Raw genomic sequence first — 50,625 nt, 5'->3', positions numbered from 1 at the left:
ATGAACCTATCCGTATAGGCATTGATGAAAAAATGAAAAGGATAATTTTATAATCAAATAAGTATTGCCTCAATGAATACACCGCAATACCACAAGCAAAGATACTTCAATAATTTAATTTATAGTTACCCCTTACTTCTATAATGATACAACTACTTTTCCTTGGCTAATAGCATAATCTTTGTAATGAATGTAAAACTGTTGTCAGTTTTTATAATTTTTTACCCGGTTAATCTTTAAATAAAAATCGTTTTCCTCCGACTCACGATTTTCATTCATGTCTGTAAGCGAACTCAACCTAAAGATCAATCCTTTCCGTTTACTAAACTTTAATTCGGTAGTTCCAAGTGTAAAATAAGAACACTCCTGTAACAGCTAAACACAGGCATGAAACTCCATTTCCATTTTGAAATGTGTGAAACAACGTAGTTTCATTGAGTAAGGTAATGTTTCAAGTTACATTTGAATTCAAAATGAAAAGTTTTCAATTTTATTTATTGATATCCGTTCAAACCTATGATATAAGATACTATTCTGTAATATTTTGAGAACATACGATTGAACATAACAAAACTAAGCCATAATAAACCAAACATACGAATACTTACCCAAATGCACTGGATTCAGAGCAATATATTTGAATATCGGTAACAAATTTACTTGTTGAAGTTTTACGAAAAGCAGGGTTGCACAAATAATGGTCACAATTCTTTACATGATCTTGTTGCCTATCGTCGAACTTGCCTCTCTTCAGGCACGCAGCTACTCCATATTGAACAATGTCGATCTATTTTTCCTCGAGGCGGTTGAATTGATTTACGATATCCAACCGTTACTTTATCCTCATATGGCAGGTGGAGTATAATTAAGTAGTGGAATTTCTTGGGTACCTAAATGTCTTGAGAATATGAAGAGAATCTGTTCAAATACATGTTACATAGATCCATTGCGCTCCTCCTTTGGTATTAATCTGATGGAAATCCAATCGGAAGACTTGCTGGTAAAACACCCGAGGTGGCGTTTTAGTCATTTCGGGCATTAACTGCCTTTCTGTTTTACTTGTTTGAGATTAGTTTGAGCGTGGGATACCTTGTTTCCCAGCCCAAGATGGAACGCTTCTGAAAATGTTGGTATCTTTATTATTTTGGTACGATTGACTGGTCTTTTTGGAGGTGTAAAATTTCTGAAGACCCAGAGTGTCACTCACAAGGATCAATCTGTAGCAAACCAACGAGAGAGATGATGCGCCTCTACACTTTTTACCTTAATTTTATATCCCAATGTGACGATCAGACCCCTGCCAAAAGAGAAAAATCCCCACAAACCCTGAATGTGTGTAACTTACAAGGATGCATTTAACACTCGACATATTTGTGGTGGGAGTGTGTATTTGTAACTTTTTATTTCATATCATTTCTCCTTTCAATAGAATTTAAAACACTTTAAAAATAATAAAATCCACATTCTTCAGCACTAAATGACCTAAAACATCCCCCCACTTGAACAAAACCTTACCAAACTTATAGTTCTAAGTTTTTATTGCTGATACTTGTATTACATTAGCTAATATTGAATGAGAATTTAAATGAATGACAGTTTCTACAGCAAATTTATGTTACAGTTCTCATTGGGCTGCCATTTCATGCACCAGGTATACTGTATTTCATCTCATAAAGGTCACCTTGAAGTTTGATATACTCTTGTGACTTCTACCCGAGTTAAACACACTTGGAAAGTACCCTTATCAGTTTTTGAAGACAAATTGAAATTTATCTTTAATTTTAAACTATTTTATTTTATATTAAAGTAACTTACAAGAATGGGTAATAAAGGTATTTTTTTCAATGCAAATTCTCTCATCACAAATAATTTTTTATCACTATTTCATGGGAAGTGCTCTGTGTTCCAAGGTTAGAGAGAGTGGAAGGGACTTCAACATCAATCAATGCACAGAAACAAAATGAAAAAGATACAAGATACTTGTACACAAAGAATTTGCCTAACTTTATTTTAATAGATTTCCTAATTAAGAAGTTACACAAGTTTATGTCAAGCTACACTTCATTGAACTTCTAACATCAAAACACCACTAAATCCTTTGCATAAGGGGTGGGAAGGTATTTGAAAATAAGAAAAAATGCACCTAATACAGGAGACTAAACATGTAAAGGGAATACGAGCGAAAAATTTGGTTTGAAGGGCAGTTTTGCATGTCCCTGGAAACTGATCGTTGATGAAGTAGAATATATTAATAATGAAGAAATGGCAACAATTTTCTACTTGGTAATGATTTATTACACGACTGGTCTCGACGTACTACATCTTTGTCATTTACACCATCAGGGATAGGTGGGGAGTTTGGTAGTGAAAGGATATACATGGAATGAAAGAAGGAAGTAGAGAAAAGTGGCATCAGAATGAGCCTACTATTAAAAGAGGTGCCAAGGGGTTTAACATCCTACATGACAGACCGTGCACTCCACTGGAAAAGTTCTCCACATAGTGACCTAAGTAGTGATACCATGGAAAAATTCTGCTACCTTCGGGATTCAAACCCAGGCTCTGATGGTGGGAAGCCAGTACATTACATCACCATGGGCTAATCACAGGTGATAGGGGTTACAGAATACAACTCCAGGTATTTTTTTTGTATAAATGCCTTCAATTATTGTCATAGTGAAAAAAAATTTAATGTATGTTTGAGTGTAATGAGTAGTTCTGCATCTTGCACTGGTTTTATCAGGGTTCCAAAAGAATACCTTCCCCTTTTTTGACCTTTGACAAGTAGAAATATACCCACCATATATAAAGGCCAATATGAGAGCATGTATTGGTATGTCTGGTACAACACACGCATGAAGGCACAGGCATACATTAGTACTTCTTCTAATTCTAGTAATTAGAAGAGGTACTAAGTCTAATTCTAGTAAATCTTCTAATTATGGTGCTCATCTTGGAAAATCTCATAGTTTGTCTCTCCCTAAAGATTAAAAAACCTTGAGCAAAAACTTTATGACAATATCAATCATTAGGTAAATGCTCATAATTGCTACAGTATGACATCTTGTCGAGAAGAAAACAATATGATAGAAGTTTACTAGGCCTTGCTGCTTATCCTCTTAATTCTTTAGAGTTATTGGCAAAAGAAAATATAAGTGTTTGGAAGTGAATGAATATTCCTGAAAAACAGTGTTAATGAATTTACACTGCCAATAAATGAAAGTACTCTTTTCACACTATAAGCAGTCACCTTGAAACAAATGAGGCACACACTACAAGGGATATGATATTCACAACAGAGCAATAATTTTTTCATAATTTATTAAAAATATATATATACAGTTTAAAAGATGTGATCACATAACCTTTTTTAAATTTAAGTTCTCGTAACATTTGATACAAAATTGAGGAGTTGAAAAATTATGCAATTCCAGAGATAGAAAATAATAATTCAAGTGTTCTGTAAAAATGTACACACTGAATCATTAAAAATTTATAAAAAAATGGATCAGGAATTTAAACTAAACTTAATTGCAACAAAGGTAAGAGATGTTGTGGTAACAAAAGTTTAAGTGATGTCGTTCAATATATCTGCTGAGAGAATTAGTGAACATATATTTGGAGTTTTATTTATATAAATTTATGAAGGGTCAAAACACGTTATTTTTCTTATTTACATATATAATTATATATTTACACTTCTCACTAGCACACTCAATAATTATGCTTGATAAAACAATCCAATACATATTCAGTCTTCTTGCACTAAGTTTTTATACGTATTGGTAGTTTTATGCATATCTACAATTGGTATGAATTTTCACACTTTTATCTTAATATAAAAACTCCTTCACTAACAAATGGGCACATCACCAGCACAAAGGAGTACTAATAAGCAATGCAGTCCATCATTATAAATTGAATTTTAAAAGTACTTTAACCATGACAGCTGAAAATTCAAGTGTAGAGAAGAACAACACTACAATCATTTTACTTTACTGTTTCTCTTAACTGCTTCCAAAGATGTCTGGAGTTTTTGTAGAGAGGACCTGAAAATGAGTAATACAATTAATGTAAAAGTTACATATATATGGTTAATTTTCAACAGAGATCCAGTTGTTCTCAAGCCCGAGGTGTACATACTCATCTATGTAGGTGTTATATTGAAATTCGATTGAAACATATGATATCAAGCAGGAAAAAGTAAAATACTTTTGACAGATAAAAATACATTTGTCTCAGATGCAAAAATTGAAAAATTTATGGGGAAAATGTCTCATATGTTTAGTAGGAGAGAAAGCCAAGCAAATAATGCAAGAGAAAGCAATTTTTTTCTATTACTTTAAAAGTAGCTGATTATTACTCCACCAAAATACCTTGATATACTTTCCAAAACATAAATATCACTTTATATATACATATATGTATTAATATTCTGTATCTACACATTCATCTATTTCATCCCACCATGATGACGGTACCACAAAATGAATTCTTTGGTATTTATACATATTTATACAGCTTTTAAGAGGTAATCAAATATGTAACAGGTTCTCCTTTATTATTACTGGAAATGCTCATCATTATGTCCTAGCAGGTAAATTTTGAGCAAGACATACACAATTAAAATATTAGTAACCTACAACATTCAAGCTTCCACACATAGAATTTACCTTAGTCCATGATTTTATGTAACTACATATATACACATTTGAGTGTATTGATGCATAAAATTAATGGGGGACTGGGACAGCATGTTTGTTTATTCACATATTATGCATCCCTATGAAAGTTTTTTTGATTAGCAAAAACAAATTTTTTAAAATCATGCTACTGTTCTCAGACAAGGCTTTATTTCAATGCAAAGGCTTGTATGAATAAAACAACTAGATATTGATTAAAGATAGCAGATGAAATTTAGGTTGATAAGGAGGCATAAATATATTGGAGAATGAGGAATGAATATAAGTATCATTCTGATAAATTAAGCACAGCTAATAAATCACAAATCACATATTAAGCATTAGCTTAGGTACTTGCAAGCACTATTGCTTGTTAACAAGCCACTTATCTTTGGAAATTTCTTAATTACTTATTTTTGCATAACACTAGCCATCTTTATCACACATTATCAACTTGATTCCTTAAGATGAATGTTCACAAGATTGAGCTGGATACCATTGAACTGAGGATTCATTTTTAGCAGGCCTCCAAGCTATTCTTTGATACTTGCTGTATTTTCATTCCCTTAAATTTCATAAACATTTTCAACATAAACTTCTAAAAGATCATTCTAAACCTTCCCTTTCCTTCTTCCACCAATTATGAGATTTCAGTAAACTCACAAGCCTCAGTCAGTCAAATTAGTTTCCCTTTTTCTCTTTCTTCATCTAAATGCCCCCCATAGAATTCTCTTTCCATTCATACTTCAAGTATATCATCATTTGTTATTCTATCGATTTTATTATCATCATTGTTTGGTAGCATTACATTTCTATCACATCTAATCCCTTTTCTTAGCTCTTCCTATCATCCACGTCTTACATCCATAGAATGTGAATTCTGTCCCTAATGGGGCAAATGACCTCAGCTGTCGGTTGCCTCCCCTCAAAACTACCACTACTACCAATATGGTTTCATGAATCACTCTCTTATGGTTATGTTATTAGCATTTACCATTTACAGTTGTTTTTCCAAACAGAAAGCTCTCTTTGTCATTCTTATCCTGCTTACTATATCCTTCTTGCTATTTCCATTGCTAGTGACCTTGCTTCCTAAATAGCAAAATTCTTCCTCTTTTTCCAGTTAGTACATTTTTCCTTAGTCCAAGTTTCTCTAGACATCCTTGTGGCATATTTAGGTCAGAAGTGGTGATACATATATTTTGTCCATCTTATGTTGGGGTGTTTTTTGTCCTGAGGTCCCCAATTAGTCAAATCGGCAGTTAAGTCATCTGATCGCCTGGCTCTTTTATTTGATATCTTTGGCTGAAAAATCCTTTTCCATGTGCCAGATAACATATACCCATCCTTCACTGTGATTTTTGACATGTTTAACTATTACCACTGCTTCCCAAATAAGTTTACAGTAGTAACACCTCTAATGGCACATTACTTTTACTTTCTTAAAGATCAAAGAAATAACAGAGAGGTGAAAATGATTCCTCTTCATGGCTTATTAGTTCCAGGTCTGCCCTGTTGTTTGTCCTTTATTGTAAAATGAAATGTAGACCTAAGGGTGTACATAGTACCCTCTCTCATCATTACTATCGACAGTATCCCCTTCTTCTAAGACCCTTGCATGCATTCCTTTTCCATCATAAAGGGTCTCCAAATACTCTTTTCATCAATATACTCAATCTTCACCTTCAATAAGATTTTCGTCACTGCCATTGCGAATGACAATGATGCTGACTCATCTTTCAATGAAGTTAAGAAGAAGGATGGAAATATCAACTCATGGTCCAGTTAGCGGCTTTAAATTTTCTATAAACAAGGCTATGCTGAACTTCTTTGCACAGGGTCTTCATCCATTCTTATATGGCTATTCTTTCTGTTCAGCTCATTCTGTTTCTCAACCTTTTTTAACAAATATGTCATTCATCAGAGCTTCCTGTACTTTCTTCTAGCATGTGCTGTTCTGCATCTGTGATCATCGATTTCCTCGTTACAGGTTTTCTTCAGCCTAATTCATTTCAAACATTCAGCCTTCATAGTTTGCCATCTATTTTTTTACATTTATTTGCCCTAGTGCCCATTGGAAATGTCACGCTGTTTACCAATCGGTCTAATTACAATTGAGGTGTGGTTTAACTATTCTTTCCTGGGGGATTAGTTTACCTCTGGAATATTTTACTTGAAAGGGTTCCATTATGTCTGTTTTCTAAATCAAGAACAGTGAGAGAAAGATGAATTGGTGTGCCCCTTAGGATGGTATTGTAGAATTTTCTGTAGCCATCCAAACCACAGCACTATAATCATTAGAGCAGGTTTTACCACAACTATAATGAACTGAAAAATGATGTACCAAACACCATGATCTCCACCTTCCCTTATATTAATGGAGGGTAGAGGCCCCTCCTCTAGGAAACTGGGAACCTACTGCTTTACAGCTGACATCATCTGATCAAAATACCTTTGTAGAATGTTTTAGTCTTTAAGCCATTTAACACAAGAATAGACTTCTACATTCTCACAATACCAACACTAACTTTAAAAAATGGTAAACTTTCAAGTACACTCACTCATTTTGCAGCTAACCTTAATCTCTAGAGGCTGATGAATCATCTGCCCTTTTCACGTGTAATGGAGAAGATGACTGTTTCTTAGGAGTTCAATGGCTATTCAAGATGCATTAATTGTGCTTTAAAGACCATTTCCAGAACACTATCAATATCCAAGCATAGGCCCAGGAATATAGGCAGAACATCAGGCACATAACAAGGAACGGTTTAATTTTCAAAATGATAATTACATACTAGGACCATTATTTACATTAATCAGTAAAACTCGCGAAAAACTTTTTTTCTGAATGAAGATTGGCTCTATAGAAATTATGCTCACCCAGCTTATGAAGGTATATCACCATTTTTTGGGCTTATAGTGGTGCTCCAGAAAACTGATTTAATGAGATATCTGCAGATTGGTTAAAATGAACCATTTAGAAAATAGTTCCGTGAATAATTCTCAAATATAAATGCTTTTTATTAAAAAGCATTGCCAAAAAACAAAGGTCAAATAATTTTGAAGAATGATACAAACAGGTCTTGTTTTTACATAAGTTTGTTTCACTATAGCCATGGTTTGAATTTTGAGAAGCTAAAGAGTTCAATGGGCATGAAAATATTGAACACATGCCATTCCTTTCTAATATTCAGATTAATTTTTGGGTGATAAATTAATAAATTATGTATTTATTTATCATTTAATATGTATGGGATTATTACATGTATTAGATGGTAGGGATTACTTTATGGTGATTTATTATTTATGTAAGAGGTGCAACAAAATATGAAATGCAATATGGATCAGATACATGCAACAAAAATTATCACCACAAAAATGATAAGAAACCTTAAAGCTACGGTTTTAAGAAAGACTGCCTCACCTGAGAAATGAATCTAGTCCAACACCTCTTCTCCTCTCCACCTCTTTTACTTCATCAACTAAATGTTTATATGCCACAAGTACAACACCGGGATTGGAACGAACAAAAGTTTGCATCAATCGAAATAAGACAGATGCTGAAAATGCCATATGGCGCTGGCACACTTTTTTCACAACACTAGAGAGCACTTCAGACCACTGATCACTAGATTCACAACTGCCACAATTTTCACCAACACTGTCCACTTTAGGAACTTTTGCAAAATTTTCTTCACAACCATTATTTGATGTGATGCAATTACTGGTCCTGAAAATGTGAGACATTTATATGCCACAATATTTAAAAATCAATATCACCCATACACCATTCTGGGGTTTTTCTTTGGTATCAAAGAACTACTCTAGCAAGTCTTGCAGAGAGAAAATATTTTTGATAAGCGTGGCCACAAGGATCAAAATTAAATGTTTTGTTACTTAAGTTTTAAAGAAACAAATTACTATTTATGAGGTACATTCATATTGAATAGGATGCAAAATATGTTATCCAGCATGTTGAATAAATTATAAGCATGCACTAATATTAAGCTCCAGGTCATTTTATAAAAGATTTATCCGCTGATGCACGTAACTGAATGGATAAATATTACATTGAATAGAGTGGGGTATTTTAATTGGATGGTACCATATGATACTCCACATGCACACTAAAACCTTGTTACATGGATCCTGCTTAATACAAAAAAATTTGGAACTAAAAGCAGTTATCAGCAAAAGACAAAGGTTTTTTTTGTGTCCATTTAAGTACAGATTATTTGAAACGCTAACAAAAAAACTGAAATTGTGATCTAGTCCTATATTAGTCCTAGTCCTTAGTTTACTTCAAAATCTTTCAGCAAGTCAAATAATATTCTGTGTGTTGAAATTTTTGTGTCCATGACTACAGCATCATTTTTTTAATTCTCTATTTTTCACAGAAGAGAGTAAAACTATCCAACAAATATCTTAATTCTATTTGATCAATTTTTTGTCAACATGAAACAATTTCTCAAGAGATGTGACAAATAGAAGCAGAACTTCCACTACTTCTACTTACAGAGAGATTATTTTGCTCACTGGACATTTATGGTAGTTGATGCACATTTTTGGATCCTGGTAAGTCTTTTGCTCTTCAACAGGTTTCCCATGGCCTAAATCTTTCATAGTTGACACAAAACCCACAGTTAAGGCGGAACTTGAATCCTTGAATTTTGGGTAAGCAGGTGAGGACATTACCCAAATGACTAACCCTATGGGCTTAATCTATGAACTGTGAAAAAAGCTTTTTTTTAAAGCTATTGATACATCATGCCCCAAGAAATGGTAAGGCCTTTTGCCTAAACTTGGCGGCTAGATACATTATAATATGCATCAGGTTTTCTTCAAATGTTTGCTAGTTGTCAGGGAGCCCATCAAAATGGAGGATAAAAAATTCCTTCATAATTCCAGATTTTTCTGGTAAATATATTTTCCCCCACACATGTATGGAATACTATGGTGCATTTTGAGGAAAATCTATGGAGCTAGAGGGAAGTCAACTTTGACACATTCAATTCTGAGTACAGAGAAGCAGTCCCCATGTTTAAGAATACCATTCTGCTTGAAGTAATTCAATCTTGACTGCTCAAGTCAATATATAATCTTAGCTCATGTATCAATGATAATTTATGAAATTAAAATAACTCATTCATGCATAGTTTGCCATGAAATAGGATATGAATATTCAGCTTTTAAGCCTTCTATGAGGCTTCTTATTAATTTTTCTAACATGCTCTAATACTTGTTTTGAATTAATTTTGAGGAGACAATTTTATAAACTATAAGATTTCAGTTGTTTTCTTCCCCACAGATTAACTAATATCATTCAAATAAAGGCAGTTATGTGCTATTATGATTACACAACAACCCAAAATATAAAAAGGCTGAATATAATTTCATATAATTTTATATTTCTAACAAATATAATGACACACAACAAATTAATGGATTTCAAACTGTTTTTGATACCATCTAAGGCCTCTAAAATGTTTCAGATTTGGAAATTGAACCCGAGCATCATGATTTTTTTCCCAATTTAATTGATTCTTCTATTTACAGTTGAAACTTCTTTTAATCGATATTTTCAGGCTTAACTTTCTGGAAATCCATTATCACTGAAGTAAAAAATACCAATGTGTCTTTCCACTAACTTTTTTATTTGGCACAACTAGTTTCGATGCATGAGCATTATCCTCGGGTACGAACTTGTACGACTGGCGGATAAAATGAGATTTAAACATACCTTTGATTCCTGAATTCACTGGAACTTCTTGTCTCTTTCAAGGCGAATATGAGAGAATTCGTGGCATCAAATGCCATTTTCCATTCTTGAGCATCATCGCTAACATTTATAAGAAATTCAAACAGTGCAGGGAGTGCTGTCACAGCAAGAGGACAAACAAGGTCCTTGCCTTCATCTTTACCTCTTCTTCGACCTAATTGGGTGATTTGCTGTATTAACCCTATTGCCTGAAATATCAATGGTAAATGATTAATGAATCACTCACAATTCGGGTTGAATTATCCCAAAGTCACAAAGAGCATAAGAAAAATAAAAATATTTCTAATGAATAAACAAACATTAGCGGCGGAACTTCAGTAAGCAGTAACAACAAAGGTTAATAAACAATGCTTAAAAAAATGAAAGAAAAAATCATGCAATAACTTTGTGCATGCAATAGTAAAGTTGACTTGGAACGAAATGATTTAATAATTTTACAGTAATCATCATTAAAATTTCATTGAAGGGTCCTTGTATATCCCACCTGCATTCAGGCAAATAAATTTGGTAATATTAAAGATATGTTGTTGGTAAGAATTATTTCATGCATCTGATCTCTCCCTCAATCTGATTTATCTCATTTGATCCGAGTAAAAATAGTGAATGAGATCCAACAAAAAATAGTTTCATTTTTGAAATGAATTCCTATAATACATGAGTTTAGTTTCTCTAAAAAAAATGCCATTATAATATAAAAGCACTACTAAGGTTGTTAGAGCCCTAAGTTAGGAATATCAAGAGAAAGAAGATTTAAATCTACTTTGAAATTTTTTGAAAAATGAGGGTGTCTTTTCTTTTGAAGAGCCCTCAATCATTCATATTTTAGTATATATATATGCATATGTATTTACAAACTGGGCCACATATGAATTAATTAAACTGATGTCAGATCTTCGAGATTTTGGATGTCTTTTATCAACAAACATGCTAGGAACAACAATAAGGTTCAATCAAAGAAAATTACTACATACTAATCCGGAAAGTACACTACCAGGAATGTCTTATGCAAGCCCATAGTACATGTAGATGATCTTAATTCATATAATTTTTACAATGTTTGTTAAATAAATCTATTCTCTTTGAAACACATTGAGCCAGTTTAAGATTAATGGATAATTTTGAAATAATTACAAGGTTTGTACAAAAAGTATCAGTAACAATTTTTTCCTGACGTGTATGTGAAGTGCTGAATTCAGACTGTCGGTTAAATGTGCACATGATTCCAGATGATATTGGCATGACAAGATGACAGTGCACACCATTAATACTGAATATTTGGCAATGCAAAAGATCTGCGCCATACTCATCCCTAAGGTCTTGACAGACGACCAATAGCGGGGTCAAGTGTTTGCATGCAAAGACCTTCTGCTAAGGCATCGGGACGATTCCCCAACCACTTTTCAGTCCAGAATTGAAACCAGCCGACTATTTCCTATTTCCAAAAGTGAATTCCTCCCTCAAAAGACACCACCATGGGACCCTAAGTGCCGCCAAAGAAGCTTGGATGCCTACCCTTAAGGACCTTCTGGGATATGCCTACCAAGGAGTCTCTAAGTCATAGAAAAATTGCTGACACTCTAGTGTCAATGCTCAAAGAGTGTACATTGAACAATTTTGAGGCATTGCAGCAATATCTGAAATAAATCTATTTCCTGATTTTAATACATTTTGAAATTTCCTGATACTTTAATACAAACAATGCATGCTTACGAAATGAATATTTTGATATTAAAATCATAAATTTCTCAATTTGCACCAACCATTTATTAATTACCTGAAGTTGACACATGAATTTCTACTATTGAGTAAAATGGTACCATTCCTTATATAAAAACCACAAATCTGGTAAAGTACCTGAACCCTGGGGTTTCTATTATCTGTAGTTTTCTGGACTTGGATATTAAATGGAAAATTTGGATGGATTTGTCGCTGAATCCTCTATTTTGTGAAAATTCCTTTTTCCTTTAGAATTTCCCCTAAATGTAAAGTACAGATGGCAATTTATGAAATTTTAGCAAGAACATGGTGAAGAACACCATGAGATGTCCACTATTCGGAAGGATAAAGGCTGTGCTATGGTGCACAGCATTTGAGAGACGAAGAAGTTCCCAGCTTTGGTTAGATAATTCAAAATAATAATTGCTTAATCATCATAATTCCCAATGACCACTTAGTTGGATGTTAAAATTCGTAGTAGGCACAACAGAAGGTATTCCCTTTGCCAGATAACCTGACAATGAATGTAAATGAAAAAGAACTCAAACAATGTTCTGTACTTTCTCTAATTGCTTGGAACTTATCATATGTGTCACTGACTTTACTACACCATGCAGCAACAAACAGAAGCATTTGCACTAATTTTTGTTATTAACACAAAGTAAATTCCCAGCCATCAAGATATACATAACCACCTTACAATGCATTATAAATACCTTTGCTGCATGCATGTGAACCTGCCTTCCTCTTGATGACTTAAGTATTGTTGTTATTATTTCAAGCAAAATGCTTTGCAAAATTTCATTCTCATTATCAGAGGGTTCAAAACATCCCTGTGGAAAGAAAAATGCATATTAGTAATACCTTGTACCTTGATTTTACAGAGGCTGTGACTTAACATATTTGTATGAATTGTTGACTAGCATTTGATCAACTTAGCTTATTCCACAGTTTGGCGAGAAAATAAAAAATAATGATGTATGATATAAAAGTGCGATTGCAAAACTTATTCCATTAATTCTTTCAACAATCCTATAAAAATGTTTTCCTGCAGCAAAATTTGCACAATGAACAAACCATCTTTTTTTTTCATGTATGTATGCGAGATCTAATTAGGTATTTTCTATGAGGACAATCCCTTATAACTCTTTAGGACATTGGTATAAGTGATATCGGTCATACATTAGTTTAAGTATTTTCTAGTTTCTGCATGTGCAATTGGCCTATAGAAAACATGAACTGATCTCACAACTAAAAGGAACTCTATTTTCACCGAGAAGTTCCTATTCCCATTATATATTTACAACTGAAAAGAAATTGGTCTATTCACTACTTCTTTCATAATTATAGAAACACGGAGTATGTAATTCCAAACATTTACCTGATATTCCAAAGCCCACTTTGTGAAAAGAGAATCCAAGTTCTTAAGTCTTTATTAATTAATGACACATTGTTAGTTACATAAATCAATGAAATAAATGCACCCGACACCACAGAAATCGATAAATTGATAATAATTTACATTTATGGAATAATTTCATTCCACTGAACATTTTTTTTATGATTGGAAATTAGTGGCCTATTTTGATTAAATACTGAATCTGGGTAAAAAGCTGTAATTTAAAAAAATTCATTACATACTATAAGCTATACTAGAGAGCACTGCAGAAATAAATGTGAATCTAATGATTGATTGAGACGATAATGGAATAACAAATTTTTTCAGGCAAAAGTTAGCTTTTAATAAACAATCTTATATCATGCATCTGGCCATTCAGTATAGTTTACAATGATGTGCATACTCATCATGATTCAATGTACACAACTTACTTTACGCATAAATAAACAATATCCTAGAGTAATTGAGAATCAATTAAGGTACTAGCCATATAATATTATTTTGTTTCACTGTTTGCATGCACACATATTATGTAGAAATTAATAACTTTCAGATTTGTGTAAGTCATTAAATGGACCATAATCCATTTATAGATGTCAAAAAGACACAACTGAGGACAATAAACATAATTTGTACAACTGTTTTTACATTTGCAAAACTTAAAACAATCACAAATGAAATGCACATTTTAAGGAGCAAAGTAATTTAATATACAGCTTACCAAAAGAGGATGATGATGAGTTTTAAGCGAATTAAAAGCAACTCCAGGATTCTTTTCATACAATCTAGGTATGTAGACTTTGATGATATCTTGCAAACACCTCTTGATGTATGGGTTACTACTTGGAGAGAGTTTGGACAGCCCATGCAGATACTGAAGATAATTACAGATTACCAACTTGGCAATAACTTCTGTTCAGTTATAAAATGCAATGACATAACATGAAAAACATAACTTCTCCCAAGTCACCGAATGCTTGATAACTTCAAATTAATTCATTCTAATAATTTACTTGAATAAAAGGTTTTCCTTTGGCTTAAATTATATAATAAATTACAAAAGTTATATCTAATATAAGCACAACAATCATTTTACAGAGGCAAGCTTAAAAATTTTTCAAACGAAAGATGAAATGATAAGTATAAATAATAAATAAAAATGAAATTCATTAGAGTTGGAATATATTTCAGATTAATATTTTCAGAGTAACATCAAACAAATATATCCATGTACATGCCTATATTTGATATTAAAATTATGAAAGGTCTTCTCCTCATTGGAAAATCACAACAGTGTAAAAATGGCCAGATAATTAGGCTACAAAATAATTTTGGTGCTAGTGTTAGATCATTGAACAAAATGTTTACCCCACGCAAAAACATGCTATTTTCCAAAATTTTATTAGATAATAAAAATAAGCATCCAGAAATCTTATACCAAATCTTCAATCATTTAGTATTTGACAGCTCCAATAAATTTAAATATGCTGTCTTCATACCATAGGTAAACTTCACATACAATAATTAATATTATGGATTGTAGTCTAAATGATAAGGAATCCCTAATCCAACACACAACAATTCCAAGAAATCAACAATGAATTAGATTTTCAAAATTAGGATTTCATCACTGATTGCAGCAGTTAACAGCCTTTAAAATCTGTCTTTGAAAGCCTCCTATTCCTTAATGCTTTTCATCTCATTGAACTACCTTTTGGAATTGTTAACAGTAAATGGATGGACCATTCACACATCTAAGGGATGGAGACCAGGTCAAGTGAAGTTCCTCCAATCACTTCCTTCAATCTTCATCACACCATTTACCCTCGCATTCATGCTTGAAAACCAATTCCACAGATGACCACCTTCTTCCCCTCCTTATCCTCCCAATTTTTGCATGCTTTACCCCACCCCTTGTGCCCACATTGCATCTTTATAAAGTGTTTTTAAATAAATTACTTAATGTTTTCTGTCACCTGAGGATGACAGAACATAATAAATCCTTGACTACAAAAATACATATCAGTTAAATCACTGAGTTGTAAAGATTATCTTTTTCCCTACACCATAAAAAATATTGTTAGGTATAAATAACAATAAGAACATATTGTTTTACACCCTTCACTATGTCAAGATGGTCCCAATCCAAATCTTATACCCAGGGTCCCATTTCCCACAAACATTAGGAGACTAGCTTCCCATTTAAAATTGAGAAAAAGTCTATTCTTCCTTAGTATTCAAGTAATCTCAGTCAACACCTTAAGTGAAGTGATACATAATCAAAATTCAATGTCTGAGCATCATTAATTGGAAGGAAAAATTGGCATTGACACATAGGCAAAATAAAATAGTAAGTCCCACGAAACACTGGAAAGTGGCGATCTTACTTTACCACTAGCATTTACCTGAACTGACTAACCAATTTATGCACATCCTTTAGAGTTTAAAAAAAATGAAAAGGGTGGGGAGGAGACCCAGGAGATAGAGAAACAGTAATAATTACCAAGTGGATGCTTTCCTTTATGGCACTGAGGAGGTACTTATGTATGTTGGCATCAGGGTTATATATTTGTGGTGGTAGTATCAGATGGGTGAGAATAGTTGGCAGGAGACAGTTGGGTTTCCCCTATGGACAAGGAAAATTTTAAATTAAACATCTGTAGATACCAATACATACAACATAGTTTTCAATGATGAAAAAATGTGAAAAATATCATAGTAAACCCAACACACACCTTTGTATAAATTATGTTGCCACAGTGTAAGACCATCAGGCCACAACAATGGTATATACTCTTTACAATGTCTTCGGATGATGGTGAACGTATGGGAGGGCCAATAGTTTTATCTAATTTATTGAAAAATAGCGAGCAATTCTCTCTGAATGTTGACCTCTCTAATACAGACTGAAAAGATGAAAAGAAAGAAGTACATATAAAAACACACATCACCTTTGCAAAGAAAAAATGAATAATAATGATTAATAAAAAAGTTTTAACCTCAATTTCAGTCATTATGATTTAAACACATATCATATTGGTGAAATAAGAATGATTTCATTTTCTTGGGTCAAGAGATACAATGAAATAGCAGTAACAAGTCACAAACTAGAACTCTGTTTGATCTTTCTTTCACAAAGAAAGCTTTAATACTCTATCAAAATCTTGCAAATCCTGTCCAGTGTACCACAAAATTACGCATCTTATATTATATCTTAATAATATGATATTTGGCTCTTTTGTTATTAAAGGTTATCTACTTATTCCGGTAGGTTTTGAGTGGCACATTGATTAGCCACTGCTACATTTCTTAGCCTCACCAAATGTATCACACAATGACACTAAACAGCAATCATCCCTTCTTCAGTTCCGTATACTTTCTGCCTCGCTTCATTCTATCCAGCATGCCTATTCCCTTTCCTCTTAGGTTTTAAGTTTGTTTTCCACACACAAAGAAACCTTAACCTCCCGGATAATTCCTGGTACCCTCGTGAGGAGACATTTAGATTTCATTTGGGTAAAATTAAGGTTACAGTTCCCATGGATATATAATGCATTAGAATTTACGAAAACAAGAGCATTTAGAAGAACTTATTTATGACCATGCATAAGATGTGCACGGCTATTTGCCTTCCAACCACTTAATTAAATATACATTCATGTCTCTTCTTTAAATCTAGATTAGAACTTCTTCATTTACTTTCCTTTGTATTTCATTTTTTCTAACCTCCACAAAGACATCTCAAATACCTCCAATCTATGCTTATTCTTTTGTCTCGATGCCCACATTTTTGATCCATACAAAACTATGCTCCAGATTGAAGTTTTAACTTATCTTTTATTCATATTCTGTCTCAAGTTCTCTGTAATCAACTCCCTTTCTCTTTGTAAAACTCTTCCTCATCTAATGCAATTCTCCTGCAAATTTATGCGCCCAATACTTTCATCACATTTGTCCAAAACACTTCCTACATAGGTGAACTGTTTAACCTGCCCCAGTTTATGTCCTCCAATTTAATGGATTAACTTAGCTTTTCCATTTCACAAGATTGTCATTACCTTAGTTTCATTTACATTGAATCTCATTCAACACCTATGACACTGATTTTTCATGTGTTGAGCAACGATTTTAGTTCTTTGGTTGACTAGCTAAATAAAACTTGATTATCCACGTATCTGATTTTATGATATTGTCAATTTATATTCCTACCAGCAGCTTCTCTGCCATACATATTTTACCATTTCCTCAATGTATATACATCAAAGTGCTTGGGCAATATAGGATGCATTTGTCCATCACAATGCTGTTTCCTCATCTTTTACCCTTACAGTTGTAGGCTAAGACACATGGCTGAGCTTTGGATAAGCTGCCAATCCTGTTTAGTCTACTCCTATCTTCTACTACGACACTTTTAAAACTTGATAATGATATTTTAGATGAAGCACAATGGGTTGTTAATTTTAAGTTGTTAAATAAGCACAAAGTTGTTGATTTTGAGTGTAAAAACGCAAATGAGTTAATTTTTAATGGAATTTAAAATAAACATGTCAAAAGATGAGCATTATTCTTTATTCTCTACCTTAAAAATATACTGCATATGCATTTCATTTGATATTTTGGATGCAAAAAATTACTTACTGACAGGGATTCATACTTTTCCCCTATAGCCTTTAAAAACTGCTTCAGAGACTGGATTTGGATAGGACTACTGCTTGACGAACTTATCTGGCTGCTAAGAAGTTGTGAAACCTTGGTCATTTTGGTCACATAACCTGCAAGTTCTTTCAATTCTCCAACAGCAGATTCCTCTATAGATAACAATGAACTCCTGAAAAGATGAAATACATGGATATTCTGTCTATCCAATAACCAAAATTTTTGACTTCACTGTATTAACATCAATAAGATTTCAGCTAAAAAAACTCTTAGCATAGGAACTTATGAAAAACCAGAAGTCAAGTTCAACGGCCAAAGGAAGATAGCATGGAAATAATGGTAAATACAGAAAACACACACTAGGTATCTCATGAATGATAACTACCATAAAATTCCAGTACATTAACAAAATATTCAGTAGTTAGCAATAATTTTATAAAGTGTGGAAATCTCATGTCTGCAACAGTAATTGACTCAAAGGTCACAAATAATACTGAAAATTTCAATTCTCGAAGGCCTTCTCAGAACTTATTCAATAAATCTTTCTAGTACCAGAGGGCAAAAAATTTACATAAATTAATTAAAATAATTAGCACCCTGTATCTTATTATTGATCAGAGGTTGCCACAACCAAAGCTGCTATTTGTGATGAAGTAGGTGTGTGCATGATTGATGGTCCTAAAACAAAGTCATTTAATCAATGCCTATTATTTTCATTTATTCTTTTGTTAACTTGTGACTCATGCAATTTAATGCAACAAATGTAGTTTATTAATTACACAGTATCAATGCTTTTGTTATCACAATGATTGCTCAAATACGTAAGAAACAACTTTAGATAATGTCAATTTTTAAAAAAACTTCTAAATATCTATTAAGCTGTAATTGTTTCAATCTTACAGGTTGGATGCACCCTGTGAATGATGAAAAAGAAAATGTTTGAAAAATGAAAGATGTCTATGTCACTGGCAGAGGCCAAAGATAAAAATTGCCAGGTTTACACTTAATTTTAAAATATTGAGGACCACATAAGGTATCGCATTACATAGCACATAAGATACACCTTTTTAAAAAAATTATGGCTCAAAAAATCACTGGCCTTATATGTGAAGGTTTGAACTCAATGGATTAATGCTCAATACTGCAAGTTATTTTTACCCTAGATGGTCAGTACTATCTATTAGGAATCCATACATTAGTCATTATATTTACTTAACATTCAATATTTAATATTCAATTTAGGAGTGTTGTACATGGGATTGTTATTATTAAGCTGATCGCTATTATGTGATGTGAGTATCACTTTGCTTGCTTCTGTGATGTGTAATTAAGCCACACAATCCAATTTAAACTAAAAACTAAGCTAAGCAGCATGGAAAGAGGGCAGCAGCAATGCATTTTGGCCGACAGTCATGATATTTCTTTGCTTTCCTAACGTTTAAGAACTGAAAGAAACTATAATTTAAGTTGGTAGGATGTCGAGCGAGGAGTGTTTAAACTTTTTTCTTGAATGTGCCATTGTTAAATGAGGGTGCATCTTACATGGCATCAAATATGGTACATTTACTTTATTTGTTCACCGACATTATTTTCAAGCAAACATTTTTGTCACTCGCTGATCCCATTTTCCCACAGGAATTTATCATTACTAGAGGCTGAATACTTCATGTTCTCTAAAATAAAGTAAGGTACTTCATTGACCTAATTTTTTAAGTATTGAAATAGTAACTACATTTCTGGTGAGGAAGGGTTCCCAAATTAAACATAAGAAAACAACAGCAACTAAAAGCTTCATTACAGTGATATTTGGTTGGTATATATACAAAAATTTTTTTAACTTAGGATATCAGCATTAGAATCAGAAGCACATATCATGCATGCATACCCTCTCAAATATTGACAAACTTGCTAGTTTAATTGATCATAATTAGTAAGCATGAAACTACCAAAAACCTATGTGTCCAAGATGCAGTACAAAGACAGCCTACATGACCAGGACAGATGTTTTCACAAAAGGATTCAATTTTAATCTTGAATCAATGGATCCAACAATGCTTTTGAATGATGACCCCATCCCCACTAGTTGGGATACTATGCATTATTTCTAGTAACTTTCAAGAACAATTAGACTAAGACAAAAAAGAAAATAAATACAGACCTAATCCATGCCTGGATAATGATATCCTGGTAGTTGGTTAGCTTGAGTGACAATGCACTCATAAAGTTTTTGTAAGGCATAATTTGACAGAGGTACCGCCGGCTTATTCTGAAATTAATTTTGTCCCAACAGAAAAATCAATGCATTGGTAAAAGATATAAATATGCTAAAGCTATGCAGTATAACATTTTAAGCAATGAATATTTAACACATCCCACCTATGGTTCACCAAATCAGATGCAACAAAAAATGAGAAAAGTTGAACATAATTATCTCCATCACCACTGAATGCAGAAAGGGTGAATGATACAGCCAAATCAGCTGCTTGAAAAGGAGGATTTGCTCCAAGGCAATGGTTTCGAACAGATGGTAAAACATGCTCTGTTAAAGCAGCTTCCATTTTATTCCACTGCTCCTTCACTGTAAAAGAAAAAAATATTATAAAATGATTACATGCATTAATAACTAAATTTTTAGAATAACTTCCTGAAACAATATACATAACGAATTCAAGACCTCCTTAGCAAAAAAGCAAAAGTTCATTCTGTGGATTATACTAAGACACTGAGTGCATGAACATATTCTTTGCTTTGCCAATTAAATCATGGTCTCCAAATTTCACTCAAGATTATCATGTTAGGATGATGTTACAGTGAATTTTTGCAAAATGGTCACACTTATCCTGGATGAAAATACAGTGGTGAACAATGGAGAGAATGACAAACAACCTCTAGTTAAATTATGAAAATTGAAGGACATCTTCCAGTGGAAACATGGAAAAAAATAGAGGCACATACCTTATTGGCTCTGATGATGCCAATGTTTAAAATTAATCCACACATATTTCAATCATCCCTAAAAATCAATAATTGTTACTAGGATGGATAATTTGAACATCTCAGTAATTTAATGCAGACTATGTTGTAGAATTATGTAACTGCTCACATTCTTACTTTGTTTCTTTACCACTCGTTCATCTTTTTAAATTAAGATTCAAAATTCCACCTCCAATTGATTGCATTGAATGAAAAAGGATTTCTCTCATCCTTCTACCCTTTCTTATACAATTATGGAATTTTGTTACACCACAATATTATATGATTTTACTATTAATATTGGTGGGATTGAAGTAATCATTTCCGCAGGGTGAAATTTGGTTACCAGGAGTTCAAATATGAAAGGTGAATTTCGGACAACAGATGGTGCACCAATGCAGTTTGTGATTTAAAGATTTGACACTTTTGCCATTGTTGTGCCATCAACAGGCATCAGACGGACATGAGTGATAAATTGAAAAAGTGTTTGAATGGTGTTGTGCTCCTATGTTCAACATGTCAAAATTTATACTAAACAAAGAGCATTCCCAACAGAATTAATTTTTTGTTTTAATTTGAAGAAAAATGCAGCTGAATCATACTAATATATTCAAGAAACTTATGGTGAACATGCTCCATTGAAAGATATGTGTGAACAATGGTTTCAGCATTTCAAAAGTGGTGACTTCTATGTAGTAGACAAGGAACACAGAAATCCAACAAAAATGTAAGATGTGGCATTGTAAGCACTAATGGACGAAGATGTTTCACAAAAACCAAATCAACTCGCCGAGCAATTGAGTGTTTGTCAACAAGCTGGTTTCAATCACCTACAAGAGATGGGACAGTTTCAGAAGAGCGGCAGACGTGTACCACATGAGTTAAACAACAGGAAAATGGAGAGGTGCAAAAACACACGTGAAATTTTGCTTGCACAATACAAAAGGAAGTCATTTTTGCATTGCATCGTTACTGGGGATGAAAAGTGGATTTATTTTGAGAATCCCAAATGCAAAAAATCATGGGTAGACCCAGGCACACCATCCACATCGACAACAAGACCAAATCGCTTTTGCAGAAAGATGATGCTCTGCATTAGGTGGAACCAGAAGGGCGGTTTATACTGACGACTACCAACAACAATTATTTGATTAAAACCATTCACTGCTTGAAAAAAGATAAAAATACCAAAAGAGGCAACACATGTTCATTTTTCTTCACGGTAATGTTCCATCACATACAGCAAAATTGGTTCGCGACACATCGGCTGCACTCAGCTGGGAAGTTCTACCACATGTGGCTTACTCATCAGACTTGGCTCTTTCTGATTACCACTTGTTTTCTCCAATGGGTCATGCACTTAATGAGCAGCACTTTAGTTCATATGAAGATATGAAAAAAATGGCTTGATGAATGGTTCACGGTAAAAAGGAAAGATTTTTACTGGTGTGGTAGGTACAATTTGCTCGAAATATGGGAAAAATGTCTAACTAGCAATGAAGAATGCTTTAAATAAAGCTCTTTTTATCATTCTCTCAACAAAAATCCACATTTCATACATGTACACCCAGTACGAGGAAGTTTTACTGTATTCTTCACAGACAGAAAAAACTGGCACCCAATGAAATGCATGGAGTGGTTTTATGGGTATCCTTCACTCAGAAAAATATGCTCACAAAGGGGCTCAACTAAAATGACTTTCACACTGGACCTACCACAAAAAAAAATGAATTTGCTCCGTTTGCATATTTTGCTAATTGGGATTAACTCAAAAGCCATTGAAAGAAAAACAATGCACTTACATATATTACTCTCTTCTCCAACATTAAACATATCTAAGTCATCACAGTCTCCCCATAAATCACTGAGGTCATTCTGTTGAACTAAACTTTGCCGCAATTTCCTTAATTTGTCAACCACAGCAAGAAGGGTATCCATCAATCTACGTGCTGCAGACAAGGAACAAGCACTTAACCACTGTGGGAGCCATGGACCTTAAAGTAAAAACCAAGAAAACCATTTTGTAATCCAGAAGCTCATGGAAAACTATAACTTTTTTCAAGTTTACAACAGCAGAATTCAGCCTGCTAGAGCTTAAGGCTCAGAAAGTTTTTCATTGTCAGAAATAAATGAACAAGGGAAGGATAGTACACTAGGGAACATTTTCCACCAACGTATTAATGATACAATGGTTTTCTCTTCAGCATAAGCTGGCAGCTGCCAATTCAACATTAAATAAAACTAGTCATATTTATTCAGAATGAAATGTCATATAATTAGAAATTAAGAGCAGAATCATACCATAAATATATGCCTTTCTGTCCTTTCAAATGTGGACCAATTAAAATTCATCTACATTGAACTTCAAAGCCATTATATGATTCCACGACTAGAATACATTGTTTATTTCAAAATTATTCTCATAATATAACACACCATTAAGTACTGCATATTGCAAAGTTATGATGGCATTGAATATCTGCCATTTATTTTCTAGACAAAACATCTATCCCCAAAACACACAATTTCTTTTTGCTAGGTACATAGTCAACAGTATAAGGACTTCCCATTTGCATGCTTAATGGCATGTTGTAATTTCATGCTTCCTCGCCATCCCAGAAAGAGATTTTAAACTGTTAAAGGTTGCCACATCCAAGATATAAATACCTATATACTGTCCCATTTCCCCTTTATTGGATACTCATGATTTCATTTTTCACTCTATTTGTAGTGTTTAAAGTTTATAAAAAAATGTCAATGTCAGAAGCGAAAAACAATGTTAAATTAAGGGGGAGTAATACCTTGAGCTTGCCATGACCTACCCTGAAAGAGTACAAAGTAAAGGATAAGGGCATTCCTATATTTTTAAACGCCATAGTTGCCAAATATATGTTATCAGTTATATGGAAACTAATATCACATCCTCAATCTCTCTTCATTTGATACTCAAATATCTAGCAATTTAATTATTTTCAAACTAATATGTTCACATACCTCAATAAAATAAATGGCTACAGTTTTATATTACCTATTAAAGAAAATTCAGAGAGACCCATCCTCGGGCTCAGTTCCATTATTTCATTCAATCCTTCAGTGAACAAGGAAAGCAGCTTGCGGAATCCCTCTGAGTTGTGTGTATCTATTTTCCAAGAGTCCAAGGATGAGGAACTAGAGTTTGAATTTGACAGTTTGGCTAATTCGTAGCATGCTGCTTGAACTTCCGCCATTAGTGGGGTGGAAACTTGAGCTATATCAGTGTCATTCTCAACATGGAGACAGATCAGGCAAATATATGCCTGCCACACCAGCTCCCTCTTCGGGAAGTCACGTCCTGATGGATCCCATGATTGTAACATACCCAACATTTCCAGCATCTTCTTTCCCTAGAAACAGGCCAAAAATAGTCATAAATATTATTGGTGATGATTAAAAGGATGTTGGTTCAATGTTATCATGAAAACACACGTAATGAATTCAAATTCAATGTAAATTTATTTAATATTCACCACCTAAGGTTTAGTAAGGGACTAGTCTAAAATCAGGCAACGATTTCAATAGGAGGGTGGGTCATAAGTGATGATTATTTTACTGTATACAGGGGGATGCATCAAGGTTTTATTTATAATAATTGATTTAATTGATGAATTTATTGAATAAATGACAAATTGTACATTAAATATATTGCATTTCTAAGCGTGAAGTATTTTAATACATTTTATACAAGTGCTGCAGGTTTTATACATGTCTTTGTCTAACTAATGAAGAAGTTTAGCCCAAAGCTATGAATAGAGATGTTTTGAATTCCTATGCTTCACATCTCAGGATTTTATGGAACTCATTACATCAATGTTATCTGTATTTTGTTGCTTTGTCTTGAAAGTAAAATGTTAGGAAGACAGGCAATTACCTACATAGTTGTTATGGATAGCCTCTAAAATCCTTTAATTCAAACTTAATAGACCAGATATGGGAAAACTTTATAAAAGGACATACATACTCGAAAAATTTCATCGTAGCATTCTGGTAATAAGTCACAAATACTTGATCATCATTTGACCAACATAACTTCTAGGAAACTTCACTTCTATATCCTCTCATTCACATAACTTTCAGATTTCACACCAAAATAAGTTTTTGCAGTTTCAAGCTAAAAAAAATTATTTTGAACCATTCAAATGTTTCTCCACCACTTTTCACACCTTTCTCCAGATTTCACACCAAAATAAGTTTTTGCAGTTTCAAGCTAAAAAAAATTATTTTGAACCATTCAAATGTTTCTCCACTCATTACCATTATTATTGAGGGACTTTTTACACACCCAGGTTAGTATACCGAAGTGATGGTAGCAGGGGAGAAGGGAGGGACAGGGAGATAAGAGTCTGTTGGGGTTGGGAGGGTTTGAGGTAAGGGATATTGGTGTGTTGGGAATGCCCACAGAATAGAGATTCCCAGGAACAAGTAGCGGATGGAAAATACAAAACAAAGAGGGCAAAACATGCAGGGCGAAACAGAGCTTTAATGATTCTCTGGGGTGAAAGGAAATGGTTTTGAGGAAATAGGTGTAGGGTAGAACATTTACTGACCTTGCACACAAGCACGGCCCTAAATATTTTGTATGCTCCCTCAGTTGACCCTCACACCATCACATGAATATGAGTATATAAACCTGGCTCCATATAAAATCACTCACAAAATTGTCACAATATTGAACAATCAAAATAAATATTTTTCAAGCGTAAAAGTGCAAAACCTGATCCTTGCATTATCAACCATATCAGCACTTATATTGAATTATTCAGAGTGAAAAAATTATAAAATGAATATTTTCCATAACAACATGCCTCAAACAACCATTCCTATTATTCTATTCAGATCACTTTTCCAACCCTTTCAATCATCATGTTCATATTTTTCCAGATTTTACTTTCATACATTTCCTGTTGCCACATTCCTTTTTACTTTTGCATTAATGTAAGTTGTCATTGTGATATAAATTAGGGACCACGGGGTTCCCACAACAGTTGGATGTTGCACAGATTAAGCTTATAAATAAAAGGGACTACCAAATACAGACGACTCAAGGAAATATAAATTTGCTTGAGTTGCCAGTGTTTTCCATCGATCACCTAAAAGACATTAGTTTTTTTCTCTAACTGCTGGCATATTAATGAGCATATACTAAATGCTTTTCCTTGGCCTGTCTACTTCTAACAATATCATCCTCCAAATTTTATTTTTTAAAACCATTTTTCCAGGGTCCAGAAGCCATCACTCCCAATTCCCATGGGATTTTGACAGGCCTATCAGATATTATATGGTTTCTCCTTTTCTCATCAAAGTTTTGGCAAGAAAAGGCAATGACAACTTGACTTTTATAAAAACAAAATAAATTACTTCCTCCTTTGACTAATTAATTAAAAACTCATTGATAACTTACCACTTCCTTTACATCTGCAGTGATGCTCAGCATTAAGAATAGGCTTATGAATCGGTAAAGCCCACATTGTGACAACCCTTTCACCTTTGCTGGCCCTAGCTTGGAATATATGCGGCCTCTTATTTGCTGCCACTGTCGGAACACACCAGACTCATTATCTTCCAAGGAACTTTCTTCTGCTCTACATCTCATTAAATAAATTCCTGAAATATTTACAACAATAATAAATAGATTTCAATAGTAAAAAAATACCTTTATGGAAAGTCGCACGGACTTAATCTCCACCAAGCTTATACAATGAGGCACAGAGTCTAACAACTGCATTCTGAGAATTATTTCACTGGAAGTCTTACGTCCATGTTCCCACTTATATCATAGGGAATGTATGGATTTATCGAGCTACAGAGATGAATATAAATAAATATAAATGTACTAGCATCTGAGGAATGAGTAATAATAATTCTTAACACAACCTTCCATAAGTTTACTATGACTGTTCTAAGTATTTGGTAGCCATTTGTAGAGGTTGGCAATAAATTACTAGATACTCATTTTATTTTAATTTATTCTATAATACTCAATTTATTCAACAATACTCAATTTATTCGAATCAGCATTAGAGGCAACTATTATACATTGTTATAAATAACATACATGCAGTGTTTTTATTATAGCACCTATAATTGTACAGAAAAAAATTAGATGAAGGAGAACAAATTATAAAATAGAAATATAACTTTGGTTCAAGAAGTGTTTTACAACAACATAGTACAAAACTCAATTATTATAGGCACACATTTATCTTGAAATAGCTAAATTATACCTAATTACGTTTTTGGCATTGCATTCCTATAAAAATACGATTAACACCTTAATTGATACTCCCTAATATTGAATACATTCAAATGCACAAATTTAATATTCATTTCCTTTTCATCACATCCCCTGAATATCATAATACACTATAAAGGCATTTTCTACCAGTTATTTTAATATCAATGGCTGATAAATCCAACTGAAAACACTTCCACAAGTGATTTCCATATGAAAATTCTTGAACACACTGCTTTTCTGACAAATGTCAGAAAATATTGAGCATAGACGATTAGCAGTCGGATTTCCCAAACTCTGACCCACATTGCTGAATTTCACTCATTACATCTCTGACTCAATAGTCACCCGTAAGCAAATTTAAATTTAGTGGAATTTTCCTGCATAAATTGAATCTCACTTCACTGAAAGAAATTTTCACTCCATAGTAAAACATAGGTAATTAAGTTGGGAAAAACTTAGTTATAGCATAGTTATGACTTAACAATACTATATTTAAATGCCTTATTATTGAATTATACGTAAGAAAACTTACCCAAAAATTTCATGAATAAAAAGAAGCTGTCAAAATTACAATCATGGCTATTTCCCTGAGATAAACTTTTCCTTATCTGCTCTAGCATTCCAATGGCTGATTTGCTGAAAAGGTAAAAAATACACACACAGCTAAATCCATCAGGTAAATATCAATGAGGTACAACATTAAGGAAGATTATATTTAGTGAACAAAATTCAGTCCAAATTTTAACATGCTCAGGTGTTATGAGATCTTAACTAATGCAATCAATCAGATATGAGATAGTTGAAAATTGCCTATTCTATGAGCAACATATCATGGTTACAATGATTACTGTGTAATAGTCATACAGGCATAAAAATAAATTATTAATGCCATCACGGAGCATGTGCTGAACTACCATCTGAGAGCTAAGCTCTGCATTTTGAAAGTTTTCAGAGGTCATGTTTTGTCCACAAGCTTCTTAATGTTACTACTCTATTACTCAATTACATAATACTGAGCAACTGTTTTTTCAATAAACTATATTTACATTTCTTAAAATCTTATTTATGTGAAAAGAATAGTTTCACAGTGACATTATTAAATTATGGGGATTGGAAAATTTCACTTCCGACAAGAGGTCAGTGTTTATAACTACTGTATTTTCCCATCAATAACGCGCGCGATATCTACACAAAAATGTTTAGATTACCGAGAAAATGATGATGCGAATTATATAATGAAAATTGAAAAAGTCCAAATACGATGTATTTTTACACAAACACATCCGATATAGACATATTTTTACACACACTATATATAATTTTTACGTGCACATATACATATTTATATACAGATGCACGGCATATATACATATTCAAGATAACTATGAAGCCCTAGGCACAAGGTATCTATACAAATTCATAATAACTACAAAGTTCTGGGTGCACATTATACATAAGGTACACATTATCAATGGGAAAATACGGTACATCGTCATAGTTTGGAAAGATGAGATAGTCGATCAACACTGAGAATATTTCCCAGCCCCAATCATTAAAAATCAATGCTCTTGAATTCAATGGTGGTAATTGATAGTAATCAAAAACCCGAGCCCAGGATAAGACATGCATACAATTTTCGGAAATTATTATATTTTTGGCTATTACTTAAAATTTCAGCATGACCATTTCATGCTTTAAGAAAACTTCTGCAACTAGAGCACAAGATAATTTTGCTGTATTATGACAGTTCAAAGCACTTTCATATATTCCCTTTCATCACAATCCTCTGCTATAAATTTTGCACTGATGAAATGATTGGTGATTGGAAAAACTTTGAACTTTGTTGAAGTAAGGTATTTGAATTAAATACTGTATGCCATGAAAGGCATCCTGGGATAGTTAAATTCAAACATGTACATATATATAAAGTAAGGGTTTCATAGCACTGACATTTGCTCGACTGTAAAATTAACAATTCACAATATATGTATCATGAAAAGTTGTCACAGAAACAAATGAGTCAACTTGAAGGATGGTTTGAAAAGTAAAAATAGAACTAAATCCAAACTAAGTCATACATTATGTGAAATCTATAGAATAGGTAAAAGGACAATTTTTTCCCAGTACCATCTGCGGTTTCCCATAAAGTTTTCAAACCTAGAGAATCACATGGTTTAGTTTTTCAGATAGTGTTGGCCATTGACAAGGAGTTGAGCCATGAATCCTTAAGAGCTAAGCACTACACCCAATCTAGTGTTAATATATCACAACTTTTTTAATTTTTAACACATTCGAACTAATGTTTTTTGTTCACAAGACTTTTTTACTTAAGCAAAAATATTCAAAAATCATTTCAGAGGAAAACATGGTTCAAATTTGTTAAATTAATTTATCTGAAGCAGTAATATAATATTGAATACGATTAAAAAATATAAGTGACAGTATAATGCAAAAATTATTAAGCATAATGCAAAACTTAAACATTATTAGTAATTCAAAGGAATGACTTTACTAATGCAAAAATATAAAACAAATAATTTGAGGGGAAAAATGGTTCAAATTTATTATATTAATTCCTCTTCAGCAGTTATGTAATATTGAACATGATAAAAAATGTGACAACATAATGCAAAAATTATAAGTGCACAATTCAAAACTCAAACGTTATTCACAACTCATTTCCTACCTCATCATCTGAAGTGCTGCAGGGCTTGATCCAGGAATCATTAACGATGCATTTAACCTCCGGTGGAAGTACTCCCAAAATATCATAACTGGCTCACCCCTTAATGGCTCCCACCATCTCCCCAGACATAGCTCAGAGGTCATGAATATATATTGCCTCATCTGGAGCTCAACTTTAGATTCACTACTACTCTGAGAGGCAAGGCTGATTGCACCTGACAGAATCTTCTCCAGGTGCCCAAAGTTACTCTTCACCTGCATTTTGAATATATTTCTAAGTTAGAACATACCAAAAATAGAGGCACAAGTGTTTTTGAATAATATTCCCACTTACATTTTTAAAATTTCTATGAATGAATCTCTGAATTTTTTTAACAATTTCAAAGGAGAGAGGATTATTTAATGCAATAACGGTAACAAAAAGGGAAAATCCAATTAATTTCCAGTTAACTTGGGCAATAATGGTTAGAAGATGCATGGTACTTAATGACGTGTTTGTTCAGTACTTTGGTTCCAAGTACCATTGGTTCTTGAGATTGGAACAGGAATTAGAATCAAACCAAAAAAACTGGTTCAATAATCAATATCTATGCCATGCTATTGTAAGTTAGGTAGTTTTAACACACTAAAACCTTCAAAGATCCCATGAAGCATTTATAGACCCAAATACATATTATAACATGTTGCCCTCTATATATACATAAGGTCACTAAAGTTAACCAGCAATGAAATGTCTACAATTGGTCATGATTATCCAGAACCTTTTGAGTCCAGATTTTATCTCAGTCCAAATGAGAGGAATAACAATGCTAAACCAGCTTCTGTTGTAGTTATATTAGTGTCTTCTAATGATCTTAATACTCAAATTATATCAATTTCCAGTGGAGTTCTTGTATCTTAATCGCTTTACTGACTTTTTTATGGTCCATTACGGTCAGAACTCAAGGGAATCCTTACTTTTACTGGAAGAAAAAGCAAGGCAGTTTGGAACTAATGCATACTAACCCTTTTGCTTTTCCTCCCAAGAAAAAGCCCTTGATCACTGTATCCATAGAGTTGAGAAAGATGTAAGAGCATCCATAAGGAGAAAGAAACTGGTTCAGAACATCGAAAAACCTCTTTTCCACTGGATTCATTGGAGGCATGCTCAATTGACCCTTGAGCCGAGGATATGGGTTGAACTCTGTCGAGGAGAGAATTGAACTGGGCCCAGAAAGACTGGAAGAAATAAAATGTATTATTAACAACAGACTCAATGCAATAAGTCAGATCTTGACAATATCACTTGTTTCCTGTCATCATAAATGCTTGACCTGGACATGGACATAAAAAAAACCATAAACACAGTAATCAACCCGAAGGTTAGTTTGGTAGGTGATGGTACAGTTAACCCAGTACTAAGCCCGACAGTGGGTGAAATTCACACATCATGGTAGGGGGGCCAGTTCCTTTCCCTGTGCCGGTTATGGTTTCCCAGGAAGATTTGGTAACCGAAAAATCATATAGCTTGGGTGGAGCTGCAGGTTCCCAGAGAGGCTTGCCCAGGAATCGAACCCGGGCACTCTGGTCTGTAGTCCAATGCTCTACCCCTGGCCTACCGCGACCCACCCATGGATATTATGCTTTGAATGTCATGTAAATGTGCAATCTTTAAATATTTTAAAATAATCTAATTCAGCTACCAATCCAATACTAAGCCAGAAGAAAATGTCACATTAGAATAATTATTTTTCTATTCAGATAGAATTTGGCAGTTTTGCAAAATCATAATCTAGAGCATTCAGTACATAATTGTAACTCACTGAAAAATATTTCCAGCGATAGATATGTATTCTCAAATTTTAAACCAATTTTCTTCAATATTGACGACAATTCCAAGCACCAGTACAACTTTTCCTGAGTCTTGAAGGGCAAACATAATTGTAACTACAATGGAATAGTCTGTAAATAAATATGGATTTAATTTTTGAATCACTTTACCAATGTTTCATGCTATAAAAATTGTATTCAAACTGCACAGCCAAGTAAGCTGACAAGTATCTCAACCACTGCATTTATTTATTTGCCTGAGGATCTGGGTACATTCATGTTCCAAGATATACGGCACGTCAAAGATCTTAACATAAAATACAATACATTGTTACATATTCAGAAACTCATCAATAGTGTAGAATAAGTGTCGCATGAAAAAGTCCCTCACTTTGAATTTAAAGGTTGACATTTTTTCTATGCTCTAGATAACCAGAGGAAGGTTATTATATAATAATAGTCCCATGTTATGGGGGGAAAAAGTAGACTTGCAAGTTCTGATGAAGTTCACATGTAGATGACTGCAGGTCCTGGTATAATGATTGTGAATGCTATTGTTAGTGGTATATAATGAGATATGGCATTTAGCATAAACAATAGCACTTAGCATATACACACAGGGAAGAGGGAGAATACAAAGTTTTTTGAAAAGGGGGCGACATGGAGCTCTGAGGGGTGCATTGCACATTAGTCTTAGTATCCTCTTTTGGATTTTAAATACAACATGAGCACAGGGTAATGGGCCCCAAAAAAGAATACTAAAAATTACGTGGGCATAAAACTCACCATAATAGATACACATAAGCACTTCATTATTTACAGTTTGCCTGATAGAACGTACCAAATAGCACGCTGAACACAGTTTTCGGCGTAATCTAGAAATATGGCTTTCCCAGTTTAGTCTACTATCCAGGGTAACACCCAGGAAGGAGGCATTATCACTCCTTGGAATAATCACATTGTCAAAAGACACTGAAATATCTGTCAGAGGCTTATTTTTATTTACAAAGTATATTAAATTTGTTTTTTCCTTATTAATATGAAGAAAATTACGATCACACCACTCTTGCAAAAGGTGGATAGTATTGTTAGCACTTGATACGAGGCCGTTGATTGAAGAGGCAGACACTAAGACATTTGTGTCATCGGCATACAGGATGGGAAGTGTATTAGGTACAGAATTAAGCATCCTTGGGAGGTCATTTATGTAAATGAGAAAAAACACTGGGCCAAGAACAGATCCCTAGGGAACCCCGCAGGATATTGTTTTTGCAGGCGATACATGAGATATTCCATCTTTCGTAACACTTACACTCTGTTGTCTGTTGTTTAGACAAGATTTAATCCAATTATATGGAGTACCTCTTATGCCAGATTCTTGAAGTTTCAGCAATAACATATGGTGATTGACACAATCAAAGGCCTTGGAGAAATCAAATAATAAAACAAGAGATTCCAGTTTATTGTCTAGGTCAGACAATATTTTGTTTATACAATGGTAGGTAGCAGTGGTAGTGGACATGGATTTTCTAAATCCATGCTGGTAGGTTGATAACAGTTTGTGCAATTCCAGGTACGATATTAATTGAGAATAAAACACTAATTCAAAAATTTTACTGAATTGATTGAGCATAGATATTGGACGATAAGAACTCATGTGCTGTTTACTTCCTTTACCTTTATAAAGGGGGATGACTTTGGTGCTTTTAAGAGATGATGGAAACTGACCAAGCCTAAGAGATTCATTGACTAAGAATAATAGAGGGGGTTTAATGACATCAAAGGATTTTTTAATGATGATAAAAGGAATGCCATCGGGACCAGAGGTGTACTTATTTCCCATTTTGGTAACATTGAGGGCTAATTTGCTACTCTATTTAGAGCAAACTGACATATGCAACAAAAAAATATAAACTATAGCTGTCAACTTACCTTCCCATCACCGCTTTCCTCAAGGCTGTCACAAAGGAGTTGAAGCAAGAGCCACATCTCCATGACACATGCACATGTAAAGGGTGTCTCTTTAGAGAGGTCATTTGAATTAGCCTGAAAATAAAAATTAATTTGATGAGATCAAGCAATCAATGCATTTGATGATAATGTCCATTATGCTGTCAAAAAAACGGCATTAAGGACAGATTTTTTAATATAATGAACATTTGCACTATTTTTCACATTTGACTCCACTTAAATTGAGACAGTTGATATAGCATTCCCCTAATTTTATAATTCATATAAATATATTCTAATGCAGCATGGAATTCTTTCACCATACTCACAATAAATTTTAACTAGTTATGCTCAACTAAATGTAACTATTGGTTCAAACTTTTAATTACTTGTCTGTACTGGAATTAAACTGTACTGATACCAAATCATTACTGCATATCATTTTCAAAGCAAAGTGATGGAAGCTATTTCATTAGGTTCATAAGATGTGGTTTTCACTTGGTTCCAAATTTGGAGTGTATGGTGAGTGATCTAAATAATCCCAATCAAACTGCTCGGAAAGATTCTGAGTGTAGTATGCAGGTGAATGTTTTCATGCAGGAAAATCACCTAAGATCAATATGCCATGAAATTGATTTTGAATCACCTATTTTGTTTCACAAAAGACCTTTGAATAATTTGTTTTCCCGTTTTCATTACTTCCACTATAAAAACTCCCCTTCTCCTCCATAACAGATTTTTCATTACTGGCTAATCGGTGGGTCTCTTGGATATTTCTGTCTATTTTTGGTCCCAGTTCATCATTCATTACAGATGATATGAGTACTCCTTATTTTGGATATTGGCCTGCCTATTTTGAAATACTTGAAACGACTTTCTTCAATCACCTTAACCCATCATATCCGGTAAACTTTATAAATTTTATGGTAACTGCAAACTGATTAGCACTTTTTGGTTTGCAACAATCTAATTATATAATTCACTTTCAGCTGGAGGGATTCTCAATTGCATCAAACATTTTGATGACAACTGTTGAGGAAAAACAATGACTGAAGTCTCATCTAACATGGCATGATGTTTACCAAGTCACGGTGTACAATTCTCTAAAGATTAAACCACTTTCACAGTAATACGTCCACTACCATGAATCGAATTATCAAGAGGTCACTAAAAACTGCTGTCCAGTCATGTGTTTAGTTCCACATGTAAGCACTAGCAAGGACTTTTTTTTTAGTCTCCCACAAAATGCCTAGTCACATTGTATTGAAAATATTTGAGTTCGTTTCAAAGCATTACAGGAGGGCATAATACTCTGCGCATGCAGTTTGAGGAGAATTTAAATATTGTCTGAGATTAATTACCAGCTTCCAAGCCTGTTGTCAGAGTGGACCATTAAGGGAGTCTCATGCTGAGAACTGAAATCAAACCCATTTTGAAGCAGTTCTTAAAAAGACCATCCTAGGTTCAATTCTACTGTGGAAATGAAATGTTTCTACCACATCAATTCCAATGCCAACCTTAGCGCTAGGGGAGACCTTGAGACTGTAAGACTTGGTATCTCCCTCCCATTTAATTTTAATACCTGTGGCACATATTAATACCAACCTCGTATCTTGCCAATGCAACTGAAGTTAGTTCAATCAATAAAGAATGGATTTGACATTCCAGTTGTTTAGTTTCTCTCACTTTCCTTGACTCAATGAAAAATCCCATTCCTGATTCATTAGATTCGCTGAACATATCAGCATAGTTTTTTACAATAAGAAGAATGCTGATGTAGTACCAACGCACATCTAAGTTCAAGTGAAACATGTGGTAAAAGCCTCTGGAACCCTATAAAATAAGAGAATATTTATCACAATGAATGCCAAGCCAATAATTTGAAACATACCTTAGTACCATACTTAGTAATAAGCCATTCATTAATTGTTATATAATTTTGAGTGTCTACTCCTCAAAACTAAAAGTAAATTTTAGGCCTCTAAAAAAATAGATAAATGCAGTATGAAAAATTCTTTACCAACTCTGGTTTAATGTAGACAACAACTGTTTGAAGGGACTTATAGCCTCAAGAAGTTTCAATATGAATCAGTTTTTATACAGCTGAATCTGAATTTCCAAGCTAAAATTGATAGTTTTCAAGGACAAGAACTTAAGTCTTCATTAAAAATTGCTTCTTAAGCATTTTCTAAGGTATTATAAATATTTATAAATACATTAAGTATTCACAGCATCAAAATATATAATTAAAATGCATGAATTACTTTGTAAAACTGACCAATTTAATTAAAATAAGATAATACTACCGAGGCATTTTCATTTGGAAAAAGTAATAATTACTTCATTTTTCAATATTTTAGAAACAGAGGCTTTGATTTTTCTCACTTGATTTTTTTGTTGAGGAACCTATACTTGTTATAACAAATCTACTACATTAATTTTACTCCCTGGCTAATTACTTATTACTACCCACTATTACAAAAGACTATAATCGTAAAACAACACAATTCTCACATGCCATTTTTAAAACAAAATTCCAAGTAATATGATGACTAAAAATTGGAAATCCATCATTGAAAAACTACGTACTACGCTGAAATGCGTTACATATTTTTGTATAGGGGTGATTACATTTTAAATACAGCACATTCTGAAAGAGTGTATAACGTTAAAAGGTCACCAGAACCCATATGAGCTTAACATGCAATAAATCAAAAAACTCAACTTATTAGGGGTATAACTGAAATATATGCATTTTGTTATTATTGATTAGATAGTTTTACAAAAAAATAGTAAATATCAAGGATAACAGTAGTTCAGTGGTTTGTGCATTGGCTTCCCACCTCTAAGGCCTGGGTTCAATGCGCAGTGTTACAAATGAATGGAATTGATGAAGCTCTATTGACAGAAGCAGATATATTTTATTTAAGGTGTCCAATTAACTTAAACCACAAGTATTCTCCGGTATTTCGATTTCTACGCGACAGTAATAACTATAGAAGATACAAGGTAATTAATAATTCGTAGTCATGCACTTTCATAGTTACACGAAAAATACCTTTTTAAAAAAGTGCTGGTGATGAATTGGCGGCAATGATGATAATTTCGGCAAACATTTATGAAACGATGACATTAGGGGCATTACGCTACCTTTTAGTTCACTCATCAATGATTTCTTCTCCAAAGGAACACTGAAATAGAATTATTTCTTTAACAATGTTCGATAAAATGATTTGTGATCACACCAAATTCGTTTCTAACCTCGACAAAAACACACGAATATAATCGAATAATCCACATATGTGCTTCCTTGTTTGCTGGCATTCCTCTTCAGTCATATCACCATTTGTAGACCCGGTTCCATCTGAAGTAGAATGAAAGGACATTTCCAGCGTTTTGAATTCCTTCCTAGAACAAACAGACGTTGATTAATAGTAATGCTGTTCGTAACTGGAGTCCCAATATTCAATAAAACCAAAGCAAAAATACGTCGCTCCCACATGTGGAGCAGGAGAAATTCGCTAAGATTGTAACACCACATTAGGATCTCCTGAGTCTTAGGGAACTTCATCCTAAGTTCAACAAAGATCATGATCAACTAACAAATATGTTGCCAATTCTTCTATAGGAGTAATGGACTTTGAAGTCAGTTACCTGGCCATTTGAAATAGCAGCTTTGCGTGTTGTATTGCAGAGCCTTGATCAAATACTCGCCCAAAGAGTAAAACATCTCGCTGGAATCCCGAATCTTTACTTTCGACATTTCCTTGGATAAAATCCTTTTCACCACTTGGTAGAAATGAACGGGGACTAAAGGATTCATTAGAGTCTATGATTCCCGTGCATTCAAACCATCTGAAACCGTCTATTGTCATTTCGATCGATGAAAGACACGACGGAATCAAGTCTGCTAATCAACTCATTATTTAAGAATAAATTGAAAACAAGGGAAAATAATAGAATTATTTTATATGATAAGGTCGACTTTCCCTCTTTCCCGCCATTAATATGGTAAATAAGTACGAATTACACGATTCTCTTTTTTCTATACGACCTGCCATCTGTGCGCCGCGCGATTTGGGTACCATTTAGTAACGTTCAAGCCCTAGGCAGTGAAAAAAAATCGTTATTAATATATATTTTTTCATGTCTACGAAGTAAAAATCTGTAGAGAAATCATTTTAAAGCCTTAAAAGACTATAATTTTACAATTTTAAGGAAGTTAGGCCATGCGAACCGTAACTCCTGTGAAATTTTTATGTTGTCTTACGTACTGGATTAGTGTTGTCAATTATTTGAATTGTACGTATTTATTTATGTGAGTAGATTACTAGAATAGATTTAGATAGAAAGAGTTCAGGATCCATCTGTTGGTGATAGACAAAGGAAAGGGATAGGAACACACAAAAAGGCAAACACAGAAGTGGTGGGAAGGCAGATCACAAGTGCAAAAAAGTTTCTTTGACCTGGACTCGAACTTAACCACTTGAACTATCGAGGAATCAAAAATGCTGCTGAAATCTGCGGAGTAGCATCTTTAATTCCGAAAGGATTTTCGATGAGATTGGACAGGTATGTATTTCCTGGAAAGTAAATTAAGTTTTAATGAACCAGGTGAATTGTTCTGGGTTGGGATTGGATGAAGTTAAGTGTTTTTGTTGGTGGTAGGTGGCATATGAATAGTAAGCAAAGTCCCTGAGCCACCCATAAAAACTACAAAACTGTGTGGTGGTTTCCTTGAGGGGTTCTGATGCGCTTCTACACCCAACCCGACAATACACTAGATACTTTAGCAGCCCCCACTAAAGTGAGCCATTTTAAAGGTCTGCATAATTTCTTATTCCCTTTATTCCACCCAAAATTTATGAAATTTCATCAATCGGCAATGTTGAAATAACATTATTCCTTCTTTCAAAGTTTTCAACGTTCGATTGCCTCTTCTGCAGCTGCTTTTCCTTCATTCTTTAAATTTATATCAATAACCTTTTCTTTCCCATGCCAACATAACTGGTTTCCGCTGAAAAATACTCTAATAACAATCAAAGAGTGCAGATTGATTGGATCATGGGCCAATTAAGTAATAGGGTATTAGCAAAAATACTACTTTTATTCACTTCAATTTCATACCTTGTTTTAGCTCAGTAGATTTTTCAGTTTGATGTCTCCAATTTCTACAATGGTTTTCCTAACTCATTTATCAAAGAACCAAATATTTATAATAGACTTTTCAGTAGAATTTTGTTTGTGCAAAAGAAAACTAGCATTCAGACTTTTCCATTTTAGAATATGTATTTCTGCATCATTATTTCTCAATTCTCTTGGGGTTAGTTCTCAACAGCCATTTGTGTGTACAAATTTTGAATTTTTGAACTCAATTTTCATGAAAACTGCCAGGGGAATCTCTACTTAATGGTTGTTATTTGATAGAGCAAGCTTAAGACAACCAATTCAAAAAAGTTTTTATCAAAATGACATAGGTGTACTTGATATCTCAATGCAGCTTTGAAGGAGCATTTCTGAATGGCAATACCATATAAGGGGTGGGGGCAGTGGTACACATCCCAGGGGTGTGTGAATTGTAATGATGGCTGGGGGAAGAAGAATAAAAAGGGGGATTATGTGGGAGATGGGGACAGGAAAGATTTTTTTTGCTTAAGCTGCTGTAGTTACAGAACACACAAGTAGAAAATCAGAAACTGCAACTTTAATTACCCCTGCATATGATCAGGAGGTTTTTCTGTCACAGGCCCTGAGGGTGTGTGCATGGATGAAAGGGTTACATTATGGTTATGAGTCCAAGATTGGAAATGGAATTTTTTCAAAAACTCTAGTAGTCAGTGACTTAATTATGGAACACAGAGCTTTGTAGCTGTGGAACATGGTCTCTGAGACAAGGATATAAGCACAGATTTGAGATTTTTTTATGTGGGTGTGGCAGAAAATGGAGGAGGAATGTTGAAGTACCAAAGAATCAAAGAAGGATAGATGAATTAGACATAGAGGAAGACAAACACAAAAGATTAAAATACGTTGGGCAAAGAAAGGAGGCTACTGAAAATAGGAAGGAGGAAAAATTAAAAAAGTAGAATGAAAATGGTGAGAGTTCAGCAGTCTGGAACAGTGGGACCCCTTTAGAATAAACTTGCATTAAATCAATGAGATAATAACAAAAAGAGACTGCCTCAGGAAAAAGGTATTTGATTTGATGGCCACAAATTTGGTTAAGCAGAACCAGATTGGCATGGAAGCCAAGAAGGATGTTGAATACTGTGATAGAGGGGAGAATGTTAGGCACACAATGAAGGGTAGGAATAGGATAGGGATGTTGGATGGGAGGAAGGAAGTACAAATAGATAAACAGGGGCTTGTTGATGAGTAGGATGTTGGGTTGTGTTTTAGGAGAAACAAACTATTTATTTCATAGTTGTGTCCATCCAATACTACCTTAATTAGTAGATTACTTAATTTTAATAATGTGAATACCATATTACTACTGCTATGTCTTCAGGTATGAATATTCGTATATTCCCCTTCCAATATTAGTTCTGGCATATACATTAAGTATAAGGTCACATTGAACGCAGGAAATAAATAACACTATACCTTTGCTTATGTGATTTTTACATGAATTTATAGATTCAAGGCTATTTAAATCTAATATAGTTCTCTTCTGTATTATATAGTACTTCGCATGGTATTTATTTTTGTCTGCCTCAAAATTTATTGGTATAATTTCTTGTGGTCACATGCATACTTCCACAATAAGGTGCCATGGTGACAAGTATCAGTAGCATGAAAGAAAGCATCAGTTCTCTGAATTAAATTTTGGTAAATTCACATTATATTGTTTTAATTTTTTGTAGAAACATTCCACATGTAGGCTCCACATTCAAACAACTGTGGAAATTTTGAATTCACAACAGAGTTCTTTGGGAATAATTATTCATGTTAGTTCATTCATTTTGGTGCACCTTTTTTTAGTGAAACATTTCTTTGCTGATCGTATCTCTGATGTTGATTTTCCTTTGTATAATCCATCTGAAACCAAAGATGCAGTAGAACTTCTATAGTTGCTCAACTTGCAGTCATTGATGTGTCTTCAGGAAACTAATCATCGAGCATTGTAGAAGTATAGTAGGTACTACCCGTATTAGGAGTTGTTGTCATGACGGTTGTTGGCATGCATTTGCTATCGGGTTGGCAAGTATATGTGGTTGAATTAAATCCTGAACCAACTGGGCAAGGCATAAATTGAGCAAGGCTATCATAGCAGATACAGTAGCCACACTCATTACTGGGACAAGGCACCAGTCCATTATAGTGTAGAGGACATAGATCATTGGTGCAATATTTACTTCTATATGGAAGTGATACCACAAGAGTGGATCCAAGTGATGCAATCAGCATGAGTTGCAGGAACTGTTGACCTAAGAGAATGAAGAAAATGAGTTAATTCATTGAATTTGTACACAAGACTTGAATTGTTATCAAGAAATACATATTTCCCATTGAAATAATGCACAAATCTGGAATACCTTTGCCGTAATCTTTTTAGAGAGGTTCTGAATTATGTAATATTTAAGAAATTATCTTTTTTCCAGAAATCCAAGGAGAAATGATATTTTCATGACTGTTTAATGATTATGATAATAATAATTATTATTATTATGTGATTGTTATTACAATTGTATTATTATTTTATTATATAATCCCTCAGTGGGTAGGTACTGGTTTCTACTTCCTATGCAGGAAGGAAGGGCTAGATAAATTTTATTCTGTTTTACTTTTTTATTGGCAGTCTATCATTTAATCTAGGTTCTGGATAGACACAGGCTAAGTACGACCACATTTATAAGCCTTGTCTAATGAGACACAACCCAACATGCCTCACTGCAATACATCCTTTTTAAATTCTGTATACTTTGTGCCTACCTTCATTCCAAACTACTTACCTATCTATCTCACCTGCCTAGCATTCTTCCACCTATTTCAGTCTTCAACATTCTATCACCGATCAAAATGATGTGCATTCAGCTTTGCTATGTCATTTGGATTCCTCCATAAAATAATTTCACTTCTGCAGTTCCATGTCTAGCTCTTTTTATGTTTTCCTTTCTGTCCATTATATTTATTCCTTTCTTTTCCACACCTACCTCTCAAAAGCATCCAATCATGCCAATCATCTTGCTGGCATGGGCCAAGTTTTTCCACTGCATGCACCTATGCTCATAATAAAAGTTTTTTCAATTTTTAACTTACATTCTTCCTCAATATTCCTGTCTTCAATTTTCTCTTCCTAGTAAAAGTTTCTTTGTGCATTGCTATTACTCATCTTATGTCTCTAACAATGCATCTTGGCCAAAAACACTTCAAAATAGGTCAACTGTTACATCTGCTCTAGTTCATCACCTGTAATTTTAACATTAAATGTAGTCTTTTTATGCGTTAAAAATTTTTTTTCTACATTTGTTGACATCCCATAACAATCATTTAAATGTCTAATGGATTCAGCAAGTATTGTATCCCTTTGATGAACTGGCAAACTAAGTTTGATCATCAGTAGATTAAACTGATTTTATTAGTTCTCCACTGACTTTATTCCTATGTTCAACTCTTTAAATGCCTCTTGTACAGTACCCACTGCATATGCATTTTAAAAAATGGGTGAAAATGGACTCCCCTATATTACCCCCTTCCTAAGACTGCCTATTCTAACTCTCTATTTGCCACATGCAGCTATCATGTATCCCTGCGGTCTAACCCTCTTTTCTGTAAAACTTTTATTAATTCTATCCACATTAATTGCTGGAATTTATTTTTGGTTGACTACCATTTAAGTTAGGTTGTGAATGAATACAAACTTAGTATCCTTACATTTCTTAGTCTTGCCTCACAAGGCACATTTTGACACCCAACAATGCAATAAACTGCTCTTCAATTCTGTGTACATTTTGCTAACCTTCATTCCATCCAATTATTCTAGCCTTGTCTTCCCCTTATCTTGCTTGCCTGATGTTCTCCCTTCTACCACAGTCCTCAATATTCCATGGCTAATCAAAAAGATCGACATTCCAGTCTTCTTTGGATTTCTTCCAATTATCATCTCTCCTCCCCCTCCATGTCCAATACTTTTTCATTTGTTTTCCTTCCCATCCATTTTACCATTTCCTCATTTCTCCACATCCACATCTCATAGACTTCTATCTGCTCCCGTCAACTTGCTTCAACAACTACACATTTGTACCATACAAACCATGCTCCATATTAAAGTTCTCACTAATCTTTTCTTGACATTCTTGTCATCAAATCCCTGCTCCTTGTGAAAGCTACACTGGTTAACACAATTATTCTGCGGATGTCCCTACTACTTTGACCATTTTGGTCCAGAACAATTCTGTGATAGGTAAGCTGTTCCATCTGCTCTATCAACTTCTATTTTGATGCAAAAATTTCAAAGTGTAAAAATCATTTTCCCTCACCAGGATATGAACCCTAATCCCTTGATGTCTGGCTGAGTGCTTTAGCCAGTTAAGCTATCACGGTGTCCTCTTAAACTCTGAATTTTGGTCAAGGCGAATGATTTCTACTCTTTGAAATTATTTCTTTGTGGTGCACATTAGCTGATGACTTGATTAAAAGTGACTGATGTGGTTTTTCCTACAGTTTCTTTAAATTTTTCTATTTTAATATTTAACTTTATTATCTATCTCTTCCTTGAAAAAAAATTACTTTTGTTTTTTTACATTTATTCTCATCCCACACCTATTGCACTGACTTTCCTGCACTGCACAATTCACTCAGCAATGCTTACAAATTTGGCTGACTGGCAAACTTAAGCTTGACCATTCACAAACCTAATTATTTTATGAATTTCCCGCCAACTTTTATTTCCTATTCCCAGTTTTTCCCATGCCTCTTTAATAATTTCCTCCACTTATACATTCAACAGCATGGGTGATAATGGACACCCTTGTCTTACCCCTCTTCCTAACCCAGCCAAACCTGACTCCTAATCCACCACTCATGCCTGAGCAGTCTGAGAAATGTACTGGTTGCTGATAAGTTGCCTATCCCTCAAATTTACTCCTATATTCTGGAACACATTCATTAAGTCTACTCAATTTATTCTATGGAACACCTCTTCAAAATAGAAAAAGCATACAAATACATCCTGGTCATGGGTTATATTCTTTTCAACTGCTGGCCTCAGTACTGCTATGGTATTATGTGCTATCATCCTCTGTTTCTAAACATCTCCAAGTTCTCATTCCCCTTTCCATACTTTTGTTCTTTATTCTAAGTAATACAGTTGCTATGAGTGAAATGAAATTCATTGAACTTTAGCCCTCATATGCTGCTGTTTTAATTTTTTGGGGATTGTATCAATATTAACCTAACAATTACTTTTGGTCAAATGTCTCCTTTGCATTTGCTACAATTGAGTCCATAAAATCTCTTCTTCCCCCATTTTTCTGAATTATTGAGTGATTCACTGGAGATATCATCTTCATGTGACACCATCACTTGGATGGTCGCGGTTTAGTCAAAATCATTGGCGTCAGACACTTTTGCAGCTACCTCACCGATGGATAGATTCTACGTAGACTACATATGCCTTTCATGTAGCTCCTAGAACTTGAGTACGAAGCTCACAGTTTTTCGATTTGCTTTGCCATTTAAACGGTTCCCGATATGAAGCAGAAAACTGAAAGAATCATTTTTCTCCAGCATGTTTTCCATTGAAAGTTCTATAGAAGTGACCCTTTAACCAAAATATTAAGCAATTAAGGACTTAGCAATCTTTATCTCTTCAAAATCTCGTCAAAAATTTATCCCTCAATGTTCCTGATATCGAAACTCTTACTCTGCTTAAAAACTCGCTAAAATCCAAAACATACCTATTTGACACCCTCCAATACTTGTACGCAGATACACATGCCTTACCACCCTCTGCATTTGTCAATATTATTTCCTGTTTAGCAATCAGATTTGTAGGCAATATTTTGGCGCTAAATCTTCACTGTCTCTTCCGATTCTTAGCTGAAATATATAAATAATTTTAAAGACATTGTTAAATTTTCCTTTACTATTTCCCATTCAAGTTACGTTGGAGGCATATTTACCACATTTGGCACTTTCGATGTCCACTTACTTCCTCACAAGCCTCTGATCATGTTTTCCCATCTATTTTTTCACCATTGAAACAGAATTCAACAGTTCTCTACTCTTCCTAGAAATTTTGTAGAAAAAGAATCCCAAAAATACTTTGTCTTTCAAAATGTTTTTAATAGTATCATCCTATGTCTATGAAACCTTTATACATCCATTCTGATTCCTTTCTCCATTCGAGAAAAAATGTTTCGCCTTCCATTTAATTATTAACTGTCTACTCTCGATCCCACTTGATTTCCTCTTTTTCCAAATAATTTCCGCGCATAGAAAAAATAATAGCCATAACCGTAGTTTACAACGCCAATTTAATGTGCCGGAAACTCGTGAAACAAATTTTTAAAAACTCATTAAGTATCCACTCACCCAATCCTTAATTTCTGACAGACAATTCATTACATTTCCTTTAAGTCCATCTTTAACCTACGAACTTCACTCTATTTTCAAACCAATATCTTTCCCGGACAAATTCAAGTTAAAACAACCTTCTTTACGTGTCAAAGATGGTACCAATGCCCTTCAGAAATCTACTCCCCGCCTACAACAAAACATTTATGGGACAAAAAAGGAGCCAACTCCTCATCAGACACAAGGAATATGTACCGCACTTCAAAATCCCAGATCACCAAATATCTAATAGAAACCAGACGCTTCATATCCCCCCAGTCTTACAACTCTTTAAAAGTCCCCCCGACCATATCCTTATACCGTGCGAATGCATTTCCATTCGCAAATTCGAAAATAGTTAAAACCCAGACCTATGCAGCATTATCTCCCTCTTCTCATTTATCCTCATGGATGTAACTCACCCCTTCTTCCCGCTGCCTCCTCCTCTGCCTCATTTTTTCCCCTCCGCCTTACTTCCATTCGATCTGTAATTGCAACTCCCTCTTTTTTATGTTCCTTTCATTTTTCCGTAAACACTGTTTGTCTCTCGCCTACCTTTACCTTTCGCTTCACCTCTTTCTTACCTCGGTGATCACCCTTTATCTCATGCCGCTCGGACACTGGAAGTGCAACTGCAACCGCAACAACAATATGCAGCTGGTCCTATACTCTTCAATCGCCGAAGGATTCTCTAGTCAACTCCCGTGAGTTTCCATTTCCCTGTTTAATCCTCACCCTTCCCTCATCCCACTCCTCGTCTCTCCCAACTTCTCTCTCACTAGACATTGAAAACCCTTCTAAGAAATCATATCCACATTTAAGTTCTCGCAACAATGGTTTATCGGGTAGTTTGACGGCATGATATTCGGGAAAGACCAGCATTTACGGAATTCCGCTATCACAAAAAAACGGAACGGAGCTTTGGAAATACAAACGTTATTACGTGACGCAAGCCAGGGAAACGTGTTAAAATAGGACTAAGTTTCGCATTTATGTGCGTCGGATACAATTACAAAGCGTCTACAGGGCACAAAAACGTTTTTCTCTAGATCTTGGGGTGTTACTGTACCCCCCTCATTGTGGCCTTGGGTGGTGGAAAGAGAACGAATCTAATCGCAACTCTGCTTAAATTGCTTTAATCATCTCGGCAAGCTACTGATAGGTCGTATTTTTTTAAGGTTGGCGACATTTTTTTTTACTAAATCCGCCGTGCAAAGACATCAGCCACTTTTCTCCGCTCTTGGTTTTTAATTACGATAATGATTACGTGGCTGTCCAGATAGTGAAGCAGAACGATAATTCAAATTGATATCATCGCATTGTGCCATTGATTGTCATCGGTGGGTAGACCTCGCTCTTAACTATTCCTGTAAAACTTATAATTCTGCAACATCAGTTTCCGTACAAAAAATCAAGAATGATATACATCGTGTAAAATGTAGTTTTACAAAAGTTCCATGAATTACAAAATGTGGCCTCTTTTACCGCGCATCTTTCTTTTATTTACGAGTAGTTATCAAATGGAATTTATATTCTGAGGATAGAGCCCAAGACTTTTGTAATACATCTGGTGACACTTGTTTTTAATTGGTTTCTAGACCATGCTCCAAAATTAGGCTCCATATTAAAGTTTTTACTGGTGCTTTTTTACAGTACTTACTGTGCTCGTCATCAACTCCCATCACTTTGAAAATGCTTCCTTACCTAACGCAATTCATCTTTTAATGCCCCCACCACTCTCCACCCTCATCCAAAACCCTACCCAATTAGGTGAATCGTTTTACCTTTTCTAGTGTATGTCCCCCAAATTCAATGCTAATGTTATCTGCATATTTCTTGAGAATTTCGTTACCTTTGTCTTATTCCGAATAATTCTCATCCCATACCTATCGTGCTAGCTCTGATATTCTCTATTTAAATTTTAACTCGTGATAATATAGATACATAAAAAGTTTCTGGCTCGTCAGAAGTGCAGAGGTAAAAGCTGGTAATATTCCCCGGCCTAACACAACCTAGGGCACACCTTTGTCACGGCTCTGTGCAAACACAATACAAGATGAGTTACCTCATGCGTGACAACTCGAAGCAGGGGGTACGCTAAACTGCCGCTGCGTCCTTCATACTTGTGTACTGCTTTTATAGAAATGTGGATGCCTTTGGCATGAAATTACATTTTTAAACTTTACCTTTAGCGCGACGTAATCATATCCAATGCATCACCCTTCAAAGAAGAATATGGAATTATGGAAGCTTGTACGATGCAATCACAAAACAACTTACCTTTCATGACTGCAGATTCGTTGACTTCGCTCCCCAGTGGTAAGATCCTCTATTGACGCCCGTCACTCTCGCATTCATTTATTAAGCCCCAGCCTAAGATTAGAATTTCTTTATCATCCCCTCCTCTTTATCATCCATTCCTCTGATATCCCACCAAAGTGTGTACCAACATCTAATGCAATGTGAAACCGTTTTAAGTTTTATACGAGATTCCTAACTGAGCATTTAAAAATAACATATCGTTTTTATTTAATCTATTAAAGCTGTTTATTTAAAAATCGATGTTTATCTAAGATAATCAAGAATTTTACAATTCTTTATTTTCGTTATGAAGTGACCTCTGCCAGAAATGAAATAGCAATGTTTTTTCAATTTATTTGCTTGCAATCCGAGTCGTATTTTGTTGTCACCTTTGACAGGTATCATTTAGTGCAGGAATTCCTTATGTGCCAAAGCTGCAAAGTAAACACAAACCGAGATAAATATGAAAGTGAATTTTCGACGCTTGCAAATGATTCTTCCTGAATGTGCAATTACGAGATGCCTTCAATTTTTGGTAGTTCAATTTTTTATTGGGACTGGGAGTAGGTATAAAATATGTGGTTGGGCTTCAAATGCATGAGAAACTCTTCATAAATACAAGGCATAAATGGCTACGCCGTTCAGTGCACTAGTTTCGTGTAGCTGGCGCTAGAATGAGCATTTTCAGTACTTAAAATGGTAGCATGGTGCACAAGAGTAGTGGACAATCATCCGTACTCTCCAATTGCGTGTTTTAATATCGATTAAAGTTAATCTTCAAATGGGTGAGACACACGGCGAAGTGTTATGAATGTGAAAAATATGTACTTTGTGGGTGTTGTGAACAGTTTTTTGCAATAAACTATTTTTCAATTTCACGTACTATCTACAGAAATTAATAGTAATAATAAATTTCTTCCAAATACATGAGAAGAGAAGCAGGTATATGAAAAAATACTTGTTTTCTCCTTGTAATAAGTCGTATTGGAGTTACCATCAGGAATTCCTTGTTTTGTATAACAAAGGAAAAGATTTACGGTAATATACATATAAGGGTGTAAGTACCTTGTGATTATAGAATTATAATGAACATTATGATATCATGTGTTGCTGATGCACAAGTTTCCTGTGTACGATGAATCGGGAATACGAGCGTAAAGAAATTAGAAAAAATTAATAAGATCAATTAAAATCGCTTCATTTTTGTGGGTTTACGCCATTGATATTAAAATATTATGTCTTTATCTCTTATATAAAATAATTATTTTTTGACTTCCCAAAACAACTTATTCAGCTTTCTCTCAATTTTTTAGAAAGGCTAAAAGGACTTAGAGTATTTTTCTATGAATGAACAAAAAAGACCTTTGGAATATTATGGCATTTTATTTTGCGACTTTAGCATTAATGTTGACACTGAATATAAAAGCGAGCCGAGCCGTTTCTCAACATCATTACTCAACGTCCCCGTCATCAATGCCCCTCCTCCTTATGAAAGCTGCTTTGTTTAACGCAATTCTTCGCCGTATGTACTTTGATCTTTTTAGTCCGAAATACTTTCGGAATACGCAAACTTCCACCTGCTCTAGTTTTTACCCTCTTATTTCAACGTTTAGCTTAGTCTTTCTCGAAAACTGCATAAATTTGGTTTTGTTTACATTTATCTTTATTCCATATCTATCGCACTGAGTTTTCGATTCACTCAGCAATGCTTGGAACCCCTTTACACCCTCATTACACCTCAACAACGGCATTTCAGAGACTTTGCAACCTCTATTTTTTGTATTGGTATCATTTTATTTATAACTCAAGTGGTATGATCTTCATCATTTATGCTACACAAAGAATTAAGACAGTCAATAAAACGTACAATTACAGACAATCTTTATCACATACCGTAGTGATATGATATTCATAATATACTATAGTGGTATACATTCAAAATTTATGCATGGAATACTCATCCTGTTCCTGCTAAGCCAGTCAGTTCTGACTTGACAGCAGGTGCCACGTGAACAAAAATGATAGCTATGCAACTATAAGGCTAAATATATTCTGAGTCAAGTTTGGTTCCAAGCCTTAATCCATTCTGTGTAATAGCCAGTCTTTTATTCTCCCTTTCAGAGCAAATAATGACTGCAATATTCTTACTTATTCAGGTATCCATTAAAAATTAGAGGTGCAGTAACCTCCAATTTTCTTCTACCTTGATTTCTATGAAATTTTTTGTTACATACTTAATATTGTTCCTTAATGGTAATTCCTTTTTATTTAAATCAGGTATTTTATATGCATCATGAAAATAGTGTCCTATTCTGATGGGATATCTACACAGCGTCTACAGGCAGAATTCCTAATTTGTGAAAGATATTTCTTCCATCTGGAATATTTCTATTTTTTGATCTAGCCTCAGAAATTTTCTCAGGAAATTTTTGCTGTTATTAGTTTTGTTATGCATAGCACGGAGGTCATAAGGGTCATAATGGTTAAACGTACTTGAAATTGAATTTTTTGCTAGTTTAAATAACTTTTTTACCAATCAAAGTGAAATTAAATATTTCCATTCTTTTGTAATTATAGGCATGAAATACATCAAAAAGGGCTCTCAGCAACTGATCATTTAGCCCTGTAACATTTGTGAATCATAGTGTGTAATATAAAAAATGGGATGGTTATTGGAAATCCTTTACAAAGAATAAAAATCCTCGATGTTGAGACATTTCAAAAAAGTTTTTTTTTGGATTTTAAAAAAACCTTCGCGGGAAGGTTAGAAAAATCAATGAAACGATTAAGTTTTTTCAAATTTACGTTCAAATAAAAAAGAATTATCTAGATACTCGCAGCGGTTGGT

The 50,625-nt window shown here is 34.1% G+C and overlaps 1 protein-coding gene across 1 annotated transcript; it reads right to left on the bottom strand.

Moving 5' to 3' along the window:
* Positions 1 to 3,430: 3,430 nt before the first annotated feature.
* LOC139701122 (protein MMS22-like) lies at positions 3,431 to 45,931 on the bottom strand. The gene is made up of 25 exons (XM_071599699.1): positions 45,899 to 45,931; positions 42,074 to 42,140; positions 41,066 to 41,347; positions 39,451 to 39,508; positions 37,575 to 37,730; positions 37,182 to 37,328; positions 36,979 to 37,111; positions 35,526 to 35,753; positions 33,903 to 34,016; positions 31,167 to 31,379; positions 30,163 to 30,416; positions 28,009 to 28,112; positions 26,643 to 26,845; positions 24,234 to 24,588; positions 23,008 to 23,199; positions 20,609 to 20,810; positions 20,391 to 20,498; positions 18,215 to 18,404; positions 16,312 to 16,482; positions 16,080 to 16,202; positions 14,298 to 14,450; positions 12,894 to 13,010; positions 10,423 to 10,649; positions 8,107 to 8,412; positions 3,431 to 4,049 (listed from the first exon to the last, which is right to left on the bottom strand). Exons 1-25 carry the CDS (start codon positions 45,929 to 45,931, stop codon positions 3,986 to 3,988), a joined length of 4,200 nt encoding a protein of 1,399 aa, XP_071455800.1. The 3' UTR covers positions 3,431 to 3,985.
* Between the last annotated feature and the right edge of the window lie 4,694 nt (positions 45,932 to 50,625).

The sequence above is a fragment of the Hetaerina americana genome, unplaced genomic scaffold (assembly GCF_022747635.1).
Source record: "Hetaerina americana unplaced genomic scaffold, ioHetAmer1.1.p SCAF_11, whole genome shotgun sequence".
Taxonomy (NCBI): Eukaryota; Metazoa; Arthropoda; class Insecta; order Odonata; family Calopterygidae; genus Hetaerina; species Hetaerina americana.
Note: the sequence above shows the minus strand (reverse complement) of the source record. Positions and strands in the feature narration are given on the sequence as shown.

Bases quoted from the DNA above. Each gene is read 5' to 3' on its own strand.
- LOC139701122 (XM_071599699.1), bottom strand. From the start codon at position 45,931: ATGAGGCAGAGGAGGAGGCAGCGGGAAGAAGGG. The intron at 20,499-20,608 runs GTGGGATGTGTT...AATTAATTTCAG, and splicing joins TCTGATTTGGTGAACCATAG to AATAAGCCGGCGGTACCTCT. The intron at 18,405-20,390 runs GTCTGTATTTAT...TCATCTTTTCAG, and splicing joins ATTATCCAGGCATGGATTAG to GAGTTCATTGTTATCTATAG.